Raw genomic sequence first — 60,948 nt, forward strand, 5'->3', positions numbered from 1 at the left:
AGAGGTTAGCACCGAGTAGTCTTTCTTACACATTCATACTTCGCAGTTGTGTGGGAAATTCAGAATTGTGTTCATCTTGGCAGAATTGAGTTACACAGTCCTTTAAAAATTTATTTTTATAATGCATAAAAACAGTCTGTAATGTAGTTCCAACATGTACATTTCATGTTAATAAATTCTGAATGGCCACATGCACATATAGTTTGAATAGTTCTTAACACGTTTTTTTTTTAAAGAATTTCATAGTGCTTCTCACACATTGGGAACATTTAATAGACATGTTTACTCTCACATGTACAAAGTAATAGTGAGGCAAACACTTAAGGAAAATGTCTAGGTAATGCTCACTAACAGCAGGAAGAAAACTCCAGATTATAAAAGTTATTATTTTTGAAAACTGCCCCTACACAATTTGATTTTTTAAAGCAGTCATTAAATTAATTGCCATCATTGTGTCTAATGTGATACTATTGTCATTGAATAGTCCAAATAATAGAAGATAGTCATCCAGTGACTTCCTGATGCATTATAGAAATCCATCCCTAGGAATATTTTTAAATTATTTTTTTATTAAATATTTATCTGTCGGAATTTTAAGCTGTTAAAATAGGTAGTACTTTAGTTAAAAATCTCCCAGGAGAGAAATCCCCATCTTCTAGTGATAAGGTTTTCATTATCCTTAGATTTATAAATTTTTTCCTTATATTGTAATTGGAACAATATGAACCAAGTGTGGCCTAAGAATAGTCTCTGAAAATTGATTGATCAGACTCTAGATGTTTCTTCTTATATATATCTTTGACATTTTACACATAAACTATGTTTTGACATAACTATTTAGTGGTGTTTTTTTAAAAAAACAAAAAAAACCTTAGCTACTGATGGACTTGTATACTGACCACTCATTATTCTAACAGCAGGCGCTGCTCTGGAGACTTCTACTCGAGGCAGAAGTTCAAAGGCCACTATGTCAACATCTAGAAATATGTCTATTATAGATGGTGAGTATAGACTGCAAAAGATCACCTAGCAGGTACTTATAAATTCCAACACAGGAAGACTCAGGAAACCCCATGAGTAAACCTTACTGGTTTTTGTTGAATCACAGGATAAATTATGCTGATTTAAAAGACCTTTGCCAGGCTTCCCTGGTGGCGCAGTGGTTGAGAATCTGCCTGCCAATGCAGGGGACACGGGTTCGAGCCCTGGTCTGGGAAGATCCCATATGCCACAGAACAACTAGGCCCGTGAGCCACAACTACTGAGCCTGCACGTCTGGAGCCTGTGCTCCGCAACAAGAGAGGCCCGCGCATCACGATGAAGAGTGGCCCCCGCTTGCTGCAACTACAGAAAGCCCTCGCACAGAAACGAAGACCCAACACAGCCAAAAATAAATAATAAATAAATTTTTTTTTAAATAATAAAAAAATAAAAATAAAAGACCTTTGCCATTCATGGAGGCTATTGAAGAGGGTGGTCTCTAAACATTAATTTTTATATCCTACTTTAGACAAATTTGATTATTTCCTTTTTATAGAGGGATCACTAAGACATGGAAATGGCAGTTGGTCCGTGTATCAACAATGATTAAGAGAGAAGGAACTGCTCCTTAATGTACTGTAAACTTTCTTTCCTCATGCTGCTTTTGTCCATCTCTACTGTTAGTATAGAGTCATGTGAGCTGCATTTAAGGGAAATTATAGTTAGGATTCTTTGAATTGATTTTGTGTATGTGCTGTGGTCCTAAAAATTAGCCTCAAACTAAGGTAACCTATTTTTATAAACTTTTAATAATAATTTAATATAAAAATTTAATAAACTATTTTTAATATTACAGTGTATGAGATCAGAGGAAGTTGTAAGTCAGATCTGTGAAAATATATGTTAAAATAGGTGGTGATATTTTTTTCTCTCTACCATTCAGAGTATATCCATATGTATTTTATTTATATTACCTTATTATTTGAGATTAATTTTTGACAGATTGGAGAGTTGGACTAAATCTCACAAGATGAAATTTATCAAGGGTAAATATAAACTGTATTTATGTCCGAAAGGACAGCTGCACAGAGAAGTATATGATATTAGCAGGGAACCAAGTAAGAAAGACTTAGGTCACTAAGGTTGTGCAGGTTGATCTAACTGTCCAAATCTAATGGTGCCTCAAGCACTATTAATAGAAGTAATGCTTCTCTACAGCAAGGAAGTTCTCCCTCGTACTGATTGGATGTATCATGCCAAGAATACTGTGCTCATCTTTTGGAACCATATTTCAAGAAAGATGTCAACTTTATATGATCATTCAGAAGAGAAACCATATAATATAAAAAATTTGGTAGAAGGAACTTAGGATATCTAACCTGGGAAAGATTCAAGTCTTTACAGAAATTAAGTTCTGTTCTGTCAAAGATCGAATAGATTTGATTTGTATAGTCCTAAAGACAGTGGTTTTAAATCTATTTTAAGTTACGGATTCTGAAAGCTATGTCTCCTACCTTTAAATAAGTACTCATATGCAATTGTACTCCATTTCAAAGGGCTCAGGGACCCCCATGAAGCCTATCCATGGGCTCCAGGTTAAGAACTACCAACCCAATGAGGATAGATGGGAAAAGCTAATCACACACAGATTTAAGTTTATTATGTGATAAAGTGGACCTGGAAGGCTTAAGAACAATTTCACCTACTCCCTCTTTTACAGACGAGGGAATTGAACTAAGTAATTTGCCCTAGGTTGATAAAACCACTAATAGTACTAATAATAGCTAATACTTATGAGACGATTACTGCAGGCCTCTCAACAGCTCAGTGGGATAGGCACTTATTATTTCTCTGTTTCACAGAAAAGGGAACTGAGGCTTTGAAAAGATAGGCAACTTATCCAAGGTCTCACAACTAGTAAATTCTAGAGCTTGAATTGATCCCACATTCTCTGGCCTTCAGAGTAAGTAGGTAACCACTCTACTGTTAGTTTCCAGAGCAAGAGAAGATTAGAGATTGAGCTACTGGCTCTCAGTAGAGAAGTCTTTGCATTATACGGAATAATCTATCAACCAACATAAAGACGGTGTAAGCTGCCTCAGAAGGAAGTGAGTTGTGACTCCATCAGAGGAAGTTTTCAATATTTTCTGGATGACAGATGACATTGGAGAAAGGATAAAACCATCAGCTTTATTAAATGATTCTTAAAGAACCTTCTTATCAGAAGTTCTGCTACTATGTTTTTATTCAAGGATTGTTCAGTACTTGAGTAGGGCCAGCTGAGATCCTTATCTTTTGACTTTAGAAGTATATTGTCTCTGTTGCCATTTAGAAAATGGCATTTAGAAAGATGCTGTGACATTCTTGGAAGGTGTAAGGTAAAAGCAGAGAAGGGAAAAGGAAGTGAAAAAAGACAGCACGGGGCTTCCCTGGTGGCGCAGCAGTTGAGAGTCTGCCTGCTAGTGCAGGGGACACGGGTTCGAGCCCTGGTCTGGGAAAATCCCACATGCCACAGAGCGACTAGGCCCGTGAGCCACAACTGCTGAGCCTGCGCGTCTGGAGCCTGTGCCCCGCGACAAGAGAGGCCGCGACAGTGAAAGGCCCACGCACCGCGATGAAGAGTGGCCCCTGCTTGCCGCAGCTGGAGAGGGCCCTCGCACAGAAACGAAGACCCAACACAGCCATAAATTAATTAATTAATTAATTAATAAAAAAAAAAGGCAGCACAGTAAACGATCTGGGATGAGTTCAACGTGTAAAAAGCTTTGTGACTTTGGACAAGTCACTCACTCTCCTAGTTTGTTTACAGGTGCATTGGGAATAATCTTGCCATATTGGATTACTCTGAAGATTAAAAGCAAAAAGGCTTGGAATTCGCTGGTGGTCCAGTGGTTAGGACTCCACCGAGGGCCTGGGTTCAATCCCTGGCTGGGGAACTAAGATCCTGCAGGCGACGCAGTACAGCCAAAAAAAAAAAAAGCCGAAAGCCTGGCACATAGTAGGCTTTTGTGAAATGTTTTTATTTATATATATATATATATATATATATATATATATATATATATATATATATATATATAAGAGCTATTATAAAAAAAAACAAAGGGAGTTAGAAAAGGATCGTAAGTAAAATACGAACACTTCCATGTTAAACTACCAAAAGTTGGTCAGCGTGCAACACAGAGGCATAGACTTTGTAAATTACCTGCCTTTCCCTTAGCCCAAACTGCCTTTTATCATCATGGCTTTGTTGTTTTATGTGAAACTTTCCTTGACACCAGTGGGCAGAATTAGTCACTCAGATTGAGTCTTCAGGTTTCCATTGTTGTCATTAAGAAATCAGCTATTAGTTTAGCTTGTTGCTTTTTTTAAAGTAGTCTATTTTTCCTCCAGCTGGCCGTCTTTGGTGTTCTACACTTTCACTATGATGAATCTAGATATGTGATTCTTTTTTTATCCTGCTTAGGATTTATTGGGTTTCATGAAACTGTGAATTGGTGCCTTTTATCATTTCTAGAAATCCTTTGCTGTTATCCCTTCAGATATTACCTGTGTGCTATTCTTTTTCTTTCCTTCTAAGACTTCAATTAAATAAATGTATGACCTATTCACTGTGTCCTAACACTGGAGGAGGAGTACTAACTTCCCAGAGTAGTTATAAGTGTTAAATGAACTATGCATAACCATTACTGAGCACAGCACTTAGAAAGAATCCAATAAATGACTGCTGCTGTTAGTATTAGTGACGGCGTTTACAATTAACTCATGAAAATGGATGTTTCTATAAATCAGTCTAAATTTGTCTTTTATGCAGTTGATTTGGTCCAATGGTTTTGCAGTTTAACTCCAACATTGGCCTTTTTTTTGAAAAACGAAACTGACTTTTTAATACGGTCTCTGACAAAATAACCATGGAGTACTAACTATAGTTACTATAAGTTTGGGACAAAAGCAACTTTAAACTATAGCTTCTACGTTCGTATTATAAATGGAGGAATGAAGAGATAAATAAAGGTTCAATCCTATTATAACAAGCTCCATGGAGTGTAAAGATTTGTACAACAGTACTGGAGTTTTATTGGGAAAGGTAGATATTACACTTATAGCCAGCAGCGGTTGTAAATGAGAGTTAACAGCCCAGACTTTTCCACTGAAGTTTGTCTGCAGAGGATAGTGACTAAGTTAATAAAAGAAGCCTCTGTCTTTGCATTTAATTTACCATGGTTACCACTGCGGCTACTCCATCCACTATTACTAGCGAAATCATTTGAACACCTACTACATCTAGGCGCTTGCCAAAACAATTTACGTTAACTACCTCTTTTTATCCTGTCAACAATTTTCAGCATGAAGTATTACTAACACTGTTTTATAGGTGGGGAAACCGAGACTTGAAGAAGCCAAGGAACTTGGCCACAGTCACCCAGCTAGTGAGTCCACATGGCTCTAACTCTAAAACCAGAGCTTTTAACCCCCAATACAGTATGTATTGCCTTCCTAACAGAACCGAGTGCTTAATTTTCTGATAATGTTAATTTATCACACAAATATTTATTGGGGATAAAAAGAAAGGAAGGCTCTTGTTTCTTCCAGGAGCCGAGAGTTTGAGGGGTCGATTAGTGAATAACGATTGAGCAGAAATAGTTTTTGAAAGAGTCACGATTGCTGGCCTTTTCATTCCGTTGCCCTCTCCAGCCTTTAGAGTAGGATGTGAGGCTAGTGATTGAGTAGGGTGAGTAAGAACTCTGCTTCTGTCTTTCCTTTCTCCTCTCAGGTAGACATCCTAAGATTGGGGATAGAACCTGGAATAGGAAAAATGAGTAAATCATAAATTTAGGCTAGGTGGAAAGATTCCTGAGTTTTCTGACTGGCAGAATTTTGGACTTTGTAGGATTCTTTGAGCATTTAACTTCTTCAAGTCCTCTGTCTTTTTATCTCCTCTTGCTCTGTTGTTTAGTTTGGGGGTTATCTTGGGGGAAACCTTTTTTTTGTATTAGGAAACTGGTAAGGCGTAGGAGAAAATTAAACCTCTAATTGGCTGTTTAAATTTTATTCTAGGTTTTTAATAATCTGCACTTAATTCCAGTGTAGGGGCCTGGGGTGGGGTGGGGGGGGGTGGTTACCCACACCACCAAGCAGTCCTCAGACACCTGCTGGGTGTCCTGCAAGTCAACTCAATTCTGACGCTACCTACCCAGAGACAGCATCAGACCCCACAGGAGAAGGACTCAGTTCCAGAAGACTGCCCCCCTCTACTTCAGATGCCAGTCACAAGTCCAGGTTGTTATCTGTACTTCTGACTAACAGGCTATCAATCAGAGGTCCCCATGACTCCCTACCTTGGATTCAATTAACTTGCTAGAGTGGCTCACAGAACTCAGGAAACTAGTTTACTCACTAGATTACTAATTTATTACAAAAGATATGAAAGGATATGAATCAATAGCCAGATGAAGAGATGTATAGGGCAAAGTCCAGAACAAAGGAGCGTCTGTCCTCATTGAGTTTGGGGTCTAGGCATGTTGGCACGTGGAAGCATCTTGATTCACCACCTGGAAGCTCTCTGAACCCCCTCCTTTTGGGTTTTTATGGAGGCCCCACTACATAGGAATGATTGATTAAAGCATTGGCTGTTGGTGATTGATTCAACCTCTAGCTCCTCTTCCCTCCCCAGAAATCGGGGATGGGACTGAAAGTTCGAACCCTCTATTCCTGGTTGGTTCCCCTGGTAACCAGCCTCCCTCCCCAGTTGTGGTCCCAAAGTTACCTCATTAACATAGCAAAAAGCACCTTGATGGCTCTCATTACTTTAGGAAATTAGGGTTTTAGGGGCTCTCTGCCAGAAATGTGGATGAAGACCAAACATATATTTCTTACTATAAAATCAAAATATTACAGTTTTGGTCTCGGGAAAAATAAAAATTAACTAAACTTCATGTTTCTAACCAAGTTTACAAAGCTGAAAATGTAAGGATTCATAGGAAGGTTATCATGGAATGAAAGGTAGGCTGTTTTCTAGCATTCCCTCTGGACTATTTCTTAGGTACTGAATATTTCTAACAAAGTAGAGGAGAATAAGGAAGCGCTTACTGGAACCATGTGGCTCCCACAGGGAAAGAGATTGCTAACCATAAGAGAAGCAACACCTGAGGAGGGTTACTTTCACTGTATTTGGAGTTCAGTCCATTAGGTGATCAGATTTTATCCTTCAGGTATTTTTCTATAAAATATTTTTAGTGTAGGTGTATTTATGAACACTGCTTATTACTACTTTATTTGAGTAAACCGGGAAATCATATGAGACTGGTAGACATATAATTCCATCTCCCGATTTTAAAGCATAGTAAGTGGTTTTATAATTAGTCATCATGGATTTTTGCAGATAGGACTTAGGAAACCTTCAGCTAAAGAAGTGTACAAATTTTTCTAAGCTTTTTTAAGAATAGCGTAATGGATGTTTCATCTTTTTCATTATAGCCTTTAAAGCTGCAAGACAGCAGCCCTCCCAAAATGTTGCTACTAAGGATTATTCAGAGGTAAGAAAAAAAGTTTTGTAATTGTGCACCAATTTATGTTTCCTACATTATGATTGTCAATTCTTTGGTCTACAAAGTAAATAAAAGAAGAAAAAATGTGGAACATTAAAACTGCAGAGAACTTTACTGATTATCTAGATTGAGGGCTTCTAGGGTTTTTGCGTGGGAGGAGGGTTTCTCTTTTTCTTTCTTTAATAATGGATTGCATGATTGGACACCCATAAATGTATGTACCCAGTAATATTTTTAAGGATAATAGTGTTGAACCAAAAGAGTCCATGCATGGAAAACTATGATTGAAGATGGGCGTTCAGTGTGTAGAGAGAGAGGTCTTATTTATTGCTGGCTTCCTTTTGTTACTTATACTCTCATAATACTCTGGCTTGTGTCTTAATGGCTGAAGGCAGACTCAAGACAGGCTACAAGGTCTGAGTCTATGGACCTCTGTGTTCAGCTCTAGATTTAACATGAAACTTCTGCTCTTCCTTTGGATTCCAAGAAGAGTCCAGAATGGGCTTGATTCTCCTGTTACCCCTCTTTCAAAACACATGTGTCTTACTTCCCAGGCACCATCCCTGGCCTCTACCTACTAGATGCCTGGGGTGTCCCCCCTAGTTATGATAATCAAAATGTCTCCAGACATGTCCAGATGTTTCTGGGATGGGAGGGGGAGTTAAAAATCACACCTAGTTGAGAATCGTTGCTCTATATCATACTGCCCCACCAGCATTTTCTCAAATTTCACTCCTTCTTGATCTCTTGAGTATGTGACACAATTGACCACCTCCTCTTCCAGAAAACTTCTGGTTTTTTTTTTTTCCTCTCATTATTATACAATTATATATGGGTATACTGGTGCTAACTTTTATCCTGAGCTCCATTTCATTATTCCTATTCAACTATTGCCTGCTATCGCTTCAAGATCATAGCTGAAAACAAAATTATCATCATGTCCACAAGGTAGCTTCCCTTCTAGATTTTTCTTTTATAATGCAAGAACATGAGTTCAGAAAGAACAAGTCATGGTAACTTTTTCTTTCATTTTTTTGATTGAGGTGACATAATGGTAGATAAAGGGAATGCTGAAGGCATTTGATTCCTTCAAGGCACTTAAGACAATCTCCTGATAGTTTCATGGACAAAATGCAGAAATATTGGCTGGATTCATAGCTATTTAGACAACTTCATTTAATGGTTTTTGATTAATAGTTCAATGTCAGCCTTGGGGGTGGGGGTCTCAAGTGCTGCTTTTTTCACTATTTTTTCTTTGGCTTTATCAGTTGGATGAAGACATGGCAAATGTGTGTATTAAGTGTCAAGATAACACAAAATGTAGAGGAATAGGTAGTAATTTGGATGATAGAATGAAGAATCACAAGTATCTTTCATGGGGCTTAAAAGTAGCAAGTGGTATTTAACAGGGATAAATGTAACAGAAAAACAGATACTTCCGGTACTTCCCACACAGTCTCATACCTCATTTAAAATTGGAGATGAAGTACCGATAGCCTAGTTCCTCATTAGAACCCAAGAAAATCACAGGGCACTGTCTGCACATGACCCGATGTGAGTCATTCACCAATCTAAGTGCATGTTTAGGTACCCAGGCTGCCGTGGTAGCAGGAGAGAAGTGAGCTCACACATGTTGTATAAAAAAAACATTTATAAATGAAAAGTGACATTAGTGGGGAGGTTAGGCAGAGCTTTAGTTTTCATGGTTATTGCTTACATGGTATCTGCCTCCTTTTTTGTAACTTTTTGTAAAAATATATATTTTTTGACGTTAGTTAATGCATTTTTATTTAGATTTTCCATTCCCACAAAGACTATTTGCTGTTCTGTTTCTCCCCCTTAGGTAATTGTGGTAGATGAGTCAGATACGGAAGAAGACATTTTTCCTACCACTTCCAAAGCTGATCAAAGGTCGGTGCAGTGACTTCCTGCAAAAAGGAATATCTGAAAAAATTAAAAATTATCCAGAATTCAACATATACATTTCTCTATGCTACAGAAGTCTGATTTTTTAAAAAATTTTATTTATGTATGTATGTATGTATGGCTGTGTTGGGTCTTCATTCCTGCACACAGGCTTTGTCTAGTTGCGGCAAATGGGGGCTACTCTTCATTGCGGTGTGCGGGCTTCTCATTGCGGTGGCTTTTCTTATTACAGAGCACGGGCTCTAGGCGTGCAGGCTTCAATAGTTGTGGCTCGCAGGCTCAGTAGTTGCGGCACACGGGCTTAGTTGCTCTGTGGCATGTGGGATCTTCCCAGACCAGGGTTCAAACCCATGTCCCCTGCATTGGCAGGCAGATCTTAACCATTGTGCCACCAGGGAAGCTCTGGAAGTCTAACAGATTTATTTTCAGCTAGTCACGTACGTACAAAAGTGAAAAATAGACCAAGGGGTAGTTCGTGGAGTCAATGCAGCATTATTACAAGTATTTTCACTGAAAATTTGAATAACTTGTCATTCATTTCCTTTTGCCTTTATTACCGAGTGATTTTCTTGCTGGAGTACTATGTCCTCTCCAATTAACAGAAAATAGCTTTGTATTTTGTTAATATTCTGTTTCAGCTTTTAGCACTTGCTATGTGTCAGGTACCATTCTGAGCCTTTGCATATGAATTAGCTTATTTGCATATGAATTAGCTCATTTGCTGCTCACAGTCACTCCAGGAGGTAAATATACTTATAACTCTATTTTCCCCCTTTTACCTTTGAAGAAAGTGAGGCGTGGTAGTCTAAGTAACTTACCTAAGGTCACACAGCCAGTCACGGAGCCAAGCATTCTGCTCCAGGACTCATCTTTGCTGTTGCTGCTGCTGCTTCTTTTTTTTTTTTTTTTAATTTTATTGAAGTATAGTTGATTTACAATGTTGTGTTAATCTCTGCTGTACAGCAAAGTGAATCAGTTGTACATATACATATTCTTTTTCATATTCTTTTCCTTTATGGTTTATCACAGGATACTGAATATGATTCCCTATGCTATGCAGTAGGACCTTGTTGTTTATCCATCCTGTGTATCAATATAATAATTTGCATCTGCTAACCCCAAACTCCCACTCCATCCCTCCCCCACCTGCCTCCCCCTTGGCAGCTACAAGTCTGTCCTCTATGTCTGTGAGTCTGTTTCTGTTTTGTAGATAAGTTCATTTGTGTCATATTTTGGATTCCACGTGTAAGTGATTATCATGTGATCTTTGTCTTTCTCTTTCTGACTTACTTCGCTTAGTACGATAATCTCTAGGTCCATCCTCTGCTGTTGCTTCTTCACATAATAGATTAAGCTCTCAGACCTCTGTGCATGTAATAAGAATCATTTAATTGACGAGAGGAGATTTAGAAACGAACATTTTGGCAAGAAATCTGAAATCAGCCTTGGCAGATTTGTGTTCCTGATGACAGCAGCTGGGTGACACAAGTTATGCTGTCTTTGAAGAAATGTTTAGTAATGGCATGGTTTGTATAGTTATTTCACTCATCGTTTAAAGTATTGAAGCTCTACCACTTACTGAGTGTGGACCTTGTGCACGTTTTTTTGACTTCTGTGCCTCAGCGTCCTCATCTGTAAGATGAAGATAATAATATTTACCGCAAAGTGTTGTTATGAGGCTTTAAAGTGAGTTAATATTTGTGAAGTGCTAAGTACAGTACTTAACACATAGTAACACCTCTAGAAGGGCTTATTGAAGAAATAACAGGCTAGGGAAATAGACCAAGAATAATGGGAAGAATGGTAAGCAGTAAAAGCACTAATATTCTGGTAGTTGACTTTAAAAAGGAAAGAACTTCCAACTGTAAAACTCCTTTCTGCTGGATGGGCAGTGGAAATCCACCCACTTTTCCCTGGAAGAACTGCACCAAACTCTACATGGTTGTACTGGGGATAGAAGGACCCTTCCAGATTTGATAGAGCTGGTGGCAACCCTCCCCCCACCACCGACCTTAAAGCAGTGAGCAAGAGAAGACCTGGCCCCATCAGGCCAGGTAGAGGAGGAGAGATGGAGGGGATTCTATTAAACCTTGCAGTGGGGGGAGCCAACATTTTGGTGGCAACTTTTATGTACCAAGGCCAATTTAACATGTTCTCTTATGCTTGTGATGCTGCTACAACTGACATAATTGGCTGAACATCTCTAGGTAGGAATTCTGACTTGTGCCTCCAAGTTATATCTGTACAAAAATGGAGAAGACATACAGCTCGTGGCACTCAATGTAATACACCCTGTCTGCCTTATTTTTGAGCCATCCACAGAAAACTAATCCAATTAAACATTTTTTGACATCCAGGACAATAGCCCATTTATTTGACCCAGGAGTCAAAACTGTATAACCATTCTTCCCTTCCTGCCACTGCTTTCTAAGGATAGGGGACCTCTCATAGACTGGATCTGTAGGTGTGTGAGGTCCTCTGGTGCAGAATTAGGGGCTCCTGCTATGATCAAATGAGCCAGCATCTGGTGTAGAATGCCTGGCTTGTTTCTGGACACCACTGGTTATTTGTCTGGGGAGACATCAGCAAGCGGAGTCAGGCCTCAGTGGGTGCTTCTTCCTATAACCCCCCTCTTTCCCCAGCTCTCACAGCAACAGTGCCTCACCTGCTGTGGCTAGCCTTGGCACTGTGGCTTCATGCTTTTGATCTGCTTCTTCCTGTCACAGATGATGGAAACAAGTCAACAACGCTCAGTTCCTGCTTAGGTCAAGTACAGAGAGTTGGGGACTTCCCAGGTAGATTGGTTGATAGATTCCTTGATCCTCTACCTCCAAAGCTATGTTGCTGTTCAAGTTTGCTCGGCAGATCCTCCTGTCCTTTACTTTTGTGCCTAAGAGCCTGTGGATTTTTCTGTTTCCTTCTGATGCATAGACCTCTTGACTCTCAACAATTTGTCCAGACAAGACCTTTAGATATATTTTGTTTGCTATAGTAACATCCCAAAGCATAGTAACAAACTGTTGGCTAAGAGTTCACAAACACTGCTTTTATTTAAGACAGGAGCTGGCAGACTTTTTTCTTAAAGGGCCAGGTAGTAAATATTTTAGGCTTTGCGGGCCAAGAGGCAAAACTGGGGATATTATGTAGGTGCTTATATAACCATTTAAATATACCCATTTCAAAACGTGAAGACCATTCTTAGCTCACAGGCTGTAAGGAACAGGTAGGCTGGATTTGGTCTGCTAGCCAAGTTTGCTGGCCCCTGTCCTAAGATGACTTAAAATTTTTGTTAGTAAAAATACATAGGAATATGAGTTCCATCACTACAAGTTAAGCTTCATAAAAGTAGATTCCTGATTATCTTGCTTACTGATGTTTCCCAGGGCCTATCATAGTACCTGGCAGGGGTCAAGCACTAAATAAATATTTGTTATTTGGACTGGACACAAATAATATTAACAGTGAGGCAACCCTAAAAAGCGGTGAGCCTTTCCTAAGATCCTTTTATCCTGTTACAAAAATGTAACTGAGATTTGATTTAAAATATTTCAGTATTGCCATAATTTTCAGGAGTAGAGGATGGTAGTAGATACGTGTTAATATATGCTAAGAACTATGATGTCAGCAAACATCTGTGGCATGCTTCATGTGTGTCAGGCACTGATCAAAGTGTTTAAGTGTATAAACACATTTAATCTTTAAAAAATTCTTATCATCCTCGTTTTACAGGTGAGGAAATTGCGGCACAGAGAGGCTAAGCTGCTTGACGCCATGTAGCCCCTAAATGGCAGAACTGGAATTCAGACCCTGACATCAGAGTCCTTTTCATTGCCACTAAGCTCCTACTGCCTCTAATGTAGCTCGAAGGGAATGTGTTAGTTATTTTTATTCATGGCTGCTACTAAAATGAAAAACTTAGCTAGAAAGGCCTCTGTGATGAATTCTTTGGTTCATTTTCTCTGTTTTTCTCATATTTTGCCTCAGGTGGTTGAGCACTTCATCATCGAGCAAACACATGTCCCGGAGCCACAACACTAAAGGGGTTGATTTTGAATCAGATGAGGTAATAGCGTAATACGTTAAGTCTTAAATAATTCTTAAATGTTTATAAAATCTGAATAGGGACCGCTACGCTAGTTGCCGAAAATTATTTCTAAACATAGTTTCATTGATCACCTTCCTTTGAACCATAGTTAACATTGAGTCAGTGAGTGGCCTCTGCTGAGTGCTCATGGATGGAAACACCTCAGATGTGAAAGGCCTGCAGATCCTTAACATATACTATTCACTCAGCTCTTATTTAACTTGCCCAGTTAACAGTAGGATCAGAATAGTTTTTTCAGCTTCTGGTGTTTATGTTTGGAGAAATAGTGGTGATGATATCGTGAAAGCCTTTGATGTTACTTTACAACAGAATGTTTATTAAATGTTCACTATATGCTCTACACATTTCCCGTATATTTAAGGTGGTACATGATGGTGTTTTTCAGTTGTGGTAGAAACACACAACGTAAAACTTACCATCTTAACCAGTTGTTTTTTTTTTTTTTTAATTTATTTATTTATTTATTTATGGCTGTGTTGGGTCTTCGTTTCCGTGCGAGGGCTTTCTCTAGTTGCGGCAAGCGGGGGCCACTCTTCATCGCGATGCGCGGGCCACTCACTATCGCGGCCTCTCTTGTTGCGGAGCACAGGCTCCAGACGCGCAGGCTCAGTAGTTGTGGTTCACGGGCCCAGTTGCTCCGCGGCATGTGGGATCTTCCCAGACCAGGGCTCGAACCCGTGTCCCCTGCATTGGCAGGCAGATTCTCAACCACTGCGCCACCAGGGAAGCCCCATCTTAACCAGTTTTAAGTGTACAGTTTGTTCACTAATATTAAGTATATTCACACTGTTGTACAACGATCTCCAGAACCTTTTCAGGTTCCAAAACGAAAAATCTATACCCATTGAACCACATCTCCTCATTTTCCCCTCTCCTCAGCCCCTGGCAAGGGGCTCTTCTACTTTGTGTCATGATTTTGACTACTCTGATACTTCATATAAGTGGAATTATACAGCATTTGTCTTTCTGAGCCTGGCTTATTTCACTGAGCATAGTGTCCTCCAGGTTCATCCCTGTTGTACCACATGACTCACGCCTTTGATTTTGAGCTTCACCTGCTGCCGTCATGTTCCCTGTGTCCCAGCTGTGGTTTTGAAACAGCTTGAAGAGAAGACTCCCCAGAACTCAGGCTGCAAAGAAAAATGGCACTATGAGCTCAGTCTGCCTATTAAATACTAGCATGTTGCCTCCAGGAGAGAAGTGGGCAGTTGTTGACCAGTTTGTTAATTCCAAAGCATCTAGATATACATGTGGTTATATATTACTTACAGAAATTCATATAGTTCATGTTAGCTGCAAAGGAGAACTATTAGCAAATTCTCTACTATAGTTTGGATTTATCTCTGATTTATTAACGAGTTCTGCCTTTTATGGTAGCAGAAAATGAATCAATAATTGAGAGCGAATTTGTGTTTCTCAAGGCATCCATATCTCACTAGAAATAGCTAATTTAGCGAACACTGGGACATGTTAATATCACCAGCAGAGCCTAACACCAAATAATTATCCCTTTTTATTAATGTCTTAAAAGAAACATAAATCAAAACTTTACAAATTTGCTTTCTCTTTTGAATAGTTAGTTATAGAATGTATATCATTGATTTTATGTTAATCTCATCAAATTATGTATTTGGGGCTTATCGAAGGTTAAGTTTTCATTCTCTCTAATTAAATTCTTAGTTAACATCTGATATTCCTTCCTATTCTTACTATGCATATAATCTACGTCCCAGCAGCATGGGAACTCTTTGAAACTAAATAGTTCCTCTACTTATTTTTCCAAAAAAAAATATTTGAAAGGTTGCTTTCCTAGGTTGCTTCTTGTACCAGTCTGAGAGTAGCTGTCTATTTCTAGCATTAAATGGGTAATGGAAATAAAAATTACAGCTATTTCTGAATTAGGTCATGTGGCTTCATTATTTTTTTGGCTCTGAATTTCCAGAACATCAGATATACCAGTTATAAAATGTAAGTGAAAAAAAAAAAAAAAACCAGTTTAAAAACCTAATAGAAATGACTTGAAGAGTTTTTTTTGGTTTTTTTTTTTTTTTGTCTTGCCCATGCCTTATTTGCTTTTATTAAGGTGAATAGTTGAGAGAAATATATATGATATATATTGTGGGCTTATATATATATACACACATATAGAGCAGGATAAATTTTTATTTTTAATGCTTGCTAAGAATTTAGCTGGACTTTCATTGTTTTAACAATGAAATAGCTACTAAGGAAGGGAGGAAGAGAAAAAATTGACAAACTATTCATATTTATAAAGGAGATAGAAAAATGAAAGTCTACCCCATGTGAAAGGAGAAAATGGCTCTTACTGGTATTGTTTTGCCCATAAGAACTTCTGTCTTGTTTCAGTGAAGCGTGGAACAGTCACTAATTTTACATGTGGATGTCATTCCAGGATGATGATGATGATCCCTTTATGAACATTAGTTCTTTAAGAAGAAACAGAAGATAATATATTTAATGGCAGTTTGAAGTTTTCAAGATTCAGGAAAAATCGGAACGTTGTAAACTACAAGTTTACCGGTTGAAGATTTGAAGATTTTTTGAGTATTGCTGTTAACTGAAGAATTTGAATGATTCTTACTTAACAGAGAAACTAACGTATAAAAATTTATGTTTTTGAATATCATTTCCTGAACATGACTTCATTATTTGAGAAACTTCCCAGCTCAAGGGTATATAGTATAGCATTGGTTTTCCGTATTTTTTAATCTGGTTGTTAACATTACCTGTTCTGTAAATGCTCCATAAAACTTAGAATGTGGTTTTTCTGACATACATCAGTATATGTCTTACCGAGTGAGAGCTTTGCTTAAGTACAGTCTTGAGTAAGGACTAAAATAAATCTACCATTGTACGTTTCTGCTTTATAATCAAAGACTGTCAGTATTTTAAGGTTATTATATTTAGCCAAAGTTGAGGAAAAGAGCTTATAGAATCTAGCCCTTTTTATAATTTTTGTAACTTCTAGACATCCTAGATTTCCTGCAGGTAAAACAATTTATATGAAACAGTACCTAAGCTCACTGTCTGTTACTCAGTATATGCTCTTTTTCTAATGCTTGTGATAGTATCAGCCAGAAACTTTGAATGATTACATATACCCTATACTTTGAATAACTAGATATAAGTTTGTATCAGAAAATAAAGTCTGTCAGAATTATTGAGTTTTTTATTCCAGTTGTAGCAAAGATTCCAGAGGATTATGTTCCCATTGAATGGTAGTAATTTTCTCCATTATTTTCTATTATTAATGGTTCTCTCTCTCTCTCTCTCTCTCTCTCACCTGTTTCTAGGAGGAAAGGGTTAAAATAATTTAACCATATCTTCTTAGAAGCTATTGAAGAGTTTTTTGTTTTTTTTTTTTAAGATAGAGTGGTCACTTGAACCTTATTGTTATGTTAGATAAACATATTGAAATATAACTTCTGTGGAATATCAATGCCAAGGTTTCTCATTAATAATATTTTATCTTAACATTGAGCATGGGCAATTCCAAAATCTTAGAGAAGCAGCTCCTGTTACATTTTGTTATTTGTATTCGGGGGACCTAAGAATTTGACCTCTTCAGATTTAAGTTCCATAATCCCATTCTCCTTTTTAAGACTCTGTTTAAAGACTCCCTGAGAGTATTCCTTCTTTTCATCTTACAGTACAGCTATATATTCAAGACTCCTTAAGGAAGTTATAGATCTTGGTGGTACAACAGCCTGGCATTTCTTTATATGTAGAAACAAACGCTAGACTGAGTGATATTCCTGATTATTGGCATATTCATACCTAGAATGTGTCAAACTATAAAAGGCAGCATTTGCTTAGTGGCTGCCTCTATATCATAGCCCTTTTAATGGGTCTAAGTCAAGAATTGTGATGTAACCTTCGTTTCTTTAAAAATGTTTCCTGTGCCTCACTTGAGCATAAGGATTATTCTAGCAGGTTGCATTAACTCAGCAGAAGGCCTTGTCCTGTGAAATATTCTCAGGCACATCTGCTCCCTCTTTAATATTCCCAGTATTTGAATGAAGCAAAGATGAAATTAAGGGTTGCTCTCCATGGTGGGATGGAAGCTGGTTTGGGTGGCTGTCTGGGAAGACTCAGCCAATGGCTCTTCTCACCTGCCAATGAGACGTCACCTGCTGGGGTGAGGGTCATAGTGAGGGAGATGGTCACTAATGCGTCCTGACAGGTTCCTGAGAAAAAAAGAGTAAGGCTTTCTCCCTTCCTACAAACTGCTCTACGTATGAAAGAGGTACTAAATGTGATTCTGTTAGCTCCTAGGAAAAGTGATTCCATGGCAGTGAGAGAGGGTGAAACTCTCAGCCAATTCAGGTCATTTTGTGAATAGCGTGTGTCACTTCCTGGAAATACAGTAAATAGGAAAGAAAAGCCTTTTTGATGAATATTGCTGCATAGTTAAATATGCCACATATCCTTGATATTCTGTATTGATGCAGTGAAGTCTAGGGTTTTTTGGACAGTTTTCAGACACGTTGGGATAGGTGTGTAGTGGTGATTTCCAGATGACTGCAAAGCCCCAAGAGTTGCTCTGGAGGCTGAGAGAGGACCTCAGTGAAAACATTTTGAGGAAAAAAATCCTTCCATCGTTTACCAAAGAATATCCCTCTTTCTGGCATTTTGTTGTGTATCAAAAATACAATAGTGCATTTACAATTCTAGGAAATAAAACTGGTACTTTTAGAAAATTCAAGCATTTAGGTATACGACTTTCAATTTGGGTACAAATTGGACATTTTTTCCCTAAACTTTTAAAATTATGACCTGCAATAACAGAAAAGTTATGTGCTTTAACAGATAATGATAAAGTGAGCCTCATGGCATTCTCTATACAGGTCAGGAAATAGAACTTGACCAATGCCTCAGAAGCCCACCAGTGTTCTCTCCCGGAAACTCGTCTTGACTCCTTCAATTCAGAATTTCTTACTTTTGCCACAAGGTGGTGCTTCCAAATCTAAAATTAAGTCAGTGTAGTTTTGAAGTAAATTTGGAACCTGTGCATACTAAACTATGCAGTAAAACCAAAATTAGCTTTCTAATTTTATATGTAAATTGCTTGACATATTTCACCTGGCTCAGCCTGGTGAAATTGCCAGGAAATTGCCCGTAAAATTGATAAATTTTACATGTAAAGGGTCAAGAAGAAAACATTTTATGTTTTAATAAACAAAGAGGAAAAACTCTTTATTAGAAAAATGGAATAAAAAAGTCTCCCATTGTAAAATTTTTCTGATGAAATGTACTATATTTAAAAATAACGGGACTTCCCTGGTGGCACAGTGGTTAAGAATCCACCTGCCCATGCAGGGGACATGGGTTCGATCCCTGGTCCGGGAAGATCCCACATACTGCGGAGCAACTAAGCCCATGTGCCACAACTACTGAGCCCACGTGCCACAACTGAAGCCCGCAGTGCCTAGAGCCTGTGCTCCGCCACAAGAGAAGCCACTGCAGTGAGAAGCCCTTGCACCGCAGCGAAGAGTAGCCCCCGCTCAACACAACTAGAGAAAGCCCACGCGCAGCAACAAAGACTCAGCATGGCCAAAAAGAAATTAATTAATTAAATTTAATAAAAATAACCATCCCCTAATGTAATCTGATGTCCTCTTTTGTATCTCTCATACATTTAATTCACAGTATTTTGTGGCTTTTTAAAGCTAACTACCATTAAGATTATTATAAAAGTTTTTATAGATTGAAGACTTGGTTTTTTGAGTCCAAAGAGCTTCCATATTTTGAAAGAAAAATGTCCACATTTCATCATTTGCTTTTCTCATTTTCTTTTAATAGTCTGAACTTAATGTTTAATAGCTAGGTCTGAAAATACTAGCGATTTAGCTTAATCTCTTAAGAAGTCAGTTCACGTAGCTTGCTATTGCCATGACTGATAACTAGATCTGATTTTAGCTGTTTAAATTGTAAAGGCAATGCATATTCATTCTTCAAAATTCAGACATTGAAATTTTATCAAAACGTGTGTATTTCCCTATAATCCTCTCCCCAGACACAACCTCTCAACAATTATGTATATATTTCTCCAGTTACTTTCGGCATGACTACTAACAAAAATTGTTGAATTAGAACCCCAAATTGTATAGTCAAATATTTTAGTCTCTGTGTCAAGGTGTATGTTCACCTTGGTACTTTTCTTGACATCCTGATTTTTCCATATCTTCTCTATCAAACTTTTTTTTTTTTATTTAAGGGAACGCTATTTATTTGTTTGTTTATTTTTGGCTGTTTTGGGTCTTCGTTTCTATGTGAGGGCTTTCTCTAGTTGCAGCGAGCGGCGGCCACTCTTCATTGCGGTGCGCGGGCCTCTCACTGTCACGGCCTCTCTTGTTGCGGAGCACAAGCTCCAGACGCGCAGGCTCAGTAGTTGTGGCTCACGGGCCTAGTCGCTCCGCGGCATGTGGGATCTTCCCAGACCAGGGCTTGAACCCGTGTTCCCTGCATTGGCAGGCGGATTCTCAACCACTGCGCCACCAGGGAAGCCCTATCAAACTCTTAATTAAACCATCATTGCCTGTTTTAAGAGGTAATTGTACTGCCTTCCGATGTGTAATTTAAATGTTGTCATTCAATAATAATTTGGGTCAAATAAAAGAATATTTAATCTGTGTGCCTTGACATCATAAGTGGTAAAGTGAGATTCAAAGAGCTCTTGAGTGGTGATTGCACATAATAGTTGATTAAATGAAAGAAGCACAATGGATATTAGGCTGGTTGGCCCAGGCCACACTCTCTTCTGCCTGTCAGAGCCACTAGGCAGTGCTGATGATTTCATGTACAGCTACCCAACACTAGTGCTTGAGTACCCTTGATCACAGTGCCTGTTTAATTTCAAGAGTTTCATGTTCGTTTTGTTTAAAAATCAGTATTTTCTCCACTATAAGCTTATAAAACTAACTTCAGGCTACCTATGATTGCATTTGAACTGATTGCGGGGTGTATCTGGACTTTGCACAAATGCTGCTAGAGGCAAAAAGCCATTGCCTAATGGAATAAGAGGTGCAATTGCACGTCTGTTGGTTTTTTTGTTTTTTTGTGGGGTTTCTTTGTCTATTGGTCTTAATAGTCTGCAAATAGGACTTGTGCAATGACATCTATCCATCCATAGACGTAGCTGAAAACGCCCAATGGTTGATCATCCCAGTCTTGATTTCTGAGCTTTTTAGTAGTGCTTTAAAACCAGGTCATGTTTTTTAAACTTTTAATTTTGAAATAATATCAAATTTATGGAAAATGTGTAAGAATACTAGAGTACTTTTTACCTTTTACGCAGATTCACCGATTTTTAACATTTCGTCATTTAAAAAGTTATTCTCTATGTGTGTATGTTCCACACATATATATTCATATACAAGCATGAACGTGCACACTTACATATACTTTTTTTCAATCTTTTGAGAGTAGGTTGCAAGGGGTAATGCTCCTTTACCCCTTATTATTTTCTTCAGTGTATACTCATGTGTCCTCAAATCTTACTCCCTTCCCTGTTGCCCCATCCCTTTCTCCTCTTTCTGCTCTATCCATTGTAGGTAAACAGTTTCATTCTTGTTTATCCTTTCTGCATTTCTTTTTGCTAAAAGTGGATATGTGTATTTTTAATTTCCCCATTTTTCTTATACAAAAATTTGTATGCTGTATATATTCTCACTCCAAACAATATATCCTAGAAATTATTCCCTACGATTTTATAAAGGTCTTTTCTGTTTTTCATAGCTACACAGTACTCCATTGAATTTAAATACCATGGTTTATTCTATCATTCTCCTACATATGGGTATTTAAGTTGTTCCAATATTTACAATATATAAATAATGCTGCAATATTAACCTTATTAGCATTTTCATATTTTTGGAAGTTTATCTTCAGAGTCAATTCCTAGAAGGTGGGATTGCTGGGTAAAAGGGTGAATGCATATGTAGTTTTGCTAAATACTGCCAAATTCCCTCCAGAGAGTTTGCATCGTTTTGTATTTCTGCCAAAAATGTGTAAGACTGCCTATTTCTCCATATAGACTGCCATATTTCTCCTCACCATCAGAATTAATTGTCAAGCTTTTGATTTTTTGCCAATCTAGTGGATGATTATCTCCATGTAGTTTTAGTTTTCATTTCTGTTATGAATGAAGTTGAACTTGTAAATGTATATGTAAGGGCCATTTTTGGTACATTGCTTGTTCGTGTATTTTGTCCATTTTTCTAGGATTTTTAGTCCCTTCCCCCCCAAATTAATTTTTTAAAAACTTTTATATTAAGGATATTGGCCCTTTGTCTATAATGTATTGCAAAATTTGTTTTCTTTCCTTTTGTGCTCTTATAGTTTCATTTCTTTCACATTTAGATCTCTGATCCATTTAGAGTTTACTCTTTGTAAAGTTGTGAGAAATGGATTTAATTTTATTTTTTACAAATGACTATCCAGTTGTCTGTGCATCATTTATTAAAGTGGCCTCTTTGCCCCAGCAATGTGCTAGATTTTCATATGTAGTGTGGTCTATTTCTGGACTTTCTATTCCATTCCATTGGTCTGTCTCTTCATGCACTGATAGCACAAAGTTTAAATATGAAGGCTGTGTAGTGTGGTATAATGTCTGATAGGGCTAATCACCCCTCATAGCTTTTCATTTTCAATGTTTTCTTAGCTATTCTTTTATGTTTGTTTTTCCAAATGAACTTAAGTATCAATTTTGTAGCTTCAGCAGCAAAAAAATTTTTTGGTTTTTTTTTTGGAGAAATTGCATTAAATTTATAAACTAGGAAGAACTGACATCTTGTATGGATGTCAAGTCTATTTTATGTGTTTCAGAAATGTTCTAAATGTTCTTCATAGAGGTTTTGAACACTTCTAAAATTTAATCTTAAGTATTTTGTCTTTTGCGCTGCTATTGTGATTATAGTTTTTCTCTTCCATTATACCTTTTTTTTAAAATTTTATTTATTTTATTTATTTTTGGCTGCATTGAGTCTTCATTGCTGTGTGTGGGCTTTCTCTAGTTGCAGTGAGCAGGGGCTACTCTTCGTTGCGGTGGCTTCTTGTTGCGGAGCATGGGCTCTAGGCATGTGGGTTTCAGTAGTTGTGGCATGCGGGCTCAGTAGTTGTGGCTTGTGGACTCTAGAGTGCAGGTTCAATAGTTGTGGTGCACGGGCTTAGTTGCTCCACAGCATGTGGGATCTTCCCCGAACAGGGCTCGAAACGGTGTCCCCTGCATTGGCAGGAGGATTCTTAACCACTGTGCCACCAGGGAAGCCCTTCCATTATATCTTATAACTGGTTATTTTTATATATGAAAGCTATTCATTTTTGCATGATAATTTTATATCCTGCTAACTTGCTGAATTCTATCGTTTAAATTTGTTTTATCTTTGATGCGCTAGGATTTTCCAGGTGTAATTTTATGTGACCCACCAATAAAGATATTTTTGCTTCTTGTTTCAATTCTTATGCCTTTAATTTTTTCTCTTATCTAAGTGCATTGGCCTCCACCTCCATGTTAATATATCAAAAAAACTGGCAAAGTGCAGACAGGGAATGTAAAGTTTTTTCTATACACTTTGGTGGAATGTTACCAAAGTTAAAAAGCTGTAACTAAAAATAGCTCGGAAAATTCTTCTCCAGGCAAATTTTATAAATTTACCAAATAATAACTTAATTCAAGTGGAATTATACGATGTGTACCTTATTGTGTATGACTTCTTTCTCACAGTGTGATGTCTGAGATCATTCATGTTGCAGCATGACTCTGTACTTTTTCATTGCTTATAGCAGTTTCCACTCTCACCAGTCCATATCCTTGCAAAATATTTGGTATTTTCAGTCTTTTTAATTTTAGTCATACTGATGGATATGTAATAGTATCTTCTTGTGGTTTTATTTTCATTTCTCTGATGACTAATGATGTTAAGGAACATTTCATATTTTTTGTGCAAATTTTGATGTCATCTTTTGGGATATATGTATTCAGATATTTTGCGCATTTTTGAATGGGTTGTCTGCCTTTTTCTTACTCATTTCTGGGAGATATATTTTATACAATTCCTTTGTTGAGTATATGTATTGCAAAATCTTCTCCAGTGGCTTAACTTTTTGTTCTGTAAATGATGTGTTGTTGAACAGAAGTTCTTAATTTCAACAAAGGTCAATTTATCAATGATTAATGTTTCTGTGTCCTGTTTGAGAAAACCATTCTCTTTCCTAAGATCATAAAGAGATTCTTCTGTGTTATGTCCCAGAAGCTTATCTGATTTGCCTCTCACATTTAACTCTACAGTCCAGCTGGGAGTTGATTTTTATGTGTGGTCTGAGATAGGAATCATGTTTCATTCTGTTCCACATGGAGATGCACTGGCCTCAGCACCATTCGTTGAAATGACAGTCCTTTACCCCTGCTCTGCAGAGCTATCTTAGTCATTAATTAACAGAACATATATATACAGATCTATTTCTGAAATCTTTATTCTGTTCCATTGCTCTATTTGGAATTAATTGCTATAGTTTTATAATGAGTTTTATAATAAGAACAAGTCTTCCATCTTTGTTTTTTTCCCCCGAGGTTTTCTTGGTAATTCCTGGCTCTACAAATTTTCAAGTAAATTTTGTAATTGTATATACTGCTTGTGAGCTAATATAAGTCTTAACAAAAATACCTGTGTGGTTTCAGTTTGGTTATAATTTTTTTAATTGAAGTATAGTTGATTTACAATGTTGTGTTAATTTCTGCTGTACAGCAAAGTGATTCAGCTATGTGTGTGTGTGTATATATATATATTCTTTTTTTTAATGTAAATTTATTTATTTATTTATTTTTGGCTGCGTTGGGTCTTTGTTGCTATGCGCGGGCTTTCTCTAGTTGAAGCAAGTGGGGGCTACTCTTCATTGCGGTGCGTGGGCTTCTCATTGTGGTGGCTTCTCTCATTGCGGAGCATAGGCTCTAGGCACGTGAGCTTCAGTAGTTGTGGCATGCGGGCTCAGTAGTTGTGGCTCGCGGGCTCTAGAGCGCAGGCTCAGTAGTTGTGGCGCACGGGCTTAGTTGCTCCACAGCATGTGGGATCTTCTTGGACCAGGGCTCGAACCCATGTCCCCAGCATTGGCAGGCGGATTCTTAACCACTGTGCCACCACGGAAGTCTCTACATTCTTTTTTAATATTTTTTTCCATTATGGTTTATCTCAGGATATTGAATATAGTTCCCTGTGCTATATAGTTGGTTATAATTCTTAACTGTTGTCAATTGCAGTTGATTTAATTTAAGCCTTGATCTTATTCCCAGGCTTGACTAGATATTTCCTTTGATAGTCAAAGAAACCAATTTTGGTTGCCAAAGCTAAAGTTTGCTGGGTGAGATTAGGAAAATATCCTGTTCTTGCTGGTATCTTCCTGTTTCCTACCTGAAATGTTATCAACCTCATTTACCTGGCCTAATGTTCCTTTGCCCATTGGTGGCCTAGCCCAGTCAAGAGAGGGTAATACTGTTTCTTATGCCCCCACCTCACGCACCTTCTTTTCCTCCAACTTGTTTAAAGCATGTGCTGTTTTTCCCTCCTCTCCTGAAACGCTTCCTACATTTACAAAACAGTCAATCTGGGCTTTCTTCCAGTTCTGATCTTCACTACCCAACCCCCTCTGCCTCTCCACCCACTAGTTTCCTTCCATCTTCATTTCCACTTCCTAATACGCATCTCCTTATATTCTGCAGGGGTCCCTTCTCCTTATCAGATGCAGCAGGTGCTACGAAGGGAATGAGGAAAGGAGGAAAATGAGGGAGAGAACTGTTTATTGAGTTGCTCTTCCATGCCAGGCCCAGGTGTATATACACATTGTCATTATTTAATTCTCATAACACTACATAGTAGGCATTATTACCCTTTTTTAAATAGCTTAAGATCACACAGCTAGTAAATGTAGGGCTGAGATTTAAATCTAATTCTATCTGAATCCAAATCTCATTCTTTCCACATGACCACACTGCCTCCCATGAACTGAGGCATGTCCTGACTTATAGCTTAAAACATTAGTCTCAAATCCTAATGCATCTTTGAACAGAGACTATACAGAAAAGAAAGGCAAAGTCCAAAGTAGAATGTAAGCTAGATCTCAAGTTGGTGACTGGCCCAGGCAGGGTGAACACCCAGAGGAGAGCTTTCCCTTGGAGAGAGACATTTCAGGTGGTTACAGGGATTCATATTAAACAATGGGCAGTAAATATGGGTGACTCACTGACCAAGTTCTTATGAATATTGAAAAGTAAATGGTTTCCAGTTGGTCCAGATAAAATCTATAATAGATGATAGACAGATAGACAGAGAATGGGTGACCACTGGGATTCTCAGGATTGATTCAGTTAGGTTTAATGTGTCCATCAACTAAAAACTTGTTTAATAGTAATTTCCCACAGGAAGTTTTTCTATTTTTGGGGTTTTTTTCTCCAAATCATATTTATTATTTTTTTCTCTGATTATTAAAAAAAAACTATAGGAAAACTAAAAAGTACTAAACAGCACAAAGAAAAAAATATATATATATAATTAATATAGTAAATATATATGTATTTGTGAATATAGCTGCTTTGTTTCTTTAAGATAAATTCTTAGATGTGAACTTTTTGGACATAAAGTGTGGGTCATATTTTAAACACTTGGTAAAAACCTACAAATTCCCTTGTTGAATGGCCAGAGGAAATGAATTTTAAAATGACAGACTGGAAATGCAAATAGCTAATAAGCCCAGGACTTTATTAGTAATTAAATTAACTTAAGGGACATATCATTTTTAACTATTGAAATAGAAGCTTTTCATTCATGCGATTTTTTTTTTTTTTTTTTTTTGGCTTCAGGACAGGTTTAATTACTCCAGTTAAGGATAGAGAGATAACACCTAGAGTAGTTCTCCCAGCCTTGAGGATTCAGTAGAACACTGACTTTCATTAAGGAAAATAGACCAAATATTGCTAATACAGAGCCACTGCGTTTTTCAGGCAAGTCAATTAGGAAAGCTCCTCCTTGAAAACGGATGAATAGTTCTCAGAAAAAGGAGGAGCCATTATTCCTCTGAACCACCCATGAACATTCCAGAGAAGAGGCAGATAGAGAGTTAGATTCTAGAAGAGACGGCAGCGAGGAGCTAGGCCCTTACGCAGGTGGCGGTGGCCAGCAGAGATGGTGCAATGAGCCTCAGGCCTCCCTGGTCCTAGGAGAACGCTCTGGACCAGAAGTCTGCGAGAAAAGGCTGGGTAATGCCACCAGTCTTCACAGACAGACAGGCCTCCTCTGGACTGTAGCGCAGCTAGGGCTCCTCTTCCTCATACCAGCACTGTTCACTGAAGTCAGGGGAAAAGGCTGCAATCTCTCAACTGGCTGAAACCACAGTCTGAGCCATGGCTTGTGTTACAGGTGTTGGTGAGGCCAAAACTCCCACGAATTGAATCTGGGGCCACGTGGCATGCTCGAAACACTCTGGTGGGTCCCATCCCTCTGGGTCCTCCAGATCTGGATGGCATCCTTGTGGGGGAGGATTTAGGCTCAGATTGGCCCACTGGCCATGAACTCCACCAACTGCTGAGAGAAAAAATGCCCTCCACATTCTTGGTAAAACTTCTGGCAATCTTCCTTTCTCCACAGAAATTCTCTCATTTGTACAATGAGGAACTTGTTGCTCTGAATCTGCTGATGAACAGCCTCCAGAATCAGTGGGTGAACAACTGCAGGCTTGATCAGGGCCAGAGTGAGGTGGAGAGCATGAGGGCTCCGCAAGATCAAGGTCGTCTGTCTCCTGCCATCAGAGAGCCTGATAAGAGACCCATCAGGGCTGCACTCCCCACCCTTCCTACTCTGGAGCCCTCACTCATTCGACACTGAGCAAAGGCAAAAAACAAAAAACAAAAACAAAAAGCAAAAAAACCCAAATAACAACAACCCACAATAGACATGACCTCATGGGACATTTAGTCTAAAATACATATACCATTTATTGAATTCTGTTTGCCAAGACTGTGCTAAGCACTTTATAAACATTACATCTAATCACCACAAAACTCTGTGTGGTAGTTCTTGTTACCGACTGAATGAGGAAACAGATGTTCAGAGACTGACTCACATGTCACATGGCTACACAGGCTGAGGATTGAATCTCAACCTTGACTGACTCCAGAGATCTCACCATTAGCTTCTGGATGAAGAGGATTCTTTCAGACTGCATTTCAAAGAATCAATTCAATGACTGGGTGTTGGTTAGGGTACAGGGAAGTGGTGTTCTCATGTTGCTCGTGGGAGTATGAATGGATATATCTTTTCTGCAAAGCAATCTGGCAAAATTATCATAAGCCTTAAAGAGTTTTCATCTTTACCTGGAATTCCATTTTTTGCATTCTACCCCAAGGAGAGACTCAGAAATGTGATCAAAGATTTATGTACAGACATACCTCAGAAATATTGCAGATTCAGCTCCAGGCCACTGCAATAAAACCAATATCATAATAAAGTGAGTCACATGAATTTTTTGTTTTCCCAGTGCATGTAAAAGTTACTTTTGCACTATACTGTGGTCTATTAAGTGTGCAATAGCATTATGTCTAAAAAGAGTACATTCCTTCATTTTTAAATACTTTATTGTTAAAAAATGCTAACCATCATCTGCGTCTTCAGCAAGTCATTAATCTTTTTTCTGGTGGAGGGTCTTGCCTCGATGTTGAAGGCTGCTGACTGATCAGGTGGTGGTTGCAGAAGGGTGGGGTGACTGTGGTAATTTCTTAAAATAAGACGACAATGAATTTTGCCCCATCGATTGACTCTTCCTTTCAGGAACAATTTCTCTTTAGCATGCAATACTGTTTGATAGCATTTAGCCCACATAGAACTTCTTTCAAAATTAGAGTCAATCCTCTCAAACCCTGATGCTGCTTTATCAACTAAGCTGATTTAATATTCTAAATCCTTTGTTGTCAGTTCAACAATCTTTCCAGCATCTTCACCGGAAGTAGATTCCATCTCAAAACACTTTCTTTGCTCACCCATAGGAAGCAACTATCCATTGCTTCCATTAAAGTTGTATCATGAGATTGCAGCAGTTCAGTCACATCTTCAGGCTCCATTTCTAGTTGTCTTGCTATTTCCAACACATCTGTGGTTACATCTGCCACCGAAGTCCTGAATCCCTCAAAGTCATCCATGAGGGTTGGAATCAACTTCTTCCAAACTCCTGTTAATGTTGATATTTTGGCTTCTTCCCATGCATCATGAATGTTCTCAATGGCATCTAGGATGGTGTATCCTTTCCAGAAGGTTTTCAATTGACTTTGCCCAGATCCATCAGAGGAATCACTATCTATGGCAGCTGTAGTTTTACAAAATGTGTTTCTTAAGTAATAAGACTTGAAAGTCAAAATTACTTCTTGATCCATGGGCTGCAGAATGGATGTTGTGTTAGCAACATGAAAACACTAATCTCTTTGTACATCTTCATCAGAGCTCTTGGGTGGCCAGGTGCATTGTCAATGAGCAGTAATCGTTTTTTCTAAGCAGTAGGTCTCAGCAGTGGGCTTAAAACATTCAGTAAACCATGTTGTAAACAAATGTGCTGTCATCCAGGCCTTGTTCTTCCATTTCTAGAGCACAGGCAGAGTAGATTTAGCATAATTCTTAAGGGCTCTAGGATTTTTGGAATGGTAAATGAGCACTGGCTTCACCTTCAAGTCACCAGCTGCATTAGCGCCTAACAGAGAGTCAGCCCTGTCCTTTGAAGCTTTGAAGCCAGGCACTGACTTTTCCTCTCTAGCTATGAAAGCCCTAGATGGCATCTTCTTCCAATATTAGGCTGTTTCATCTACATTGAAAATCTGCTATTTAGTGGAGCCGCCTTCAGTAATTATCTTAGCTAGATCTTCTGGATAACTTGCTGCAGCTTCTACATCAGCACTTGCTGCTTCACCTTGTACTTTTATATTATGGAGATGACTTCTTTCCTTAAACCTCATGAACCAACCTCTGCTATCAAACTTTTCTTCTACAGCTTCCTCACCTCTCTCAGCCTTCAGAGAACTGAAAAGAGTTAGGCCTTGCTCTGGATTAGGCTTTGGCATAAGAGAATGTGGGAGCTGGTTTGATCTTCTATCCAGACCACGAAAACGTTCTCCATATCAGCAATAGGCTGTTTCTCTTATCATCTGTGTGTTCACTGGAGTAGCACTTTTAATTTCCTTCAAGAACTTTTCCTTTGCAGTCACCACTTAGCTAACAGTTTGGTGCAGGAGGCCTAGCTTTCAGCCTGTCTCGGCTTTCAACATGTCTCCCTCACTAAGCTTAATTATTTCTAGCTTTTAATTTAAAGAAAGACGTGTGACTCTTCCCTGCACTTGAACACTTAGAGGCCACTGTAGGGTTATTAATTGGCCTAATTTCAGTATTGTTGTATCTCAGGGAATAAGGAGGCCTGAGGAGAGGGAGAGAGATGGGGAACAGCTGGTTGGTGGAGCAGTCAGAACATGCATATTTATCAATAAAGTTTGCCATTTTATGTGGGCATGGTTTTTAGCACCCCAAAACAATGACAATAGTAACATCAAAGATCACTGATCACAGATCACCATAACAAGTGTAATAACAATGAAAAAGTTTGGAATGTTGTTGTTGAGAGTTACCAAAATGTAACACAGAGACAGAAAGTGAGCAATTGCTACTGGAAAAACGGCGCCGATAGACTTGCTTGGCACAGCGTTGCTACAAACCTTCAATTTGTAAAAAACACAGTATCTGCAAAGTGCAATAAGCGAAATGCAATAAAATGAGGTATGCTTGTACAACAGCTTGAATGTTTGATAATAAAAAATGAGTGTATATATATATAATATACTCTATATAATATACCCTAACAATACATATTATTATAATTTATAATAATATATGTAAATATAGAGAGAGTATATATACAATTATATATTATTTAATATATCAAATTAAATGACATAATGATATAATGTCTGGAATTTGCTCCAAAATAAACTGGACCAGGAGAGGAGAAATAGATTGAAGCTGGGTGATGGTTACATTTAAGTTTATTATATCATATTTCTATATAAAAAGCCTTAAGATATTTATAATAAAAGATGATTCCATCAAGCATTATTTATTACAGTGAAAAATATGCCATGAGACAAAATATACAGCCGTTAAAAGGGATGTTTTTGAGAAAAATTTAGTAACATGGAAAATGCTCTCAGAATGATGTAATCAGGACACAAAACTGATAAAATTTCATTTCAACTATGTAAAAAATGTAAAGGAAACACACCAAAATGTTAATAGCAGGATTATGGTGATTTTTATTTTCTTATTTATGTTCTTTTGTATTATTTTACGAATACCATTTATACTCAGAAAAAAGAAAAAAGTAATGTACTGAAGAAAACAGTCAATCTTTACCTCTAACAGGTCCCTTACTCTTGTCACTGTTGGAGATGGGTCATTGGTCTGATTAGCCATCTGAGCCCATGTGACCTGGGTGGTAGTTTTTGGTTATGTGTAAAGGAGGTTGTTGGAGAGGAAATAAATCAGCTGGTTTTGTCATTTATACCCTATGTTTCTGCAGGACACAGGCAGTTGTGTTTATGAGAGATATTTCCATTGTCAAGGAGTGACGGTCAGATTAACAGCTCTGCTTTAGTTCTATAAGTGTTTTGGAATTTTTTGTCTTTAAAAACATTCTATTGATGTTTTCATATATACATTCATTAGGTATTTAGAAAGAGCCTGCTCTGTGCCAGGCACTATGCTAGGTCTGGTTTAAAATATGAAAAGAGCAGAGTGCCCACACTGAAGGAAGTTCAGTCTAATAGGAGAAGCTGGTGGAGACAGTTACATCGTATAGAAAAGGCTGAGGTAGAGGTAAGCTCAGGATGAACCGTCAGACCCAGAAGTCACTTGCTGCTAAGATCTTTCACTTAGCAATTAAACTTTTGGTATAGTATAAATGGTATGGTCTTTTTCCTCACACAATTTAGATTAGATATTATTACTCTGCCCTTAATTTCAGGCTTTTATGATATTCCTAATGTGATTTTTTTAAATAGTCTGACTGGTAGGCCAGGATCTGACCTTTACATTCCAATCTTACATGTTTGCTCCACTGCAAATAGTATTTTCTTCCTCAGAGAAGTATGATCATCATAGTTCAAACACCACAACCTTCCTTGGTTCCCTTGCCTGCAAGCTGAATTTTTTACTGTAATTGGCCTTTATTATAGCATGAACTTTATAAAATAGAAGTCAGGTTAAAATTAATATGAGAAAAGGTGGCTTTTTTTATTCTGGCACTCAAAACCAACGGCTTCAATTGGTACTTCAAAAAAAAAAAAAAAAAGTCTTACGGAAGCATTTTTCAAAAGAGTGTCAGATCAGTGAAAGCTATTGCTTATATCCTGCGAAAATGAGTTGCAGATCTGGTGATGCTTTCTAGAAATAGCATTAACAAAATTTTTATTTGGTATTGCTATTAAAAAAAAACACTAATCATCATTCCTCCCTCTATAAAATGCAATATTAATCAAATGGCTTAAATGTCATGCTTAATTATCCTCTTTCACTCTCTGAGGATCTGATTTGAAACAAAGCACACAGCAGAAATAAAAGAGAAGGAGGAAAAAATAGCTCAAGAGCAATTAAGAGCATAGAATTAGAGCTGGGGCTAAGAAATATGACTCAACCTGTAGGATTACAGAAAATCTCCTTGTAACGTTAGTTCCATGGCTCTACCCATAGAAGAACTATATTTCCTTCTCTTTGCCTCCTCAGAGATTTACTGAAGACATCATTTTAAGTGGTTAACCAGCAATAGAACCAGAAAATACAGTTCTTTTCTCAGAAGGTAGATTTTACATTGAGTTTAGAGGATGAAGTTTGTATAATTTTAAATGATTAAAATGTAGATATGTCCCTGGACCCTACTAGATAGAAAAAGGTGTATTCAGAAAAATTAAGATTTGCATCCTGGGTTGTCTAATTCCATGTTCAAAGCCTCTGTCACAGTCCTGCCCATTTCCCCTGTCTGGGTACTAGGCTAGGCTCTAGGAGGTAAGAAGATAAGAACAAGATCAATCTTAGCCTGGAAGAGCTGACAGTTTATTTGGAAAGATAGATAAATTGCAAACTGACTACCACAAGGGAAAGGTAGCCTCAGAGAACAGATCACATGGTATGGGAGCAGTTTTATTTATTTATTTATTTATTTGAATCAGATTTTTGCTAGTTTATTTTTTGTGTGTCACTGAAATCATTAAAAAAATTATTTTTAACATCTTTATTGGAGTATAATTGCTTTACAATGGTGTGTTGGTTTCTGCTTTATAACAAAGTAAATCAGCTATACATATACATATATCCCCATATCCCCTCCCTCTTGTGTCTCCCTCCCACCCTCCCTATCCCACCCCTCTAGGTGGTTACAAAGCACCGAGCTGATCTCCCTGTGCTATGCTGCTGCTTCCCACCAGCTATCTATTTTGCATTTGGTAGTGTATATATGTCCATGCCACTCTCTCACTTTGTCCCAGCTTACCCTTCCCCCTCCCCTGGGAGCAGTTTTAAATGAGAAGATTTGGGGGCATTGACTCTGCTTGTTCTGGGATTGTGGCCGCCAAGGGAGTCTGTGAATCTTCACAGGAGAGACAGCAATTGAGCTGGGTCTTGAAGAAGGAAGAGGAGCCTTTCTGGCCTGGGGGGTGGGAGAGGGGATGACTCTAGACAGAGAAATAAGAGCATCTTCAAATAGATAGCACCATAAAATTGCTGCGCTGTGACAAGACCCCAAGATTCTAACCCTAGCAAACGGGTGAACAAGAAAAGGGGCTAATATAAGAAAATGAGGGAAGAGTGGGATATGGTGAGTTTAGTTTGTAGCTGGTTGAATTTTAAGTATTCCAGGTGGAAATGTCCAACCAAAAGTTGAATATATAATGTTGATCTGGAGCGTTCAAAGAGGTAGTAAGTAGAGGTACAATTTGGAGTGATTGGTGAGTGATGATGGTTCAACCAGTAGAGACGGCTGAGATCACCCAGAGGGACATTTAATTCAAGAGGAGCAGATAGTGAAGGATGGCACCCTAGATCACCAACACTAACGAGCAGTCCTGTGGTGGTTACAACAAATGCTACTATTTATCTACATCATGGGTTAAATGGGCTGTTATGAGTTGGTCCAATACCCATGCTACCATTTATAAAGATTCCTATGTAAAAGTGCAGAGTGAGTTCAAGCAACTTACAAAAAAATTGGACCACAAACTGTAAGTTGCTTGTGTGTACTTCCTTTTACTTATCCTAAATATACCATTTTACCCCATGGCTCCAGTGTCCTGGAACTTGGAAACGAATTCCAGCCAACCAATTCCTGGAAACTAATGACCTGCCCACATGCTTTATGTTTTTATTCCATTTGAGACTATCTTCAGCCATAGCTTATATTTTAGTCCTACTTGGTTCATTTGTAGCTCAAGAAAGGTGACATCCAACTTTTGCCATTACAACAAACTCTGTGTGACTGTCATGTACTGGCAATGGTGCTATGTGCCCTTTCTTTCCCTCTGCCACTGTGATTGTCACCAGAGAAGGACTGTGGGAGTGGCGACTTTTTAAATCAAGTAGGGCTTTTCAGGCAACAATATTGGTGTTCAGTGAGCAATTGCTTGTGGTGCCAGGAATCTTGGTGTGGTGAGACTCTCAGAAACACCTTTCTAAGACCTCTGTGTGATATTGTTATTCTATAATTCTTTGTCTAGTTTTTATTAAAAATACTCGTGAAATGATTTGCTATTTTTATTTTTTGTTTCAAGTCCATTTGAAAGAGTTAAACACTAAACTCTGTTCTCTGGTTTCTTTAACATGTATGACTATTACTAGGGACAGAAATATAATTACTATTTGGCACTGAAGGGGTTCAGAATGAGCCTCCCTGAAATATGCCACTTTAGCTTATGGACTAGTTTGAGCTGAAGTCAATTAAGGCCCAAAAGATTCAGGAAGAGCTGTTGTTGTTACTGTTGTTTTACCTCCCCCTTAACTGCCTAAAAGAATTTAGACAGAGGGTCTGGTCCAGGAAGAGAACTATCACCAGAGATAACTACAGAGAGTGTGGGCTACACGTGGAAAGCTGGGGGAATCCAGCAGGACCTATCTGTTCAAAATCCTCTCTGTTCCACTGTCTCTGCATGGCATGGCAAACATTTGTTTACCAGACATTGGCTCTTCCCATTTTCCTGTGAATTGTCTTCCTTCCCTTTGAAGCCCCAGACCCCTACTGCCTTCTTCTTAGTTCAGAATATGGCATCTCAGACTCAACTGCCTGACTTTCAGGGAGCCTCTCATTGTCTGTTGGGATCCCATACGTATGTAATTAAATTTGTTTTTCTTTTGTTAATCTGTCTTTTGTTAATTTAGTTACCAGGCCAGCCAAAAGAACCTAAATGGGTAGAAGAAAATTTTTTCTCCCCAACAGCACATACTGACTATACACAGTGTCTTTGGTTCTATTCAGAACGCACAAAAGAAGGAGCTGCTTCATTCCGGAAGCTCTGTGTCTTCCCAAATCTCTTTAGTTACTGCAGTAGTAATGCTACAGAACTGATAAAGCCTCTGAGGAAGGAACTTCTCTTAATAAATTAGTCTTAATGTGAGGGGGTGAGGGGTGAGAGATGTTCTTTCGTTAAGCACTAGGCTGTTCCAGCAGTTCAGGGTAAGTCGAGGATGGTGCTGCTTGGCTGGAAACTCAGGAGGCCCAGGCCTGGCTGAGCAGAGAGCCGAATGCCTGGAGAAGAAGAAGAAGTGATTCTAGAATTTATACCTACCCTTGTATATTGTGAGTACCCCCAACCCCTTCAGGGCACACCAGTCCAACTTCTACCTGCAATCTGAGGGCCTTCTCTGGCCTCTGGAGCCCCCTTCAGCTACCTACTTGGCAAGCAGGAAGTGTAGGAGAATTACCACCTCCCTGGGAGCAGCCTTCAACCAGTGATTGACAGGAGGTGGTATGTAGATACCCCAGCTCCCTCACCCGGCTTGGACAGCTGACGTGTATGCTTTATACTGGCTTTCCCAGCAGGATTAAGCTCAGTCGCCCACAGTAGTAGCTGGTCTGACAGTACATTCTTTGTCAGCCACCTTCCCTTCCTTGTCTCACTTTTCCTCTTTCCCTACTCATGTTTGCTTTCACTTCCCCAATAATCCCTTGCACTGGCAACTTTGGCTCAGGATTTACTTCTGTGGAAAGGTGAGAACTAAAATATGTCACCTCGTCTTTCAGAGAGAGAGTTTCAAGCCCATGGCACAAATGCCCTCACATCTACAAGGTGGGCATGGTGAGCAGGAAATCAGTGTGAAGGCATGAAGTGCTCCAGATTAGTGTGCTGTCCAGAGCACCAAGCAGGGTACTTAGACGACAGAGCTCGGAAGGACACTGCTTACCCTGGGTTTCTTTCTCTGTGCTTGGTGCTGAGTAGCCCTCTTCTGCCCATACATTCTTTCTCAACGCTGGGATTAATTCAACTAACAAGGGTTCCATTTTCTAAATCACCATCACATTCGAGCCTTGCCTCCCTGTGATTTTGCCAAGTCATCCGGAAGGAGCATCCCAATGTCTTGAGTTACATGTTCACAGGCAGTATCTTGGTTTCTTTCCTGTAGCTAAATATCTATTATTTCATGTGCCTGGCACCCCTGTCCCTTCTCCTAGGATCAGTCCCATCATCCCCTATTCCAACCACATGATTCTGTGAGACCCACCAGGTCCATCAGTAGAATCGAAGGACATCTGCTCATCACCTTCTCCTCCCAGACACAGTTGTTTAACGAAGGAATGTAAGGTGATGAACTGGAGGATCTTTGGTGTTTTTTAGTGTTTGACTTCAAACACACTGAGAACTTGGCAATCATCCTGGCTTCCTCCCTCCAATCTCTGTCAACCCTGCTCCTCCCGTTGTCGACACCTGGATCCAAGTCTCCCCTCTGCTCCTGGATCACTTGAACAGCCTTCAAACCTCCTGCCTCAAGCCCCAGCACCTCTGTTCTCCCGTTGCTAGACTGTTCTTTCTAAAATGCAGATCTGATCTTCTCAGTCTCTACTTGTAGCCCTTCTGTGAATTCCTGTTGCTCTCTGGAAATCATTCAAATCTTGATGAGGATTTCAAAACGGATGGGACACTTCTTGTCTGGGCCCCTGTCTACCTCTCCAGCCCTCTCTCCACTCAACTCTTTGAACAAAAAAACATGTATTGCCTGCCATTTCAGCAAACAAAGACTGTTGCCCGCCATCAAGCCATCTGCCACTGCAAACCAACCGAGTGCGCCCTGAGGAGAATTCAGGATGGAGAAAAACAGGACACTGGCCATAGATAGTTAAGATGTATGTCAAAGGAATGATTTCAATGAGCCCAGACTCTTGCATCTTCCCATGCATAGAAAAACACTAAATTCGTTAACTTGAGATATGTGGTTTTTTTTGATTATCAGTCATCTTTTGGTGTTTGTTTGTTTTTATTTTAACAAAAACTCCTCTATATCGTGGATCCTCCCTTACTTCTCTGGAACAGTTCCTCAGAGCAATCTGAGAGGCTATCTCCTGGGCCATAATCTTCAGTGTGGTCCCTGAATAAAACATAACTGGCAACTTCTAGGGTGTACGTTTTTCTTCAGTTGATAGCTCTTTGCGTAACACGCTCTAGCTCTTTCCACTCCTGTAGTTGTCGAATGAGCTATACTCACATTCATCTCGGTACCTTTGCACGCGCCATGATTCCCTCCTTATGGAATTCTCCATCTTCCTCCCTCTGCCTCCTCCTCTGTGACCTAATGTCTCTTGCTGGTCCCTTAGGACTGAGCTGAAGTGTCACTTTCTCTGGGAAGACTTCCCTGATTCCTTCTCACCTAGATAAGTGCACCTTGTACTTTAGTATGGTGACACTTATCAAACCATTTTCTAATTGCTTATTGACCTGTGTCCCTGGAGCTCAACGGGGTACAGAAGCTGATGTCTAACTTTCCTGGAAAATTTCCAAAGTGAAAGGTGGCTAGGCTTCCCCTCAAGGCCCAGTGAGAAAAGAGGACTTTGGTGTGTGTGGGGGTCTGTTCTCCAGGGTTTAGGTGGGAGAAAGGTGCAGGATTTCTCCTGAACCAAGTGGACACCTCAGAAGGTACCTGGGCTTGAGTCATAGAGACTCTTGAGTGCATAGACACCCTACCCGGGTCTCTGAAAACCTCACGTACAGGAAAAGGAAAGCTTTCCACCAGGGCCAGAAAAGTTAAATAACTTGCTCAGGATTTCACAGCTAGGATGTGATAAAACTGGAATTTGACTCTGATTCAATGGGATCTGGTGAGGTGGATGGCGGGCCAGGGGTGACTGGGAGAGACTTCACAGGGGGGAGTGAAAGAACAGGTCAGCAAGATATCAAGATTTCCTGGAGGAGTAGGTGGGGAACAGAAAACAACATGGGTGACACCCCTTACAGATACAGCTTCAAAAAGTCCCAGGGCAGAAAACTCAGTTACCCAGGAAGTGGGCACAAAGCTATTGATCTCCTTTGATTCTTGGATGACGTCAGGAGAAGTGCTTTGAAGTGTTTCCTTGAAAAACTAAGCCACCCCCTCCAACCCGCCCCCCCCACCCCGCAACACACACACATATTGAGTCTTAGTGAAGGGAAGGAAACAAAACCTGGCCAGCCTCCCAGGACATCTGAAGTCTGATCACTGAAGGCGCTTGGAGAAAGCCTACATCGATTGCTTTGTTCACCTTGTGCCAGAACTGCCAGGCCCCAGTGACCCACCTCAACCTGAAACCTGCCAAGCCTGACGCTCAGACTGGACCAGAGTAGCCCCGCGCGGAACAAGGGGTTGCCTGGAAAGGGCGGCCCCAGTCCCTGCCGCGCGCCCCCCGAAACCCCAACCGCCCCGGGACGCCTTCCGCCCACTCCCTTTCCGATGGCGAGGCTTAAGCAGAAAGCAGGCGGATGAGTGTTTTTAGGGAATCAGCCCTGACGCCTGGCTGGAGTTTTATTTCTAGAGCGAGAGCGGGCTGGGGCCGGGGGTGGGGAAGCCCGCCGAGCCGGAGCGCGTCACGGTCGCCCGGAGAGACGCCGCGCCGCCCAATAGGCAGAGGCACTCGCTCGCCCGCAGCCGGGGGGCGCAGCGGAGACACAAAAGTGCGGCGGGCGACCCGGAGCGCGCCGATCGCGGGCGGGAGGCCGGCGGGGAGTGGGCGCCGGCCGGGCGCAGCGAGGCCGAGAGTCTCTGCGCACACAGCCCCGCGCGCTCCTCTCCGCGCGCCCGAGCGCACTTGCGCGGTCTGGCGGGACGTCCCGCCCGCCCCGTCCCGTCCCGGGCGCGGAGGCTCCTGCAAAGATGATCCCTCGGTGCGTGCTGCTCTGCCTCCTCGCAGTGGCGCGAGCCGCGGACGAGCAGAGCCCGGAGGCGGCCCTGGTGGGGCCCAACGCCTCGCACTTCTTCTCCTGGAACAACTATACCTTCTCCGACTGGCAGAACTTCGTGGGCCGGAGGCGCTACGGGGCCGAGTCCCAGAACCCCACGGTGAAAGCCCTGCTCATCATGGCTTACTCCTTCATCATCATCTTCTCGCTCTTTGGCAACGTCCTGGTCTGTCATGTCATCTTCAAGAACCAGCGGATGCACTCGGCCACCAGCCTCTTCATCGTCAACCTGGCCGTCGCCGACATAATGATCACTGTCCTCAACACCCCCTTCACTTTGGTGAGACCGCGAGGGCTGGGCTGGCGCTCCGCTCTCTCTTCTCTCTGTCCTCCTCTCTCTTGCTGTCTCGATGTCTCTCTTATTTCCGTTTCTGTCTCTCTCTGCGTCCCTCTCCCTCTCTCCACCCGATTTCTGTCCTCATTTCCCTGCCGGTCCCCCTCTTCTGCCTGGCTTCCTGTCTTCATCTTTCTTAGTCTCCTCTCTCTTGCCCTCTCATCTCTCATTTCCCATTTCTCACTCTCCTCTGTTGGTCTGGCTCTTAGTGTGTCTGTCTCTGTCATTCTTTGTTTGTCTTTCTGCCTGTCTGTCTCTCGGGGGTCTGGCTCTCTTCTCTATCTCTCGGTGTCTTCATCTTTTTTTCCTCTCTGCGACTCTGTCTTTCTCTGTCTCTGTCTCTCTGTCATCATCTTCTAAGCCAGAGCTTCTGAAGTTCATGGCATTGGGGTCAATGATTCGAGTGTCTGCAGCCAGCTGTGAACAAATGACCATTTCCTGTTTAATGTCACTGAGCATGAACCTGCTTGATGATGGTGCAGTAAATCAAAGCCCCTTGAAATTCCAGCACAGATTGTTAGGTCAACTCACCCCGCCTCCCAACCGGAGTACAGCCCATTAAATGCCCCAGCATGGGGTGCTGCTTTGCACCAAGCTGAAATATCAAACAGTTGCTAGTTGTTAATGGAACCATGAGTGAATTTTCCTAAACCACTTATTTAAATTGCATTTGCCTTCTGTGGTTTGACAGCGAAGTCTGTGTGTGAAGACTGTGTCGTGTAAGAGATGAGGGTGAGGTGGGCTTGGGCCCCAGAGCTGGGGCAGCCTGGGGGCATTCGCACATGGGTGGTGGGTGAGCCCCCCTTCTCGCTCCCACAGCCTCCACCGAGCCCTGACTGCTGGGCCTTAGTGGTGTCACTTCTCTCCCTCCGTGACTTGGGACTGTGGTGCTCATGGATGATTGAGACTGGGAGGGCTATGACCAAGTAATCATCATGACAGTTACACCTTGTATTTCTGCAGCATGAGTTACATTTTTCCAATTTCTGGAATAATCTTGTTGATACTTGAGTTATTACCAAACCATATCTGTTCATATTTTCCTCTCTATCTCTTTCTCTTTCTTACACACACACATACACACACACACTTGACCAGAAATAACAGACAAGCAAAAAGAAGAGGGTGAACTCCCACAAGCCTATCCACCTGTGTGAACGTCCTTCCAACCCTTATGTTTAAAAACTACATTTTCTCTCGTCCTCACTTATGAGAACTTCACTCACGTTTTGCAGATAAGGAAACTAAGGCACAGAGAGGTTCAATGCCTTGTCCAATGTCACTTGGCTAGTAACTGGCAGAGCCAGGATGAGAATTACTTCCCCTGACTCAAGTGCAGCCAGAGGTCTGTCCACTAAGCCACTCAACTGGGACCTAGGGGGCAGGGCACCCTTGGACCACTAATCCAAACCATGGACTTCTCCTGCTCTCCTTCCTGCCTACATTTAACAGCTTCCTGGTCACTCAGGATGTTCTGGGGACTAGCCAAGGACAAAGGGACTTCCAGATAACCCCCCCACCCCGCCCTGCTGCCTTAAAGCACAGGACAATGCATCTCTGGCTCCTCCTGGATTCCCCTTGGCTTCTGACTTGACAATCTGCAGTGCTGGGGTTGGACTGGGCCACCCAGGATGGGAACTGGGAGGCCCCAGGGCATGGCCCTATGCTGTTGCCCAGAGCAGAATGCATGGCTGGATCTGCGGCAGACACAGGGCAGGTGGGGAGGGAGGCCAGGCTGCAGCTGAGAGCTGACAGCCCCTACCCAGAGGATCTCCTGCAGGAGAGGGGATGGCAGGGTCCTGAGAACCCAGCCCCCGCTCCCGGTTGATCCAAAGCAGCTTGGCCTCCAACCTGACCCATGCAACCACCCCAATCCAAATTCCTGTCAGAGCTTCCAAGGCTCTTGCAACCAGGGGCGGGTCTTCTAAGCCCTCAGCCGGGCTCCTTGAAGGGGTAAGATGTCCAGCCCTTGGGCTGGTTGCTGACAGTATCCTTCCTCCCTGGTCTCCCTTTCTGTCCACTTTATACTCTACATCGGCATGAAGTCCAGCTCTGGTCATTGAGAGAAAAGCGAACAGTTATTCACAACTCCCACAGCAGAGCCGTACACAGAATGTGGTGGAGCCTGGAGAAGGCGATCGTTTACTTTGACCTGCCAGAGTCCCACGAGAGGGTCAAAGGAGACTTTTCAGGGCACGTGGCATTTCGAAGGGGCCAGGATAAGTAGGCATTTCCCAGGCCTAGATGAACGTTCATTGCAGACAGAGGGACCCGGGAGAACAAAGGCAAGGGTGTCCAAGTTCACGGTGTGTTGAGGGAACGCTGAGCGGTTCACTGTAGCTGGAGCGGCGGAGGCAAGAAGGCCAGCGGAGGAGCCAGCAGGGCAGGGGGAAGCAGAGGTGGCCAGAAGGAAAGGCTGGGGCAGGGCTGCAAGCGGGCCTGGGTGCTCGTAAGGCATCTGGCTGTCTCTTGAAGGCCATGATGATTCTAAGCAGGCATCTGATTTCTGATTAAGAAAATGCTGTCAGCAGCATGAAGGCTGAATTACAGGGGGACAGACTAGAGGACAAGGAAAGCTGTCTGGAGGCCATTATGGACCAGGTGAGAGATGATGGGGGATTCCACTCGGGCCACGGCCTTGCGACTGAAGAAGAGGGAATGGATTTGAAAACCCTTCGAGGTAGCACTGGTTGGCTTTGGTGATTCATTGATTGTGGGAGGTGAGAAGTAGGAGTGGCTAAGGATTTCCTGCTCTGTAATGTTAGTGGGCTGCTCCTCCCTGCCTATTCCAAAGAGAGTAGTGTCTATGGTCTGCTGTCCCAGGTTCATGATCAGGCCAGACTTGTCCCTCATGACTCTCATCCACACACTCCAGCCAAACAGTTCCAACCCTTGTTCCCCAAACAGGTCCTGGGATTTCTGACCTAGTGCCAAGCCCTTTGTTCTTATCTCCCCATGGGCAAATCCTACCTCTTCTTTAACGTTCATCTCAAATGTCTAGTATGTTACAATAATGGCAGTTAATAGTGTTAAGTACTTGCTATGTACTAGGCACTGTCGTACCTCCTTTACCTGTGTTATCTGCTTTACCTGTGTTATCTGCTTTACATGTGTTTGAGTTTCATAACAATCATGTGAACAAGGGTTAGCCCCACTTTACAGATGAGGAAAGTGAGGCTCATTGGGCCTAAGTGCCTTGCCCAAGGTGGCAGCTATCAGTAGCAAATACTCCGCTGTAAATCACTATGCAATATTCTTCCTCTCGAGCTGACCTGCTCTATTTCTTTTGGTGTCTTCTCTCGTTCTCTCTGCCTCAGCGCACTCCCACCCCACCTGGTGGCCCTTTGTCTGAGCCTTCCGTAGGGCACTGACTACTTTCTGTCTTGCATCTGAGATACCTGAGTCTTCCTCTGCCCATATTGGAAGCTCCTTGATCAGAATCAAGGCCTGATCTCTCTCGGGCGTGGGGCATTACTCACAGGAGCTCAGGAGCTGAGTGAGTGAGCAAATAGCCATGGAGGATGTGGGGTGAGGCCTAGGCCTGCTCCCTGGACCCCACATGCCCTGGGAGCTTGTCTTCTCTCCCTGCCCAGACCCTGGTCCCTGCTCCCACCTCTGCAGGCCCCTGGGACTCCTTCCCAGATGACGTGTCGCAGGCCTGCTTAGCTAGGGTTCCAGAGCACAGCCCACGTGCTGTGTTGTGACTCTTCAGATGTGTCTCCTCCATGAGTCTGAACTCACATGAGCCAAAAATGAATTTTACTATTACCATAAAAATGGCTACTATTTATTTCTAATCATATCTTTCTAGCAATCTGCCAGACGTGTTCCACACTTTGTAGCCTTTTAAAAATTATTTTATTTTTTAATTACTTACTTATTTTTTATTAAGTAGTGTTTTTTTTTTTTTTTTTGGCTGCGTTGGGTCTTCGTTGCTGTGTGCGGGCTTTCTCTAGTTGCAGCGAGAGGGGGCCACTCTTCATCGCGGTGTGCGGGCCTCTCACTATCGTGGCCTCTCTTGTTGTGGAGCACAGGCTCCAGACGCGCAGGCTCGGTAGTTGTGGCGCACAGGCTTAGTTGCTCCGCGGCATGTGGGATCTTCCCAGACCAGGGCTCGAACCCGTGTCCCCTGCATTGGCAGGTGGATTCTTAACCACTGCGCCACCAGGGAAGTCCCTGTAGCCATTTTTTTTTTTTTTAAAGTTGATCCCTACAATAAGATACAAGGTAGAGATTTTTAAGCCTTTTTTTTTTTTTTTGTAAATGAGTAAACTGAGGTTCAGAGAGGTTACCTACCTTGCCCAAGGTCACACAGCTAGAAAAGATTAGAGGTGGGAAATCTAACTCCAGAGCCCATGTCCTTCCCACGCTGTCCTGGCACTGAACAGGGCCCAGCCATAACAGCAGGGTCAGGGTTTGTTGAACTGAATGATAGAGAATGAGTCATGCTGGAGAAAAGCATGTGTGACCCACAGTCCAGCAGTGCAGAGGAAGAAGGAGGAGGGGGAGAAGGCTCCTGTGGGATGCTCCTCAGAGACCACAGGGAGCGGGTGTCAGTGTCAAGGCCTGTCTGTCTCCTGATGTTTGTGGGCTCGTCTCCAGGTCCGCTTTGTGAACAGCACGTGGGTGTTCGGGAAAGGCATGTGCCACGTCAGCCGCTTCGCCCAGTACTGTTCCCTGCACGTCTCAGCCCTGACGCTGACAGCCATCGCCGTGGACCGCCACCAGGTGAGGGCACCCACCCCCACGATGTCCTGTCCTTCCCTCCCCAGCTTTGCTTTCCAGGGGGCTGAAGGCAGTGTTTTAGCCCATTTTTCAATGAGCATATTTGTCTTCTTATTGACCACTATGAGCATTAAATTAGGCATATAGCCCCTAAAATAGGGGCTAAAATAGGCATATATAGCCCCCTTTGTGCTAGGGGCTGCAAAACATTATTCCACGTGTGTTGCTCCAGTGAAGACTCACTGCTGGCATTTTGTGTGTCAGAGCTGAATGAGTTTGTTTTGGGGGGTTGAAAAGCAGATCTGGAAAATCACAGATGAAAAGAGAGTGGCAAATGCAGGTCCGAGGCAAGGCTCTTGGCTGGGAGATGAGATGGATATTTCTGGACCCAGGTTGTGGAAGAGGTAAACAAGCTGGAGGGGGGCGGGCAGGTGGCAGGCGCAGGTGTCGGGTGGGGTAGGGAGGCCCAGCTTGCTGTCCTGCTCCGTCAGATTCACATGGGTTGATATGGTGAAGGGAGCTGGAGAGGACCTGAGGGTGCCCATCCTGGAGGAGGGTGGCTTCACACAGGCGCCTCGCTCATGCTGACTCAGTGAACCATTGTTGTACACTGGGTTTCTGCTGAGTCAAGGTGTGCAGGCTCAGGAAAGGGCATGCATAGCTTGCCCAAGATCACATGCCTGGTGATTGATGAAGGTAGGAATAGGATTGAGCTCTGTCCGGCCCCAGGCTCGTGCTCGGATCTCTAGAAGATCACTAGTCTGCTCTGAGAAGATGCCAAGGGCACCTACAAGGCTGGTATCGTAAGGGCCACCAGGACAAAGAGAGAATTTATTCTCAGTAGCTCCAAGAGGTACAACAATGACCAAGGGATAGGAAGCTTCTAAGATACAGACTCAAAGATGCAGCTCAATATGAGGAAGAGTTTTCTAATAGAAGTGTCTGAAGGTGGACAAAGCTACCTGGGGAGGTGAGTTTCATGTCACCAGCCATATTTAAGCAAGGCTTGGATGAGCACTTGATAAGGATGTTATAGAGGACATTCATGCATCTAATGGGGAATTGGACTTGGCAAACTTTGAGATCTCTTTAACCCTGAAATGCCATCATTTTGGCATTTATGTTACAGATGTTTTGGTGCAAAGTGTGAAAAGGTTGCATACGAATATTTCCTGCCTTTTCTTAACCTTCTCCCCTAATTCAACAAGAGGGACTCTGGATCACCTTTACTTGGACTATACCCACCGCATTTAACACAGCTAACTGAGGGTTGACCCTTGGGCCAAAGGCAGGTCCGAGGAGCAGGGGGGCAAGTCTTGCCCACATTGGCCACAGTGCTGTGACATATACCCACACATGGGATCCTGTCCCAGAGTCTACAGGTTCTTCAAGTGTCCAGGGCCTCTGACTGAGGCTTCCACTCCCTTTATCAACCTGAACCATGATGGCATGTGAGGGGCAAGGACGGCAAAGTCCAGAATGGAGATGTGCTGGGAAGCTTCTAAAGCCTAACCCATTCCTCCCATAAAACCTTAAAAAATTGGGAGAAGACTTTGGGAGGACACAGCAGAATGTCCGGTGTGTCCTGGGATGGCATCCTGAGACAACGGCAGCTCTTTATGACCTCTCTTTCTGACCCGACTCACCTATCCCCAAATGGCTTTTTCAAGAAATAATGATTCTAATCTTGCAACCTAAGTGTTCATCAACAGATGAACAGATAAAGAAGATGTGGTATCTATGTATAATGGAATACTACTCAGCCATAAAAAAGAATGAAATTTTGCCATGGATGGATTTGGAAGGCATTATACTAAATGAAATAAATCAGCCGGAGAAAGACAAATACTGTGTGCTACCAATTATATGTGGAGTCTAAAAAAATACAACAAACTAGTGAATATAACAAAAAAGAAGGAGACCCACAGATATGGAGAACAAACTAGTGGTTACCAGTGGGGAGGGAATGGGGAAGGGGCCATATAGGGGTAGGAGATTAAGAGGTACAAACTATAGGTATAAAATAAGCTACAAGGATATGTTGTCCAACATGGGGAATATAGCCAATATTTTATAATAACTATAAATGGAGTATAACCTTTAAAAATTGTGAATCACTATATTGTACACCTGCAATTTATACATTATACATCAACTATACTTCAATTAAAAAAAAAAGGAATAATGATTCTAATCTTAAAATGAGGATGCTGTTAAATTCCCAAGTCTTTATTTAAACCTTTTAGGAGAATTGATTGGCATACAGTAGCAATCAATTCCAAGATGCTTTTCAGCCGAAAGCCTCTAACAATGGTTTAATTTGGGGCTTGGGAAAGCTGGGCCCCTCTGCAATTTTAGAAATGGCTTTCAGAGACAATGTGGTGAACCCCCAAATAAAGGTCAGTGCAGCTTCCCATGATAAGTGGTGAGAGTCTCCTCCCGACGTGTGTCGCCCTCAGACCCCTCGGAGCCCTTTGTAACTTAAAGGATATGGAATCATGGGCAGACGAGATGAGATCCCGAGGTGCCACGGCTGCTCCTGTGCCAGCCTCGCTGTGGGTGTCGTGGGAACAGACCTCCCCCTTCACCGCTCCCCCATCCTCTCACTGCACCCGGCTTCTGCCACGCATGACCTGCAAGAGGCATTTTTTAAAATTAATTAATTTATTTATTTTTGGCTGCATTGGGTCTTTGTTGCTGTGCGCGGGCTTTCTCTAGTTGCGGCGAGCGGGGGCTACTCTTCGTTGCGGTGCGCGGGCTTCTCATTGCAGTGGCTTCTCTTGTTGCGGAGCATGGGCTCTAGGTGTGCAGGCTTCAGTAGTTGTGGCTCTCGGGCTCAGTAGTTGTGGCTTGTGGGCTCTAGAGCGCAGGCTCAGTAGTTGTGGCGCACGGGCTTCGTTGCTCCACGGCCTGTGGGATCTTCCCGGACCAGAGCTCGAACCCGTGTCCCCTGCATTGGCAGGCGGATTCTTAACCACTGCGCCACCAGGGAAGCCCTGCAAGGGGCATTTGAACTGCCTGGAGTCTCTGAGTCCAGATGACACCCTCTCTGTACCCCCATGGGCTGGACGGTGGGGTGATGCAGCTCAGGGGCTCGATCATGAGTTAAGGGGTGCTTCACTCTATGTAGGACCTACCTGCCTCATTGTGACAAGTGAGCTGCATCGTCTGGATTTCTTATTTGCTTCAAACTGTCTTCAGCCAGTGATGCCCAGTTTGCTTGTCTTCCAGGTCATCATGCATCCGTTAAAACCCCGGATCTCAATCACAAAAGGTGTCATCTACATCGCAGTCATCTGGACCATGGCGACGTTCTTTTCACTTCCACACGCTATCTGCCAGAAATTATTTACCTTCAAGTACAGGTGAGATGAACTAGTGGGGAGCAGCCTGGGGATCCGGAGAACCTTGACAGAGGGAAATCTCAGCCCTCTCTGAATCTCAGAGTTACCAGTACCTGCTGCACTGAGCCGTTCTCTCTGTCTCCTTCCCATCCTGTTGCTTCCAGGCCCGTGCGTATCCTCTGCACTTTTTCTGCTTTTTCTCGTCTTTTCTTCGCAGCACTTTTAGCTTCCTCTTTAATCTCTGTCCCTTTGTCTGTAAGGTCAGGGCCATAGCAATCGGCTTCTGCCACTGGGGACAGGTACCAACCCAGACTGAGATTCAGAATCACCCAGGCCCTGTTTAAAACGGTGATGTTTAAATTCCCTCACACAACCTGCAAACAAACATGTATATCTCTAAGTGTCTCAGGCAGGATGCTCTACCCCCCTCCCCACCACCTCCCATTTATCATATGCTTTGTCCTGTGCTCTCACAGAATGGAAAGCACTCAGTGTCTTGAAATTTGAACACTCGTGTGTGCTGCTAGTTAGTTAAAGGTGATCTCCCCTGTTAGACTGTGAGGTTGGGGGGAGCTGGCCCCATTTCTGATTTTGCCATCTTGGCGTCCCTAGCATCTATATTACCGTCTTCACATCACGAGCTCTCTGTACATAGTTTCTGAATGAATGAATGAGCTTAGAGTGATCTTCATCCGTTCATTGTTGTTTCAGCCGAAGTTCCATAGAAACAGATCCTGAGATAAAAGAAGGTACATGTGCCTGTGATTTTTAAGAAAGTGCTCCTGGGGTAATGGGTAAGGCAGTGGAGAAGCTGGACAGAAAATGAGGAGAGACCAAGGGAAGGTGTGGTTTGCAGAGGGAGCTCTGGAGCAGACTGGTAACAGAGTTTGCCCGCTTTGAGCCATGGGAGCTGGGCTTTCATATTCCAGGGCTTCCTGGGGAAAATGGAGATACCTGGCCACTTCTGGCTCGTAATGGATCTGTGGAAAGTATCTTCAGTGGCCTTAGGGTAGTCCTAGGCCCCTAGAAGATCACGGCTGACAGCTGTGTCTGGTCGGGTGGACTGGAGCTGGGGGCCTGGTGCTCCAGAACAGTAAAGGGGACCTAGGGGGTGCACTGCTGGCAGGTCTTACCATGTGCTGCCTCACCTGAGACATACCTTTACATACACTCCTGTGACATAAGTGGGGTCCAGAGAACAAGCTCTGAAGGCCAATTTCAACTAAGTTATAAAGTCTCTGTCCCCAAATTCTAGGCTATTGAATGAATCACATACCCACCCCTTCCCAGTATTCATAATCCCCAACTGCCTTCATATATGGAAGGCTATTTCTTTTTTCTGCTAACAAAAGCGAAGAGAGTTTTATTTCTTTCACTAGTGATGGCCACCTGCACATATAACAAGATCAACACGCTACATGGTATGATGGAAAAAAAAAGTAGCAATTTTGAGTTGCTGCTCAGAGATTTTACAGTACGAAAACCCTGCTCGCACCCAGAGTCTGGACATTTAGATAAAGACACGAGCTTAGGATTCCAGCCACAAGTTCCCGCCTTGCTTTTCCCGGGGCATCTTTTAAAATGACCACTTGTGAAAAATTAGTGACCTCTGCCCCAACCACCTTATAAGTAACAGGTGCTTGCTACCCTGCTCTCTCTCTCTCTCTCCTGCTCACCTGTGACCTGGGAGGGAGGACTGCCCTTCTCCTGGCTCATAGTGCCCCCATTCTGGGATGTGAGGAATAGTCTTGTGACTTCCTTTGTGTGAGTGTATTGAAACTACGCCTTCAGTCAAAACGGCCCCTGGGTTTTGAGCTCCTGAGCTCCTGAGGGAGCTCCCTGCCACTTCATTCAGCAGATCATGATCTGCATATTCTTAACCCACCAGCTCTGGGTTCTCCAACATACACAGATGTCCCTAAAAAATTTGAAGAGGACTGGCTACATTCCATAGAAAATAAGTACTTTTTGTCTGAGTGGCTGAAGGTGTATGAGTTCAGGCATTGCCACTCACATTCTCAAGACCCATTTCTTTGCCCATTCCTTGGATCCCCTCTGGAATGGGAGTAGGTAGTACAATGGGAAATTCCAAGATTTCCTGAATCCATCATGCTCCCAGGATGAGTTAATTCTAAGACTAGGAACACCAGTGTTGCATTCATTCATTGAACAAATATTTATTGGGTGTCTATTCTGGGCTAGGAATAATACAAAGTAAAGAGGACACAGAGTGATCTAGGTGTATTTCTCTTTTTTAAAAATTGAAGTACAGTTGATTTACAATGTTGTGTTAGTTTCAGGTGTACAGCGAAGTGATTCAGTTATATATATATATGAGTGTGTGTGTGTGTGTGTGTGTGTGTATATATATATATATAAATTCTTTTTCAGATTCCTGTTGGTTATCTATTTTATATATTGTAGTGTGTATATGTTATCCCAAACTCCCAGTTTATCCCTCCCCCCGACCTTTCCCCTTTGGTAACCATAAGTATGTTTTCTATGTCTGCGGGTCTATTTCTATTTTGTATATAAGTTCGTTTGCATCATTTTTTTTTAGATTCTACGTGTAAGCAATATCATATGATATTTGTCTTTCTCTGCCTGGCTTTCTTCACTTAGTATGATAATCTCTAGGTCCATCTGTGCTGCAAATGGCATTATTTCATTTTTTTTTATGGCTAAGTAATATTGCATTGTATATATGTACCACATCTTCTTTATCCATTCATTTGTTGATGGACACTTAGGTGTATTTCTTTTTTTTTTTTTTAAATTTATTAATTAATTAATTAATTAATTTTTTTTGGCTGTGTTGGGTCTTCGTTTCTGTGCGAGGGCTTCCTCTAGCTGCGGCGAGCGGGGACCACTCTTCATCGCGGTGCGCGGGCCTCTCACTATCGCGGCCTCTCCCATGGCGGAGCACAGGCTCCAGATGCGCAGGCTCAGTAGTTGTGGCTCATGGGCTTAGTTGCTCCACGGCATGTGGGATCTTCCCAGACCAGGGCTCGAACCCGTGTCCCCTGCATTGGCAGGCAGATTCTCAACCACTGCGCCACCAGGGAAGCCCTAGGTGTATTTCTTACCTATATCGAATGCCCAGCCTAGTGGGAGAGCTGAAAATGTAATCAGATAATAAGGCTGCTCATCACATGTGCTGTAACAGACGGATGTACCAGGAGCCCAGTGGAGGGAGAGGCCAGTGGTTCCTGGGATGGGGCTTTTCCATGCTAAGTTCACACCCTCCTTCTCTATCTATCCCTCTCCCTCTCCCTCTCTGTCTCTCTCTCCCCTGCCCCCAGTGAGGACACTGCCCGCTCCCTGTGCCTGCCAGACTTCCCTGAGCCAGCCGACCTCTTCTGGAAGTACCTGGACTTGGCCACGTTCATCCTGCTTTACATTCTCCCCCTCCTCATCATCTCCGTGGCCTACGCCCGCGTGGCCAAGAAGCTGTGGCTGTGCAACACCATCGGGGATGTGACCACGGAGCAATACCTGGCCCTGCGGCGCAAGAAGAAGAAAACCATCAAGATGCTGATGCTGGTGGTGGTCCTCTTCGCCCTCTGCTGGTTCCCCCTCAACTGCTACGTCCTCCTCCTGTCCAGCAAGGTCATCCACACCAGCAATGCCCTCTACTTTGCCTTCCACTGGATCGCCATGAGCAGCACCTGTTACAACCCCTTCATCTACTGCTGGCTCAACGAGAACTTCCGGGTCGAGCTGAAGGCGTTACTGCGCATGTGCCAAAGGTCGCCCAAGCCTCAGGAGGAGCGGCCGCCCTCCCCGGTCCCCTCCTTCAGGGTGGCTTGGACAGAGAAAAGCAGCGGCCGCAGGGCTCCACTAGCCAACAGCCTCCTGCCCTCCTCCCAGCTCCAGTCTGGGAAGACAGACCTGTCGTCCGTGGAGCCTATGGTGGCAGTGACCTAGAGGAGGAGGGCAGGAAGGGGCGGGGGGTGGGGGTGGGGCTCTGTCTCCAGATGAGGCTGGGAAAGGGCCTGAGGACAAAGCCTGGAAAACAGCCTGTCCTCACACCCCTTCACATGCTGGAAGCACTTCCTGAAGAAGCCCAGGGACGTTTGAGTGCCTAGGCTCCTCGACCCGTCAGATGGGAAAACGAAAAGACAACTCCCAGCTTGACACGTGTTTGTGAATTCCTGTCTGAGACATGCTGGTTCCCTGAGCAGCCAGGGGACCCAGGACAGCTTCGGCCCCCGTGGGGACTGAGTCAGTCAACTGCCTACACCTGTCGGCAGCTGCCTTACGGCCCTCCCACCACTGAACACCCATGAAGGACCCTTGAGTCAGACGTGCGGAGTGGCTGACCCAGATGCCCAGCTCTGCTTGAGAAAGGTCCGGCGGCCGGTGAAAGGTCAGCGAGCCAGAGCCGGCGTGGAGGTGTGTATGCCTCGCTCTCTGAAGTCGCTGGAGCAGGCTGGGTCCCGGTTCTGTGGCGGCCCACCATGTGACAAGAAAAGACCGACTGGGTTCCTTAAAAGAAAGAGGAATTACTGAGTTTCCTTAAAACAAAGAAAAACTATTATTGAAACTTTGGAACATTCAGAAAAGCACAAAGAAGAAAATAAAAATCACCTCCTTCTCCCACCAACTTCTGATAAGTTCTGTCAAAATACTGTGGCTTTCTTTGCAACTTCTTTCCGTGTGTGTGTGTGTGTGTGTGTGTGTGTGTGTGTGTGCGTATGATTTTCATTTCATGCTGAATTACACTTTTCCATTTAGAAGTAAGCAAGAAACTGGGCATAGCCGAGAACTCCTGAACCCCTCTCCCGGGAATAGTGTCCACCAGAAGAGTTCGAAGATGAGGTGGGAGAGGAGCCCAAGGGGAACACTGTCCCAGAGCGGACAGACTGCCTTCGTCCTGCAGCCGGTGGTGGCAAGGGCCTGGCTGAAGGACCTCTCCTCGGATGGCGACCATTGTGATGAACCGAGAATAAAACTCATCCAGGAGGCATAATTCCTCCTCTCCTGCAAGCACACAGAACAAGAGGTGGTGAAATACTGCCCTGCTTTTGCAGGAGATGAGGGAGCAGGCTTTCCAACATGCTGGAAATAGCCATGCTTAGACACCTCATCCTCCCAAGCTGTCTAGTCAAGCCATTTCTCCTCTATGTCATCTGAATAATAAGGCTTCTTCACGCCAATTCCCACAAGACGACTCACTGTCAACATCACTCTGGCGGCTCACGTGTCACTTATCAAACCCTACGGCATCGCGATGGTCCTTAGTGACTCAACTTGCCAGAGAAATCTCATTCCAGAGACAATGAGTGTTTTCATCACCTTCCATCTGGCCCTGAGTGACTCACTGTGTCATCCAGAAGAGAGACGCATCGGGCAGAAGAGAGCTTCATTCACCAGCCCTAAACAATTGCCGCTCTCACAGTGGTTTGAGGTTTCTTTCCAGCACCAGAGAGATCCTGAAAGCAAAGCATGGCCATGGAACTAAGAGGGAAACTGAGGCTCAGGGAGAAGGGATTTGTCCAAGGTTCACTTAGATCTCTTGGCTGTTAATTGAACCTGAACTTGGTCATATCATCTGCTTCTCTGTAAGGAACCATGGGGGTTCATTATCCTATTCTCTCTATTTACGAGGATGTTTGAAGATTTTCAAGACGTAAAGTTTAAAAAATAATCTTCTGAACAGTGGATAGAAAAGTGACTTTCATGGGACAGAGAGAGCCTTTTCAGCCCATAGGGATCCCCAGGTGGATTTTTTTCAGACCAAGTGGCTCCCAGGCCTGTGTGTATTGTCTCTTAAGGCTGCCATGGAAATTCTTTGAACCAGAAAGAGAACAGGCGACAGGGTTATAGAAAATTTGTCCTGCTCTGAAATCATGGGGAAGGCTTCACTTTGTTCCTTCCTCTCTGAGGGCATCTAGAAATTCTGCCAGGTCACAGAGAAGGCTCTTCTCTGGTGGAAGACCCTCCCCGCTGATGGCTCATTAAGTCTGGGTCTCCTGTCAGCTCCCTGTCTCCCCCCACCCCACGTTCCCTGTGTGCCTCAGAGCAGAAGTGATTTGTGTTTGTGACTGTGACATGTGTAAAACTTGAACCTTTCCACTGTGCTGTCATGAGGACTTGACTGTAAACTGCTCCAGTCTCAATAAAATATATAGTGGGTGTGTGGCCTGTGCTTCCTGGACTTGTGATTAGGCCACAGTTGATGACCTTTAAAATGGGGATCCACAAAGATTAGATGAAGAGAGCGTGGAGAGCCTCAGCCCTCACCTCTACATTTTACAGCTGAGCAAGCACAAACACTGAGCGGGTAAATAGCCAGTTGAAAACCTCCGGTTAGTGCCTTCTTCCACTGAGCTGGCTACCGAGTCCCCTCTTTTGTGAAATCTGTGAAACGAATCTGTGCTGAGTGATTTAAGCCGGGACTCCATCTGTTCCTTGGTGATTCAGGAGGAGGCGAAGCTGCCGCTCCCACGCGCAGGGTGCAGTGGGTACCACGTTCCTGTTCACAGGGTTTCTGCCCCCCCTGGACCTGGGTTCCCCTTGTCCGACCAGCTAAGCTGGGTAGGAGCCTCTATAAGCGGCTCTTTGCAGGAAACCGCCCTCAACAGGAAGCCCCTTTTCTTGTCACTTTAGCAAAGCTATATTGTAACTAACTCTTAAGCCAGGCATCCGCATGCTCTACTCATCTCTGGCCCAAGCACAGCTTTCACATCTTTGGATCACACAGTACCTTGCCTAACGTGTTGGTTCTTTTTGTAGATCAAAGAAGTAGAAATGAAGAACAAGTAATTAACAGATGACCAGATCTCTTTTTTTTTTTTTTTAAATTTACGATATTTTGTCTATTTGATGTACAGTGGCTGTCATTACTGTGTCTACGACTGACTAGAATATGGAGTGTTTCACGTGTACCTGCACGTGATGCACTTCACATGCATTATCTCATTTCATTGTCTTGACAACCGTATGTGATAGGTGATGTCTTCCCTAGCTTCCCCTTCAGTAATCTCGTGAACAAGAGAACATCTAGAGGAAGATCACAAGGAGTTGACAAACCTGCACACAGTGGGGAATGTCCATGACTCTGACCCCTAATCTCAATGATTAACTGAAGTTACTTCCCTTTTTCCCTTTAAATCTTTCATGGCCAAGCAGAATCTTTGGAGGTGGTTTCTGGGGACACTGAGTCTACCATCTCCCCAGATTGCCAGCATTCTGATTAAAAGCAACTTTCCTTTCTACCAACAGTTGGCTCTCTCCCTCTCTCTCTCTCTCATATTGATTTTTGAGTGGTGGGCAGACAGACCTGCTTCAGTAACACCTCCACTGCATACATAATTACCCTGATGCCATCCAGAGCCCAGGAAATCAATGTTAAATAATTACACAGTAGGGAATTTACTGTGCCTAGGGGAACATTTGAAAGAAAATGAAAGGCGATGGAGAAAAGAGGGGAACTAGGATTTGCTGACCTCTCCTATGTGAGACACTGCGCTAAATGTCTCTGAGCCTATGAGCTCATTCTCCCTCAGTATTTCTCCAAGGTGGGCATTATTATTTCTACACTGCAGATGAAGAAACTGAGGCTCAGGTAGAGATCCCAAAGCCTAATCTTGAGATTACGTTCTGAGAAGCCTTGTAGGAAAGAAACTAATTTGTTTTTAATCTGATGATCTATGAATTTCCTTGATTATGGGGCACTTTTTGGGGTAAAACCTGTTAACTGTCCCCAAACAAGTGCTTGAGTTACATGCTTAGGGAAATGCTTGACTCCATGGGTTCCAGGGCCCCTTGCAGCTCCATGGTCAGTGAATCCATGCTTCTAGAACAAGTAGAATCTCATGCTGCCTTGTGGGCTCACCTCTGGCTAGAAGCGTCTTCCCAACAAGCTGTTAGCGATGCCTGAGTGGCCAGTGCCCTGCTTGACCAACTATGTCAGGTTGCCAAGGTTAACAGCTGTCTCACAGCTGCCCAGGGCCTCAGGGTCCCCAGACAGCACAGGCAGAACTTGGCTAAACCCTCACTGCTCCAAGCTGGTTGGGATGTGCCTCCAGGGCCCCTAGGGTGATGGAAGCTATGCCAGAGTGCCTGGGGCCAGGAAAGACTGGGGGTCTTGCAGCATCCACTGGGGAAACATGCTTGTCCTAGAGTGTTGCCCAAAGACGGTAGAAGATGCTCCCAGTGCTGTGGGATCAGGTCGTCAGCATCTTGCTTTGGCATCTCTGTGTACCCTCCCCACACCCTCACCCCGGCGCCTCGCCCCTGCCATTCTCTCTCCTTTCAAGGCGTAGTTAGGCAAAGAACAAATACAATGCATGCAATGCTGGAGGCATTTGGGGAAAAGAATAGCCAGTGATAGTTAATGTGAGAAAGCCCTGGGGTTCAGGTTTTAGAGCCTCTCTTGCTGAGAATAAGCTATTTGCTGCTTCGTGGTGACAAAGTGCTTGATGTTAATAGTTCCTCCTTGCTTCCTATTTTTAACCTAGCAGGGACCCTGTCTTCAGACTGGTCATGAATTTAAGTTGCTCAGCGTCAATATGAGGAAGGCAAAGGAATCATGAACACAGGGTTCAGGATGTTGATTACCTCAGGTGGAGAAGGGGTAGGGGTTGGCACGTAGGGCGATGGGAACTGTTACCGCGTCCAAGCTCGCTCTGCTCGCCCCACCACAGACCAATGAATCGGGAGACAAGGTGCCGAGGCAAGGAATACGACTTTATTTGGAAAGCTGGCAGACCGAGAAGATGGCGGGACTAAAGTCTCAAAATAACCATCTTATCGGGATTTGGATGCCAGCTTCTTTTATAGCACAGAGAGGGGGAGGAGATGAGGAAGTAAAGTAAAAAGGCCATACTTTTTGCAAATATCCCCTGGAATGGCCAGCCTCGGGGGAGGGGATGTGTTAATTTCTTCTTTCTTGCAGCCATCCACAGGTGGAACAGGGGCGGATGTTTCCCTGAACAAAGGCACTTTGGTTTGACATTCAAGCAGAGGGGCAGCGTTCCCTGAGGCAGGCCATTGTGTATAGACAGTATCCTTTTAGTGAACAAAAGCAACGGGAAGCAAAGGTTAAAGCAAAAGAAACAGATCCAACATGTCGTCTGATTTGGCTTTTCCCTGTTACAGAACCACTTGGCTGTAAATAACTGTCAAGGTTCTAGCTTTCGTTTTGGGCAGTGGGTTCTTACAACTTGATTAAAAATCATGAATCACATAACTAACCAAATAGCTAAAAGCAGATGGACCAACATTAAGAGTGTGCCATAAACCAAGGATTATAATTCATCCAATTCTGTGCCTCTGCAGTCTATACACAAACAAGCAGTAAGCCAACAGAAATGGAACCTAGAGGTCCAAGCCTTTACTTTTCTTCCCTGAATCCTTCCAATCTAGTTACATCTATATTTGTATTATTAGAATATGCAAATAGAGTTCACAGCTGAGACAAGTAGGATATGACGATTATATTTCCTTTTTAAAAACAATCTTTTGTTTTTGGATTTAAAACTTGCCACTATTTCTTTGCTTTTGTTTTCTATATCACAATCACTAATTCTGTCCCAATATTTCAAAATAGTTAAAACCCCTTTGTGAGGTGACCACACACATCCTGGTCTGCCAGTACCCCTCTCCCACACCTCCTGGGCCATCTGAGCTGCTTCTCCTTGGCTAGCTGATCTCTATGTTTACATATCTCTATGTCAGCAGAGGACCTGCTTTCCCAGGACTCCCCTTCTCCTCTCCCTAGTGGTTAGATCTTCCAATTTCCTAGATCCGTTTCTTCCTCTTTCTTCGTTTACTCCTTACTTTGGAAGAGCACATCTTCCAGGCATTGCCCAAGAAAAGAAAAATTTCTTTTGAGACCTTTGTATGTCCTGAGATGTTTTTAATTCACATGTAATTAGAACGGCATCTGACTGAATATAGGGTAATAGATTGAAAATCACTTTCTCTCGGAATTTTGAAGGCATTTTTATTAGTTTTCTGTTGCTGCCATGACAAATTATGACCGCCTTAGTGGGTTAAACAGCACAAACGTGTTATCTTACACTTCCGTAGGAAGGTCAGAAGTCTGACACAGGTCTCATGGGGCCAAAATTAAGGCGTCAGGACGGCTGCATTCCTTTGTGTAGGCTCTGGGTGTGATCCGTTTCCTTACCTTTTCCAGCTTCCAGAAGCCACCCATATTCCTCGGCTCATGGCCCCTTTCCTCCAGCTTCAAAGGCAGCAACATGGCATCTCTCTGACCTTCTTTAGCTTCGTTTCTCCATCTCTTCTTCTGTGCCTCCCCTCCACTTTCAGGACCCTTGTGATTACACTGGTCCACCTGAGTAATACAGGATACTGTCCCATCTTAAAGTCAGCTGATTAGCAGCCCCAATTCCATCTGCAACCTTCATTCTCCTTTGCCTAAATATGTTCACAGGTTCTGGGGTTAGGAGACGGCCGTCCTTGGGAGGCCATTATTCTGCCAACCAGCATTGCTCGCCTACCTTCTTGCACTTCTGCTGAGAAATTGGATGCTTTTCTGATTCTATGCATGCAACCCAAGGTTACCTACCTTAGGTAGAGGCCAAACAGGTGAGTCTAAAGACTGTAATAAGAATCACTACTTTTGGGACTTCCCTGGTGGCACACTGGTTAAGAATCCGGCAGCCAGTGCAGGGGACACGGGTTCGAGCCCTGGTCCGGGAAGATCCCACATGCCGTGGAGCAACTAAGCACGTGAGCCACAACTACTGAGCCCACATGCCCCAACTACTGAAGCCCACGCACCTAGAGCCTGTGCTCCACAACAAGAGAAGCCACTGCAATGAGAAGCCCGAGCACTGCAATTAAGAGTAGCCCATGTTTGCCGCAACTAGAGAAAGCCCGTGTGCAGCAATGAAGACCCAAAGCAGGCAAAAATTTTAAAAATGTTTAAAAAAGAATACGTCTCTTTAAAAAAACAAAAGAATCACTACTTCTGCACCTATCAAGTATTTAATATTGGCACCAACCTGTGTGATTCCCCCAGGGAGCTGATATTGCTTTGAGCTTATATTTTCACTGGGAGGAGGAGCTTCAGGTGCTTCCACTGACACCGCTGTAACTGTCCTCGTGTGTTGATTCTGCCAGTTGCTAAGTACTCTGACTGTTTCTTAGGAACTCAGGATTTAGCCACAGAATAAACTCATGGACCCGGTATGAGTGGGACATAAGCCACAATTCCATTTATCACTGACCTCCACAAGTCCCCACTCTCATCTATGAACCACAATGTCTTTGTTCATCTCTAAGAATTGGTATGACCCAAAAGCCAGTGTCCAGTTATCTCCAAATGTGTACACTGGCCGTTGCATAAGCCCCTTTGGAGAAGGGCCAGATAATTGATTAATGAGCTGACCCTGCTGATTGTTACAGTAACCATACTTTCTGTGCCACTAAGAGTGGGTGCTACTATGTGGCTTCTGCCACCCCAGAATCCAATCCCATGAACCTCACTGGAATCAGGAAGCCCATTTCAAAATTAACATCCTCATATTCATTTCTGATGCATGGAAGAAATCCACTCTAGCACTTTTACATATGCCTGCATTTCCCTGGCTGTTGTGTTTCTCTATGTCAAGGATAGGTCTGGGCCCTCTCAGAGGACATATTTAGGGGTGAATGCATGGGTCACACCTGCCAAAACCACTTCAATATTACCATCTCTCACAGTCTTTGCTTTACCCTTTCTAACTTATGCTTTATAGTATCTCAAATTCTTTTGGCATAGAACACTATGGAGCCCAGAGACAATAGAAACCTAGCAAACAATTAAAACCATTCTCCAGACTCCAAATAGCTAAAATTATCTTGAAAAATAAGAACAGTTTTGGAGCTCTCACACTTCCTGATTTTAAAACTTATGATAAAGTTACAGAAATCAAAAAAAACTGTGATACAGGCATAAAGATAGTCATATAGATCAGTGGAATAGAATAAACCCTCACATATATGGTCAAGCGATTTTTGACCAGGGTGCCAAGACCGAAGAAGGAAAGGAGTCTTTTCAACAAATGGTGTTAAGAAAACTGGATATCTATATGCAAAAGAAAGAATTGGACCCTTTCCTCATACAATATGCAAAAATCAATGCAAAATGGATCAATTACCTAAAGAGCTAAAGCTATAAAACTCTTAGAAGAAAACATGGGGAAAAAACATCTTCACAACATCGGATTTGGCACCAAAAGCACAGATGACAAAAGTTAAAATAGATAAATTAGACTATATCAAAATTAAAAATTTCTGTGTATCAAAGGAAACAACAGAGTAAAAAGGCAACCTTTAGAATGGAAAAATACTTGCAAATCATATATTTGATAAGGCATTAATATCCAGAATATACAAAGAACTTCTACAACTCAACCACAACAATAACAACAAAATCCAATTTAAAAATGGGCAGAGGACTTGAATAGACATTACTCCAAAGAAGATATACAAATGGCCAAAAAGCATATGAAAAGATTTTCAACATCATTTATCATGAGGGAAATGCAAATCAAAATCACAATGAGATACCACTGCACACCCATTAGGATGGCTACTATCAAACAAAACAAAACGAAAAACAGTGTTGGTGAGAATGTGGGGATATTGTAACCGTTGGACATGGTTGGTGGGAATGTAAAATGGAACAGTCTTGTGGAAAACAGTATGGCAATTCCTCGAAAAATTAAAAATAGAATGCCATATGATCCAGCAATTCCACTTCTCGTTTTATACCCAAAGGAATTGAAAGCAGGGTTTCAAAGAGATATTTGTACATCCATGTTCATAGCAGCATTTTTCACAAGAGCCAAAAGGTAGAAGCAACCCAAGTGTCCATCAACTGATGAATAGTAAACAAAATGTGGTATATACACACAAAGAAATATTATTCAGCCTTAAAAAGGAAGGAAATTCTGCTACATGCTACAACATGGATGAAACTTGAGGACATTATGCTCTGTGAAATAAGCCAGTAACAAAAACACAAATCATGTATGATTTCACTTCTATGAGCTATACAGAGTAGTCAAATTCATAGAGACAGAAAGGGCAAAGGAGGTAACCAGAGGCTGGGAAGAGGAGAGGATGTGGAGTTGTTTAACAGGTACAGAGTTTCAGTTTTGCAAGATGGAAAAAAGTTCTGGAGGTTGGTTGTACACAATATAAATGTATTTAACATGACAACTGTATACTTAAAATTAGTTAAGGTGGTAAATACTATGTTATATGTATTTTAACCACAATTAAAAAAAAAAAAAAAGAATGTAAGTTGCACATGAAAAACAAAAAGCCATTCTCAGTAGCCCAAGCTTAATCCACTGACTCTAGAATCTCTGGTGTGTGTTCCCATGTTGATAAACTCAGCCTAATCTACATTTTTATTCCTCCCTCCCTCTTCTAGCACTCTGATAATCACTCTCACATATGTTACCTATGTATCTGTAGATTTCAATTATTTAAATCATGCAATTTGTTTGGCATGAAAT

At 42.4% G+C, this 60,948-nt stretch overlaps 2 protein-coding genes and 1 pseudogene across 7 annotated transcripts in view; 2 read left to right on the forward strand and 1 right to left on the reverse strand.

Annotated features, from left to right (window-relative positions):
• Nucleotides 1-20,215, forward strand: part of MRE11 (MRE11 homolog, double strand break repair nuclease) — a 71,914-nt gene extending 51,699 nt beyond the window's left edge. For 2 of the 5 annotated variants that reach the window (XM_082409916.1, XM_082409917.1), the window contains 6 exons: nt 1-4; nt 918-1,001; nt 7,459-7,517; nt 9,373-9,440; nt 13,440-13,518; nt 15,974-20,215. The exon at nt 1-4 is cut by the window's left edge and continues 216 nt beyond it. In XM_082409916.1, the coding sequence (XP_082266042.1) occupies nt 1-4; nt 918-1,001; nt 7,459-7,517; nt 9,373-9,440; nt 13,440-13,518; nt 15,974-16,030 (351 nt within the window). In that variant the 3' untranslated portion in view covers nt 16,031-20,215. Of the gene's footprint in view, nt 5-917; nt 1,002-1,108; nt 1,401-5,356; nt 5,392-7,458; nt 7,518-9,372; nt 9,441-13,439; nt 13,519-15,973 lie in introns of those variants that run through there. The other 3 variants (XM_082409918.1, XM_082409919.1, XM_082409920.1) reach the window with 3 other exon arrangements.
• Nucleotides 20,216-24,498: 4,283 nt separating this feature from the next.
• Nucleotides 24,499-28,762, reverse strand: LOC309636480 (nucleoside diphosphate kinase 6 pseudogene; annotated as a pseudogene). The gene is made up of 2 exons: nt 28,604-28,762; nt 24,499-27,425 (listed from the first exon to the last, which is right to left on the reverse strand). The product of its transcript is annotated as a nucleoside diphosphate kinase 6 pseudogene (transcript).
• A 9,947-nt stretch (nt 28,763-38,709) lies between these two features.
• On the forward strand, nt 38,710-59,648 carry GPR83 (G protein-coupled receptor 83). Its single transcript, XM_082410005.1, has 4 exons — nt 38,710-39,341; nt 43,998-44,123; nt 47,352-47,485; nt 50,767-59,648. The coding sequence occupies exons 1-4, from the start codon at nt 38,976-38,978 to the stop codon at nt 51,389-51,391; spliced, it is 1,251 nt and encodes a 416-aa protein (XP_082266131.1). The 5' UTR covers nt 38,710-38,975; the 3' UTR covers nt 51,392-59,648.
• Nucleotides 59,649-60,948: the final 1,300 nt, after the last annotated feature.

The sequence above is a fragment of the Balaenoptera physalus genome (genome assembly GCF_965194825.1).
Source record: "Balaenoptera physalus genome assembly, chromosome: 10".
Taxonomy (NCBI): Eukaryota; Metazoa; Chordata; class Mammalia; order Artiodactyla; family Balaenopteridae; genus Balaenoptera; species Balaenoptera physalus.

Excerpts from the sequence above, each read along its gene's own strand:
- GPR83 (XM_082410005.1), top strand. The coding sequence starts at position 38,976 with ATGATCCCTCGGTGCGTGCTGCTCTGCCTCCTCGCAGTGGCGCGAGCC. Across the intron at positions 44,124-47,351 it reads TCGCCGTGGACCGCCACCAG|GTCATCATGCATCCGTTAAA; the intron begins GTGAGGGCACCC and ends CTTGTCTTCCAG. Across the intron at positions 47,486-50,766 it reads TTATTTACCTTCAAGTACAG|TGAGGACACTGCCCGCTCCC; the intron begins GTGAGATGAACT and ends CCCTGCCCCCAG.